The 72,089-nt window shown below is 45.4% G+C and overlaps 1 long non-coding RNA gene across 1 annotated transcript; it reads right to left on the bottom strand.

Moving 5' to 3' along the window:
• Positions 1-17,444: 17,444 nt before the first annotated feature.
• On the bottom strand, positions 17,445-54,954 carry 4930524O08Rik (RIKEN cDNA 4930524O08 gene). The gene is made up of 6 exons (NR_040735.1): positions 54,236-54,954; positions 50,877-51,081; positions 47,779-47,899; positions 24,960-25,069; positions 23,009-23,084; positions 17,445-17,664 (listed from the first exon to the last, which is right to left on the bottom strand). It is a non-coding gene; the product is annotated as an RIKEN cDNA 4930524O08 gene (long non-coding RNA).
• Positions 54,955-72,089: the final 17,135 nt, after the last annotated feature.

Below are 72,089 nucleotides of genomic sequence, written 5' to 3'. Positions count from 1 at the left end.
GGCAGGAGCAGCAGTAGCAGCTAGGGCAGGGACAGTGGTTGGGGCGGGGGTAGTGGCTGGGGCAGGGCAGTGGAGGGGCAGCAGTAGTGTCTGGGGCAGGGGCAGTGTGGGGCAGGGGCAGCAGTAGCGTCTGGGGCAGGGGCAGTGTGGGGCAGGGGCAGCAGTAGCGGCTGGGGCAGGGCAGTGGAGGGGCAGGGGCAGCAGTAGCGGCTGGGGCAGGGCAGTGGAGGGGCAGGGGCAGCAGTAGCGGCTGGGGCAGGGCAGTGGAGGGGCAGGGGCAGCAGTAGCGGCTGGGGCAGGGCAGTGGAGGGGCAGGGGCAGCAGTAGCGGCTGGGGCAGGGCAGTGGAGGGGCAGGGGCAGCAGTAGCGGCTGGGGCAGGGGCAGTGCGGGGCAGGAGTAGCAGTAGCGGCTGAGGCAGGGGCAGTGCGGGGGAATGGGCAGCAGTAGCAGCTGGGGCAGGGCAGTGGAGGGGCAGGGGCAGCAGTAGCAGCTGGGGCAGGGCAGTGGAGGGGCAGGGGCAGCAGTAGCGGCTGGGGCAGGGGCAGTGCAGGGCAGGAGTAGCAGTAGCGGCTGAGGCAGGGGCAGTGCGGGGGATGGGCAGCAGTAGCAGCTGGGGCAGGGCAGTGGAGGGGCAGGGGCAGCAGTAGCAGCTGGGGCAGGGCAGTGGAGGGGCAGGAGTAGCAGTAGCGGCTGAGGCAGGGGCAGTGCGGGGGATGGGCAGCAGTAGCAGCTGGGGCAGGGCAGTGGAGGGGCAGGGGCAGCAGTAGCGGCTGGGGCAGAGCAGTAGAGGGGCAGGGGCAGCAGTAGCGGCTGGGGCAGAGCAGTAGAGGGGCAGGGGCAACAGTAGCGGCTGGGGCAGGGCAGTGGAGGGGCAGGGGCAGCAGTAGCGGCTGGGGCAGGGGCAGAGGAGGAGCAGGAGCAGGAGTAGCGGCTGGGACAGGGCAGTGGAGGGGCAGGGGCAGCAGTAGCGGCTGGGGCAGGGGCAGTGCGGGGCAGGAGTAGCAGTAGCGGCTGAGGCAGGGGCAGTGCGGGGGATGGGCAGCAGTAGCAGCTGGGGCAGGGCAGTGGAGGGGCAGGGGCAGCAGTAGCAGCTGGGGCAGGGGCAGTAGAGGAGCAGGAGCAGCAGTAGCGGCTGGGGCAGGGGCAGTGGGGGGATGGGCAGTGGAGGGGCAGGGGCAGTGCGGGGGATGGGCAGCAGTAGCGGCTGGGGCAGGGGCAGTGTGGGGCAGGAGTAGCAGTAGCGGCTGGGGCAGGGGCAGTGCGGGGGGCAGGCAGCAGTAGCAGCTGGGGCAGGGCAGTGGAGGGGAAGGGGCAGCAGTAGCGGCTGAGGCAGGGGCAGTGGGGGGGGGTAGGCAGCAGTAGTGGCTGGGGCAGGGGCAGTGGGGGGATGGGCAGCAGTAGCGGCTGGGGCAGGAGCAGCAGTAGCGACTGGGGCAGGGCAGTGGAGGGGCAGGGGCAGCAGTAGTGACAGGGGCAGGGGCAGTGTGGGGCAGGGGCAGCAGTAGTGGCTGGGGCAGGGGCAGTGGGGGGGCAGGAGCAGCAGTAGCGGCTGGGGCAGGGACAGCACGGCAGCGAAGTGCGGCAGCAGCAGCGATAGCGCGGCAGCCGTAGCGCAACGGTAGTGCAGCAGCAGCAGTAGCAGTCGTGGTAGTTGTAGCGCAGCGGTAGCGCAACAGTGAAGTGCGGCAGCCATAGCTTAGCGGCAGCGGTGCAGCAACAGCAATAGCGGTAGCCACGGATGGATGTGGGAGCAGCAGCGCGGCCGCGAAACGGTAGCGAAGTGCAGCCGCGAAGCGCGGCAGCAGCACAGCGCTGGCTTTATAAACTCTCTGAAGAGTCCCCAGAATTCCATATCTAAACTATCTTTAGCGGCAGCAGCACAGCTCTGGCTTTACATACTCTCTGAAGAGTTCCCAGAATTCCATATCTAAACTATCTTCAGCTGGCAAAACCACATGCCTGCTAGAGCATGGAGAAAAATTATAGCCAGCGGCTGTGGGCAATGTGAAGCAGCCCCATATTCTGCACCTGAGATTAAAACAAAATCATATTCACATAACATTTTTGTGTTTTTAAAGAAACCAAAATTCTTACTACACATGGCACATAATAATAGCAAAAAGGAGGCGTTTATCTGAATAGTCGCATAAAAAGAAAAAAAAGAATTTGATAAAAACTGATATTAGTTTATTATAAAACCTCTTAGCAGAACAGATCAAACAAGCAGGCAGAATATGGCTCAGCTGGGAGAGTGCTTGTACGAAGTTTGTAAGCCCAGCTCTACATAAACCAGGCAAGGTAGTGCCTGCCTATGATCCCAAGGTTGCCCGTATAATAAGTTCAGTCTCCTGAGTTGCATAAAAATATCAAAATAAAAAACAAAACAAAGACAAACTAACAAAACCCACAATTCTAGAAGGCCATATGGGACAAGCCATAAATCTTTTTTTTTTTTAAACTTTCTATTGATTCTTGGTGAATTTCCCATCACGCACCCTAATCCCACTCATTCATTTCCCAGTTCCTCCTTATCTGCCCTCTGCCCTGGCAACCTCCTTCTCAAAAGAAATTAAGAATAAAACAAACAAAACAAGAATCTTGCTGTGGCTGTGGAGTGCCATGTCAGAGATATCCAAGTGGCCTATGGTGTTAGCATGAACATAGAGACACAGATGTGGCTTCAATGGCAACAAGGACCAGGATATCAATCCTGGCCTCGTGGGACAGGGCAGGCTTCTCGCGTCTGTAGTGATCCTCAGCACCTGCGTGCACAGCAGCCCCAGTTCCGCTTCTCTTCACAGCGCACAAACCATTCTTTGTATTTAACTCTGGTGTGACACACCTCCCCAACTGGTAATCGTCCCTGCACATGCGCGTGCACCAGGTGCTCTCTTGAGCACATGCATTCTCAACAGAAACAATAACCTGCCTGATAAAGAAACTAAGAAGACAATGTCATCAACGATATATAAAAGAAGGAAAATACTTAAGAGTAGATTTACGCAAAGAAGTGACTGATCAGTTCTCTGAAATTGCTAAAACCTTGAGGAAGGACCCTGAAATTCAGAGACAGGAACAGAGAGACATGTAGCTTGTGCTCACAGGTTAGAATTACTATTGTCAGAATATACATATGGCACAGGACATTTTCTGAGCCGGCATGGTTTCTATCAAAATGCTAATGGCATTCTCCACGGAAATAGAAAACACAATCTGAAAATTCATATGGGGTCAGGAAGACTGAGAAGGTGAAGCAGTTTTCAGCAGAAAGAACAAAGTGATGTTTACAGACATCACTTTTTCTGATCTCGAAATATATAATGAAGTAATTGGCTCAAAGCAGCATGGGCCTGGCATAGTAGCAGAATTAGTGACGATTACAACAGGGAAGTCCGGGATTTGGGGTGGTGGTGGTGACATATATATTTGTGGTCGATTAATTTCATGTGTTAATTTATGGTGTTTTTTTTTTTTTTTTTTTTTTTTTTTTGCCTGTGTGCACGTATGTATGTGCATGAATGCTTGAGTCCCTAGTGGCCAGAAGAGGACATTTTGGATCCCCTGGAACTGTAGTTACAAATGGTTGTGAGTGGCCATGTGGATGTCGGGAGTGAAACCTAGGTCTTTTGGAAGAGCAACAAATGCTTTTCAGTCTCATGGATGATTAATTTTGAACAGAGGTGCCAAGAGCACATACTATAGAAAGGACAGTCTTTTCAAGAAGGAGTGCTGGTAAAACTGGGTCTCTCCATATGTAGAAGGATGAAATTAGACCTTTGTTTTATGCTGTATAAAAAAAAAGACTCAAAATAGATGGACGATTAAGCATAACCTACAATATAAAGCAACCAGAAGAAAACAGAGAAAAGCCCGTGGTGATGTCTAAGTGACCATTTCTAGCCTGGCTTGGACTTTAAAAATCACAGACAACAGAAGCTGAAGGAGACGAATGGGATGGCATTTATGAACAGCAAAGATAGTCATTACTTCAGAGAAGACATACAGGGGTTGGGAAGAAATAATTACAAATTATACAGTTAATAAATATCTGAGAATCCTAAGTTTCTGATAAGGGACCAGTACCCAAAATATCTAAGAAGGTGAAAAAAATGCATACCTGGTAAACAACCTGACTGAAAAACAGGCAAAGGATCTGAATAGATGCTTTTCAGAAGAGAGACGATTGAGCAGCAGGCGCGTGAGGGAAATGTTCAGCATCTCTGGTCAGCAGGGGATGGCAGTAAAAGCCATCACAAGAAGCCACACAACTCGCCACTCTCTGAAGAGGCATGACAGGAAGAAGCATCCCGTGGAATACGGAGGAAAGACAGTCCTGGAGTAGTGGTGAGAAGGTCAAGTACAGCGGTCACATCAGGGAACTAGTGTGAAAGGTTCTTAAAAGACTAAAGTTAGAACTGACATAGCACTCAGAAGTCCAGCTTCCGAGTCACCAGGAACTGACCAAGTCGGCTGAAGGGAGACCTGCATTCCTAGGCTCAGCCCAGCAGCCAAGGTGAGAAAAACAGGGGACGTATCCAACAGTGGTCAAATGGATAGTGAAAATGTGGTTTAAACGCACAGGGAGGTACAGTGAGGTTCTGCACCTGCAGAATGAAGGACATTCTGTCCTTTGGGATAACCAATAAGGACACAATGCACTGGTATTTCAAAATTGCTAAAAAATGACTACATCTTTTTTTTTTTTTTTTGAAAAAGCATCCTCGCCGCAGGGGAAAAATAAGTTGGTAAGTTAATTGATGTTTTAGTTAGCCTGTTTGAATCTTTCCGCAATTGATAAAAACATTACATTGTATTCCATAAATATGTCATTTGTGATAATTTGTGAAGCTGGAAGGTGTGCTAAATAGAATAAGCTAGGCACAGAAAGGCAAATACTGAATCTATGAAAGGTAGCCTCATAGAAACGGGTAGTTGGAAGTACCAAGGGTGTGGGGGAGGAGGAGGGATGGAGAAATGGGAAATAATGATCAAAGGAAACACATTTCCAATATGAAGACAGGAGTAACTTTCAGGAATATATTGCAGGGCCTGGGGAATACAATTTACACGATGCATTGGTATTTCAAAATTGCTAAAAGATGACTAGATTTTTTTTTTTAACATCCTTGCCATAGGGGTTAAAATAAGTTGGTAAGGTAATTGATGTGTTAATTAGCTTGTTTGATTCTTTTTGCAATTGATGAAAACATTATATTGTATTCCATAAATATGCCCAATTATCATCAATTAAAAGATCATTAATCTGAGAACCAGGCACTTTGTTTCTATAAACTTATGGTATAAAAAAATTAAAATTGGAAAATATTTATAGTAGACATGGCAAGTTATTAAAAGTGTTAGTTATTATGACTTGCCGCAGATCAATAGTGATAAAGGTGGCTAGGAAAATGGCTCGGTGTCATGAGTAAAGCGCTGCTTGTTCAGCAAGCACAAGGACCTGCCGCTTAACTTCTGTGTGAACAACCCTAGCGTGGTGGGATCTCACTGGCCAGCCAGTTCAGCCTAACTGACCATCCCTAGGTCCCTATCTCAAAAACGTTTCCTTTGGAATGACTTCTGACCGCCACATGCGTGTGTGCAAACACTCATAGGCACCTGAGCATACATAAACACACCCCCTCCTATAAAAAGAACGAAACTAGCAATGTTAGACACTGCATTCTTGTCAGAAGAAGGCTGCCAGCTCTCTGTGCTGGCTTGATTTCAACTCCTACAGGGTTGGCACTTCCTTTGCTGTGCTAGATCTTTAAGCATTTCAGAGAGGGGCTTGTCTTGCCCAGGCACAGCTGATGCTCCTGCCTGTGGATACACAGGTTAGAATGGGGTTCCGAATGGTGTGACCTCACCAGGAGGGAGCTACATCATACATAGGACAGTGTCTTAGTTAGGATTTTATTTCTGTGTAGAGACCATGACCAACTCTTATGAAGGAAAAGATTTCACTGTAAGGGGGTGACTTACAGTTCAGAGATTTAACCCATCATTGTCATGGTGGGAAGCATGACAGAGACAGGTAGATAGGTTGCTGGAGAAAGAGTTGAGAGTTTTACATCTTGACCTTTAAGCAGCAGCGGTGAATGCCACACTAGGCCTAGCTTGAGCATCTGAGACCTTAAAGCCCACTCCTGCAGTGACACATTTCCTCCCAGCAAGGCTACATCTCCTAATAGCTCCACCTATGTGGGCCAGACATTCAAACAGGAATCAATAAGGTCCATTCCTACCACAGACAGAATGATGGCTATTTTTGGTTATCAACTTTGATTATCTGCATCTAGAATTAACTGTAGCCCAAGCAAGCTGCTGAATACGTCTGTGAGGTAATTTTGTGTATTGAATTATTTGAAATGGGAACATCCACCCTAAATTTTTGTCTTTTGAGGTGGAAAGATCCACCTTAAATCTGGGCCATATCTATTGGTAGCCTCTGTAAAGGACATAGAAGCAGGAATTCTTTACCTGCTTGTCCTCACACTCATAGGCAAGACCTTTCCTTCACTGGTATTGGAGTGTACTTCTTTGGGATTCTGTCAAACCCCCAAACTAGCTGCGACGTCCAGCCTTAAGGTCCGAAAAACTACTGGATTTTGGGATTTTTCCATCTGAAGACAGCCGTTGTTAGAATAGTCAGATACTAACCTGTAAGGCACTCTAATACATTCCATTTTTTGTATAGAGCCATTCTATCAATTTGTTTATCTAGAGAGGCCTGACTCATACAGACAGGGAGGGCGGCAAGGGCTGCAGAGATGAGTCACCGGCATGACCAATAGCTAGAACTCATAGTTCTGAGAAGCAGCGTGGGGGAAGTGGTTTGCTCTCCCTCACCATGGCTACCGGTGACACTTAAGAAAGGCAGCTTGTTTGTCCTGGACACTTGGATTCTATTTGACTCAAGGTCCTGTTTGCAGGCGTGGAGGCTCCTCTGGGGGGATGCGAGGGCGGGAGCCCCTGAACTCAGCAATGGCTCCTCACACCCATCCACAACTCAGGCAAAAGATCATCACAGTCACTGAACTACCATAGGAGAGGGATCCTCTTAGCATCTGAGAGAGTGTGTCTTGTTTAGAAGACAGCCTTAGGAGACACAGTGACATGCAAGGAAGGGTATTAATAGACAGGGGGCTATGGTGGGAGATTAAGAGGCCACAGGGAAAATTCGGTTGTGCTTTACACCTGCTTAGGGGAGGGCAGCAAACTGGGGGATGAATGTGTGATCTCTTGTTTTTCCCAAGGGACTTAACTCTGAGGATCTTTGCCTGTACTCAGTGTGAGTCATATGGAAGGCCCAGACACTCCATCAGCTCTCTGATCAATATCATAGTATCTAATATGATCCAGGAGTTTGCTCCTTAATAGCTTCACTGGCTATTTGTCTCTTAGATTGCTTTCCTGCCTACTCCTCAACCTCATGTACATTGGTCCCTAGGAATGAAATATCTAACAATGGAAGAAAATTAACATTTGGCTTTCCTGGGCACAAAATATAGTTCTTGGGGAATCTGTAAAAGAACAGTGCCCTGTATGGACTGGTCTGATAAACTGGTTAGTAGTGAATGATATGAGGAGGTTGGAGTGTTGCAGGACCACAGGCTAGTTAGGAGTTATCTTGGGCTATCTTTAGCATCCTTAATAACTATTCCTTGCTTATGTGCATGTCTGAGCTGATATTCTTGGGACTAATGGGTAAAACCTCTTGGACTATGGCACCTGGAACCCATGCAGCTATTTCCCTGATGAACTATAACCCGGCTATCGGATGCCTCTGACAAGTGTACTGATTCATGAAATTCTTTGTTCCCTTACTCTAAAAACTTCATGAGGGTCATTGAGATGGCTCAGCAAGCAAAGATGTTTGTTTCCAAGGCTGCTGACCTTAGTTCCGTCCCTGGGACACACATGGTAGAAAAAGAGAATCAACTACAGGTTATCCTCTGACCTCCATATGTGAGCCATAACACAGCATGGAATAACCTATATATGTATACACAAAAAAATAAATGTAATGAAGATTTTATATAAACTTCATGAAATGGCTGCCATATTGAAACATGGAATTTTGGGAAACTTGAATATGTGTCCCTGGGCTCATAGTCACTAATATTTGGCTTGAGACTATTCCCTATCCTTTTGAAGTAAGGACTGTGTTTTATATGACATGGGGAAGAAGCCACAGTGCCTTAATGTTTCTACTAACTCTGAGTCTGTCTGGTTAACTTAACCCAAGATTCTCCAATAACACTTCATGTGCCTTATGTTTGAGAGTGTTTTTTTTCTTTGGTCCCGCCTTCCCCTCACCTCAGGTCAACACTGCCAGTTCCCATGCTCAGTTGCTGAGACCCTCAGTATATTCCCAAGGCTGCCATTAACTCTCTGATCTTGGACCTATTGCTGGAATTGGAGGTGGTGTGAGTCTCTCGAAGACAGGCTGGAGGTGAGGAGTATAGTCCCTGAACTTCCATGCTGCTCAGGGTGACCTTCCCTCCCCAATGCCTCCCTTTCCCCAGTCCTTAGTGAGGGCAGCTGGGAAGGAATAGGCCAGGCTTCCTCTCCATGCCCCTCTGCATTCTCATGGACTGCTGAGGTCTCCTGTGCACATAAGCACATTTTACACCCTGATTTCTGCACAGCGTGCTGTGCCTGTTCTTTGCCTAAACCATGATACAAAAGACCAAATCTTTGAAGAAGTGCTTGCCTTACTATGTAGGAACCTGAGCTTGATTCAGCACAACCCATGCAGAGAAAGCCAGAATTTGTAATCTGAATAATGGGGAGGCTGAGGCAGACCAATTATGGGACTCACCAGCCAGCTTAGCCTAGTTGAAGAATTCCAGGTCACTGAGAGACCCTATATTAAACCAAGACCAAAAACAGGGATGGCACCTGAGGAACACATAAAAGTTATATTGTGGCCTACACTCATATATACACATGTGCATGTGCACCCCCTACATAAACACATAAACACACACACACACACACACACACACACTCCACATGAAGAACATGGCTTCCCACGTCCAATTGCGGTCCCAGCCAAATCATCGCCAAGTGGATTAGAATAACACCAACTTTTGCTACCATGGCAACTGCTGTTGGTTGCGCAATTGCTGACTTTTGAAGCTACTTAAAAATGTGCAAACCGTTTTGCATAAAGTGGCTTTACATCTCCCAGAGCAGTGGTTTCCATTTCCCCTCGAGACTTCCCCTCAAGAAAATTTACCTCTTTTCTCCCTTAGAAACATTTCATAATTTCTATTTCCAAAGGATTATTTAAAAATAAAGTCCACCAAAATAGTTTCCTTATGCTCATGGAGGAGCAAATATAAATTAAAAAATGAGAAACTTAATTCTTTCAGTTGAGACCAGGGACTCCTGGCGCCCTTCTTTTACAGCATTTGCTTTAGAAGACAGGACTTTTTCTTGTCTTTTTTTTTTTTTTTTTGAAATCTACATAAATCTTTTAAACACCAAAATATTCCCTTGCCAGCTCTGTTGCTCATAGACCCAGGAAAGTTTCCTTTTAAGAATTGGGGATCAATCATCACTTTGAAATGTAATGACCAGAGAAGACAGTGTCCTAGGTGCCCTAGGGTAGCCACCAACTCTCCAGACTCCAAGCCTGCCTTATAAACTTGAAGACCTGAGTTCAAATCTCTAGACCCCCACATAAAGCCTAGCATGCATGGAGGGTCTAGAATCCCAATGCTCTCCCTGCAGAGATGCAGAGGGAAAGGGAGGCAGAAACAAGCCTGGAAGTTGGCAGGTGAGCTAGCCTAGAGTATGCAGTGGGAAAACAACAAGGAGACCCCCATCGGACAAGGTGGAAGGTGAGAGGACATCCCAGGTTGTCCTCTGGTGTTGTATAGCACAGGTGTGCTCACAGTTACCTATATGCACATACATGCTCGTAAATGCTCACACTTGTCGCGCGCACACACACATACACACACACACACACACACACACACACACACACACACACACACAAAGCACACACATGAGTGTACACAGGCCCTCAATCCTCCTTCTCTTCATACAAACAGCAGCTCATTTTCTCCTTGGAGAGAGCTAATTATCAAACACTGTCAAGTAGATGTAAGATGGATGTTGAGGAAGCCTGCTGTTAGACCCTCTCACTGAGGGTTGCTTACTGTTGACCTGGAGGATGTGGGATGTAATGTGCTGAGCTTGCTTTGCTTTGGCCTCTGTCATGGCTTATCATGTTCCCTGATATGCACCACAGTCCAGCTGGGTGCTTGCTCAGTAGTAAAATTCTTTTCTCTCTCCTCCTTTACCTTTGGGGAAAGGTTTCTGGGCTGGGAGATTTTGTTTTAATTGTATTCACCCAACACCCACCAGAACCAAACATTTTAAAACAGTGCTGCTAAAAGCTTTTGTAATGAGCTTCTGTGAATGTTCTAGAGGGGCGGGGGTGTTGGGGAAGCAGAGGGCGAGGGATAGGCAGCTGCCCCCCTTCCCCAAGCATCCAAGAGGCGGGGCCTACACTCAGAACCAGGCTGGGGTGCCACCTCCCTTAGCCTGGGGAGATCCTGGCATTCTGAGCTAGGTCGTGTTGCAGGATCTTTTTTTTTTTTCTCTGCTTTTTTTCAGGGATCAGAAAAAAAAAATCACATGTTTTAGACACAACCCGTAGCTGGGACTAATGCTGCATATGTCACACAGGTTAGGGTTGCCAGGGGATCTGTCTCTGTCTGGGAGACACTGATGTCTGTGTTACAGCCTGTGTGCCATGCCTAAGCCTCTGTGTGTCATGGCTACAAGTCTCTCTCGCTGAGTTTTTCTCAGAAGGCCGAGTTAAAGCACTCATATCTACCTGGTGCCCCTGCTTTTTAACAAGGGGGACTTTGGGATGAGGGGATTCCAGATCTAAGCGACAGCACAGGCTGACACAGGGAAGGTGGTTTGTTTGTTTGCTTGTTTGTTTTTTCTTTCGGGCCTTCGTCTCCTTACCTGCAAGATGGTACTGGCTCATGCATCCAAGGATAAGCAAATGTCAGCCAAAGGAGATCCCTGGTTCCTGTCTGGAAGCTATAAATGTGTGACTATTGATTGTCATTCAAATTTCTACTCCTCAGGGCATTCCTCCCTGAACAGACCGTACCTGGCTTACCATACAGCCAATCTTTTCTTTGCCGTTTATCATAAGTTATTTTTTCCTTTCTTTCCCTGTCTCTTCTTTTCCCTCTCTCCACTTCCATCTCTCCCTACTTATTCCTTCCCTCTGTCCCTCTCTCTCCCCCTCCCTTGCTCCCTTCCTCCTTCCCTCCAGTGCTCTTCCTTCACTTCCTTGCTCTCTCCCTGGCTCCCTCCCTGGCTTCCTCCCTCCCTCCCTCTCTTTCCCCCCTCCCTCTCTTCCCTTCTTCCCTTCTTTCCCTCCCTCCCTCTCTTTTCTTCCTCCTTCTCTTCCCTCCCTCCCTCCCTCTCTTCCCTCTACCTCTCTCCTTCTCTCTCCTCTGAGCAGATTGTGGGAGACTATGAAAGGAAGCTATGCCCTGTACCTTCTAATTCCTGAGCATGAACCTGCTAGCACGCAGTTGCCCCTCAGCAAGGGAGGCTGATCTGCTTCCTTGGCTGGCCTTTAGCAGCAACCCCAAGCTTTGAAAGATTTGTGTGTCATACCCTGCAATTCACAGCTTCCTGCCTAGTCATGGTCCTCAAAGGGTTCTGATTCAGCCTGTTGCAGCTGCTTTCCCTCCACCAAGACTTCCTTGAGGGGGAACCCACACACACACACCCCCGACCCCCCATCTCATGGACTCTCACATTTCAGTTTCTCTTGATGAAGGCCTTGTGTTTTTTGTTTTTGTTTTTTGTTTGTTTGTTTTTTTCTGTCTTTAAGAAAAGACATTGCACGGCACTGGACCTATTTCCCAACAGGGACTTGCCTCTTGTGGGGTCAGCATCTCCAGTTAGAGGCCTTTGTCTGAAGGATACATCCATGGAGAGCAGACAAAATGCAAAGGTGAATCTGTGTGATGTATCACACTCATAATCCCAGCACTGTGGACAAGAAAGCTGAAGGATCCTGAGGTTCAGGACATCCTCAACTGCATGACAAGTTAGAGGGCAGCCTGGGATACCTGAAACCCTGTCTCAAAGCAAAAAACAGGATCAAGAACCGCAAACCCCAACCGTCCGAAACAGAAGAGAAAGGCATAGAGCAGTGCAAAGGCATCCCTTCCACAAGTAGGGGTTCAAATCCTCTCTGATGGATTTAAATACAACCAAGTGAGCTAGAGAAAGCAGCTTGTATTTGAAAACAGATCTCACCAGGACCACAGACATTTGAGACAGACTCAGTGCCAACTGTCTGTTGGCAAGACAGTGGATTAATGGCAGAGCCTGTCTATACCCAAGTTTGAGACTGCCCAGAACCTGAGGTAAAGGTGTGTGTGGCCATGTTCTGAGCATAAAGGCTTACAGGCCCAAATCACCTGCAAGCACAGGGGCAAATGGTCAGTACTCACAGCAGGAAGCAAACCAAAATGAAACAAAGCAAAACAAAACAAAACACACACAAACAAAAGAGAAACAATGTCACCCCCAAACAACAACAAAACCAAAAACCAAAACCCCTCAGAAAGGTTTGAAACTTTAAAGTATTTAAATATTCACCCTCCCTGAAACCATCCTTTCTTGGGAGAGATTTCTTCTCTTTTAAGAGCATAAGGCAGGTGCACACTCCCCGTGTAACACAGTTCGTGCTTTTGGCAGTTATGATGAAGCCACTGTTCTGGTAAATGGTGTCACCTGAATGACAGTAAGTACACAGGAGCAACAGTCAGCAGTAGCCCAGATTTTATTATTTTTAACAATGTCGGAAGACCCCCAGAGTGTAGCTTAGAGAAGACAGAAGGAAAGGGGAGGGTGCGGCCGCGGCGGCGGAGGAGCAGGGTTAAGGAGAAGAAAATAATGTACAGAGGGAATAGAGCGGAGCCTGCTTTGCCTTTTAATAAAAGTCATTATGCTGTCAACAGAAGCCAGCCGCTGGAAGCCACTGGTTTTTAATGTGCAAATAAATGGCCTGCAAGGAGAGGGATGGCTGCTTGTCAGAGTGCCGCCTCCTGAAGCTGGAGGTGAGTGCAAAAGCCACACTCTGCAGGATCCGGAGGGAGAAGGAAGAGGGCCGCGGGGGCGGGGCAAGGCTGCAGGGGAGGGGCAGCTACTTGTGGTGACTGAGTCTGCGCTCTCCAGCTTCCATATAGGATACACGCACCTGGCTGAGAGTTTGGGCCTGGGGGAGAGAGAAATACACTAACCAGCTTTTTTTCTGGAGGGATTGGATGAATCTTGACCCTAGGGCACCCCCACCCAGGGACTTAGGAATTACCCTACTAGTTCATCAACTGGTTTCCAGATTGTCACTCTAGGCTAAAAAAGCCACCTGTATGCAGAAGCACCTCAACTTCCTTGCTACACTTTTGTATGTAAAGAGAAACCACTGAGAAACACTGTATGTAGCTGGACATGATGACATACACCTGTAATCCCAGCACTCGGGTGGCAGAGGCGGGATTGGAAGTTTGAGGTCAGCCTGTGTATAGTAAGGAGTATCTAGAGAGAACCTGCCTAAGATACTGAGAGATGGGAATGTGGATTAATGGTGGTTCATTTGCCTGTGATGAACGAAGTCTTGAGTTCAGACCCAGTCTCCCTCCTGCCTCTACTAAAAGAGTTGGGAAATTCTTCCATTACAGAAGAGAGGTCCAAATATATCTAAAAATAAAAAAGAATTAAAAATAGGTAACTTGGGACAACAAAGGATACTTAAACACACACACACACACACACACACACACACACACACACACACACACACACACACACACCAGGGAGTATTCTGGAAGCAGGCAGTTCTCTGTGAATTTGAGGCCAACCTGGTCTACACAGAGAGTGACAGGCCACCCAGGAATACATACATAGTGCGATGTTTCTCAAAACAGACAGACAGACAACCCCAAATAATTCTATACTCAGGCAAACTGCAAGTAAAGGGCAGGACTCCTTTGCAGCCCGCTGGGATGCTGCCAGGCTGTCAGTCTGCATCACCACTTCAGCAATGCTACTCTCAAAATGTGTTGCAGCCAAACAAAAGAGAGAACCAACAACAAAAAGAGCCCAGACTCAGAAAACCCAGGAATCCACCCCCGCATCAGCACAGACAAAGCCAGCGCATCCTCATGCCAGTTAAGAACTTGATAAAGAAGTCTAGGGAAAGAAGATCTTTATTGAATAATGATATTATGGGTGAGAGGGAAATTGAGACACTGGTTATAGAAATAAAGCAGAATTATAACCTTCAGAAAAAATAAATAACTATGCATAAAAGGATGAGTAGCTCCCCATTCGATTCTATTCTGCTTGGCTCTGCTATGAGCATTGGGAACATCATTTATTGCATTTGTCATTTAGTTCCTCTCTATAGAAAAGGAAAGACAATTTAATCTTTGTTGCAGAACAGAGTATGAGTTCTATTGTGATGAGAATGTAGAGGTAGGGACTGGGGAGATGGCTCAGTGGTTAAGAGCATGCACTATGCCTCTTGATTCCCAGCACCCACACACAGTGGGTACCTTATACCCAGTAGGTCTGTAACTCCAGCTACAGGGGACCTTGACCGACCTTCTGGACTTGGCCACACTTAACTGCACTTCCAAAGCACAGAAAATTCTTCCCCTATTAAAAAAAATGTAAGATGTATTTATTTAATGCAATGGAACAGGTATGGAGGCATATTCCTGTAATTAGCACTTGGGAATCTGAAGCAGGAGGATTGTCAAAAGTTTAAGGCCAGCCTGGGATATAGGGTGAGACCCTGTTCCACAAGAGAACAGATAAAAAAATGCAAAAGAAAATTTACAGCTGCCAGAAGTAGAACCAGAGGAGGAAGAAGAGAGGTTGATGGGAAGAAGGGACCTCCGAGGCTCAGAAGTGAGGGTCACTGGGCCTCAGAAGTGGGAGGTCGCTGAGCCTCAGAAGTGGGGGTTATTGAGCCTTAGAAGTGGGGGTCACTGAGCCTTGGAAGTGGGGGATCACTGAGCCCTGGATGTGGGGGGTCACTAAGCTTCAGAAGTAGGGGTCACTGAGCCTTGGAAGTGAGGGCCACTAGGTTTCAGAAATGGGAGTTACTGAGCCTTGGAAGTGGGGGGGGGGGGCACTGAGCCTCGGAAGTGGGAGTTACTGAGCCTCTCCACTTCAAATGGGAAAAGTATTTGGCAGAAATAGAAATACAGTGCTAGTTTGTTGCTGGTATTTATCCGAAGCTGGTAATGAAAGTGGAGCTCCAGTTAGTACTCTAGCTGTATTAACATTGTGTGTGTGTGTGTGTGTGTGTGTGTGTATGTGTGTGTGTGTGTGTGTGGTGGGAAAAGGGTCAGAGAGAAGGGAGCAAGTTTACAAGTGACAGTCTCTTACAACAGCAGAAAGTCAACCCTGGCACAAATTGATAAGTCAAGGAGTGGTGTCAGTAGCCTGACATTCTGTGATAGGCAGCAGGGGACCTGTTCACTGAGTATGTGAGGTGGGACCAGGGAAGACAGGAAACTATAGCGTCTATTAGTGTGTGAGAAATGGTTTTATGTGTCCCAGGCTACCAGGACACATGATCCTATCTGCTTAGCTTATTCTTGTCTTGTATTTGTAACACTGAGGTGGAGGGGGCAGCAGTCAGAATCAGTTCTGTTCTTTTCCAACCTACATATCAAACATTTGTGCCTCCTGGGATCCTGGTATGCAAATGAGGACCCACTCTTTTTCAAATAACTCCTTTCTTTTCTATTGAATCCCATTTCTGTAGGAGGATTGACAAATGAATGTTCTCTATTGTCAACCACAACTTAGTGCACTTTCAGGGGAGGGTGTTGGCAGGTAGAATGGGGCAGAAGACAATCTTCCCTCTTAAGAGAACCTTGAAGGTGGTCCTAACTCTCAAGAAGAGACTCTGGAAACTCTTGTTAACTTACCTGCTACCATGACAAATGTTCTACAGGATCAGTTCAGATGCTCAAGTAAAATCAGTTCATAAAATCAAGCAAGGGACGCAGGAGCAGTGTTCGACCCAGGCTCTTGGTAATTGGAGGAGGACCAAGACAAAGCAAGGAAGCTGCAGAGAGGACTTGGGTAGACACTGGGGAGATGAAGTGGATCTCAGTCTCCATGTAAAAGCATCGTGGGGGGTAGTGTACATTTGTAATCTTAGCACTAGAGAGGCAGAGACAGGGGGATTTCTGGAGGACACCGGCCAGCCAGTCAGTTTAGCTGACAGCTCCCAGTCCCAGTGACAGTGTCTAAAGAAACAAGATGAATGACACCTGAAGATAATCTTCAAGATTGGTGTCTGGCCTCCACACACAGCTCCATACAGGTATACATGCACATCTGTTAACACTACACATGCACACAGACACACACGCTGAGACTTCATTTAATAAGAAGGGGCAGATCCTAAATCCAATAATAAGAAACATTGAGAATAAGTGACCAGGTATACCAGATAGCCAGAGGAGACCCTGTAGTGAGACATGCCAGCAACGTTCTCAGAAGCCTATAACTGGAAAAGATGTATCCTATTACATTTCATAGAACATAGAACCCATTTATTACCAGATTTGCTCACCATGGAGTTTACACAACAATGGCATCTTCATCTTCAGAATCAATTGAAGAATCCAGAGGAGAAGATGGAGAGAATTTCTTCATCCCAATTGTATTTTCCATGTTATAGACTGTGGGATTCTGGGAGTTGGTATCTACAACTGGTAAAGAAATGGGATTTTGAAAGTTATTCATTCAAATATCTAAATGAGAATTTCATAGCTGGAAAATTGAGATGGAGATTCAAAATGAATACGACCAGGCTTTTGGGGGGGTTTTAAGAGTCTTTTTTGAGTCATTGCTGTATTTGGAGAATACTCAACCCCATAGGTTCTTGAGAAAGAAAACTTTGACTTGTCATCCCTCAGCTTTCTTGGTATCTAGGATGAAGGAGAAGATCCTCTATTCCAGTTGCTCACTTGGGACTTGTCTAGAAACGGGTGATCGAAGAGGAGTCTGTGAGTGGAATTTCTGTTGCTGATTGATGTGGGTGCTTCTGAGGTTGCCAGGGACAGGGCAGAACCAAGGAGTTGGCATCGTCCATGAGCAGGAGAGTCCCACAGAGCAGCTTTGGGTTTAATCATCTCGGACTCTTAGACTAAAGCCCCACCTCTCCCAATAGTTCAGAGAGCAATGCACTATGAACTCCTTTAGTGAATTCTCTTCCTGCTTAATCAGACTCAGCTTCCATGGCTTGCAGCTAGGAATCCTGACATTACCATGATGTGATGAGCCAAGAAATTGCTCAACTACACTTCCCTTTATGGACATATCCACTCAACAGAGAGACCTCCACCCCAAAGTTGAATTTATTGACATTTTATTTAGTTTCCAAGGAAGTAGCTAGCTTTGACTCTGACTTAAAATGTCAGAAACATCTGACAGTGTAATGATGATTGTGTACCAGTTATCTCGTAGAGTGCAAAATGTAGATTTTTTTCTTCTGTTCTTTTCTATTGAACTTCTTGCGAGTGGGTGGGCTTTTGTGCCTGCATGAGATCATGGAAGAGCTAAGGCCTGGGTACCTGAGGAAAAAACACATTTCCATTGTGTTATTTTCAAATGTTCTTAAATCAAGTTGTTCTTTAAAAATTTTAGGAGAAATTCAGATTCAGTCTGAAAGTACTTGTCTACTAAAATGCACCCGGTTCAATATTTCTTGAAGGATCGTTTTGGAAGAGACAGAAATGACAGTAGAGAGGTTCAAATTCAAAGATGTAATTTGGCAGAAATTATATTTTGGGAAGTCTAACTGGGAGGAAACACTCAAAAACAGATTTTTCTAAATCTAAGACCAGAATTTTAAAGCACTCTACAAAACCAGAAAACTCAAGCCCAAAGCATCTCACCTTCCTTAGCCACATCAATAGTAGACAGGCACTTAGTTGTGATGTTCACTACAGTTGTCAACAATAGTGTTCACTGTGGTGGTCATTGATGTGGTCAGCTATGGTGATCACTGGAATGGTCAGTCAGTCCCTGTGGTGGTCAGTCTTAGTCAGTCACTATGGAAGTCAGTTGTAGTGCCCGCTTGGATAGTCAGCCATAGCGGTCACTCTGGTAGTCATTGATGCGGTCAGCCATAGTGATCATAATGGTCACTGTAGCGGTCAGTTGTAGAGTTCAGTGTGATGGTTAATCATAGTGGTTACTGTGATGGCCAGTTGAAGTGGCCACTGGGTTGGTCAAAGGGCAGTGACTCCTCTAGGTAGAGAATTCCTCCCCAAACTTTTGTAACATTTGACCATGGAGAGACCAGGCAGATTTTCTCAGAGTACAAACATGGGGTTATCCATAGTTACCAAGAAATTCATGCTAGGGGCAAAATCCAGAATCTTTATTACTTCAATGTGGCAAGAGGTGGTTTACAGTACCAACCATGTTTGCTTTTTGTTCCCATTTTCTCAACAGAGACACATGTGTGTGTGAGTGTTTGTCTCTCTCTCTCTGTGTATTCATATCCCTCTACCACTGTATATTGTGTATTTAGAAGTGGTTACACTATCACTTATGACCACTAGGAACCACATCAGATATGATTACCACAAAAATATAGTACTTAGGGATCCTGGGCTTAGAGCTAGAAACAGTAATTACCTATTGCTTTGGGATTGTCTTCTGTTATGGATGTTAAATTTTTTATACTTATATTATGGTGAAAAAGTTGAATCCTGGGTACAAGAAAGCCCATTTTATTATTTTGATCATTCAATAAGCAAAAAGGAAAACAAAGCCTTTTTACTTTTTAGTCTAGATAATTAAACAGAATTATAGAATTATATTACAACTATTATTACTTTAAACTTTTTTGATGTATTGTTTTTTAATGTATGTGTGTGGCTTGCTTGTCTGAGTTTTGGCTGATGGGAGGTCAGAGAACAACCTCTCCTTCTAGTGTGGGGTTTAGGTATCAAACCCAGGTTGTCAGGTGTGTGCAGCTGAGACTCCTACCTCCTAAGCTACCTTGCTGGCCCCATTTTCAGGTATATTTAATTATTTTTGCCACTGATGGATCGTATAAGTCATTTAAAATTTCTTGATACACAAATTGAACATTATCAATTTGAAAAAAAAAGAGAAAGATATGTGTACAGCTCCATAAATTGTTGTAGGAAACTAAAGAAACATCGCTCATTGTGCTGTGAGCCAGCATGTTACAGCTCTCAAATCCAGCCATGCATATGAGAATGTCACAGAGATGAGTCTCACTCCTGGGAATAAAAACAACATGGAATCCTAACAGAAAATGGCAAAGGGAAGAGCAGTAATGCATTGAAGGAGACATGGGACCGTGCTGGGTAGGGCTCATCCTAGGAGTTAAAGAGATTTCAATATTAACAAATGGTTTCCTTATATTCCAGTCATTGTCACTCCTAATTTTAAGATGTTTGATCAAATTAGGCTTGAGGAAAATCTTAATAAAACATTTCCATCAATGAAACAAAACCCCATCTCAAACAGAAGGCCTGATTATTATTTATGATTAAAAACTTATTAACATCATTTATCATTATCATCTGAGTTTTTCTAGAGTATTAAAATGGAGGTATACAAATTGTCAGCCAAGACGTGGAAACATTCTGGATGTCCATAGACTGAGGGATGGCTAAAGTCAGGGGCACATAACACAAATGGAATACCAGTCTGCCTGTAAAAGGAAGAAAATCCTGCCATAGTTGACAAGATGTATGAACCCAGAGAGTGTCATGCCAAGGGACACAAGCCAGTCAGCAAAACAAATACTGCACGGTTCCACTCAGATCAGGCACATAAAGTGGTCAGTCAAGCAATTAGGGACGCATAGAATGGCTGGCCAATGGCTGGAGGGAAGGGCTGATGAGTTGATGTTCCATAGGCACAAAATGTCGGTCATTCAAGGATATTTTAAAAGATCCACTGTACACAAGGATCCACTGTTACACTCCTGAGAACTTACCAGCAAGTAATATTCTGCCTGAAAGTAACAGTGTAATATAGTGCATCCAAAATTAAGAGAAATCTGATTCTGTTTTCTTTTCTTTCTGTTTTTCATAAATTCACAAAAGAGAATGAAAATGGTAAAGCTGTTAGGTATTTCTCTCTCTTGTGATAAAATTCCATGACCAAAGGCAACCTGGGGAGGAAAGGGTTTATTTGAGCTGTCCATCATGGAGGGAGATCAAAGCAGAAACTTGGAGGCAGAAACTGAGACAGAGCCATGGAGGGTACTATTACTGGCTTTCTCAGCCTCCTTTCAACCCAGGACTACCTGCAATGTGAGGCACTACCCACAGTGGGCTGGATACTTGCATATGCACCATTAATCAAGGAAACACTCCTTACTTAGATGTGCCTACTGGCCAGTCTGATGAAAGCCTTTTCTCAGCTGAGGTTACCTTTTCTCCAGAAACCCTAGCTTGAGTTGAGTTGACAAACACCAACCAACAGCAGAGGCAAAAGCATCATCTCAAGTGCTGTGCCTTTGTAACTCCGAGGCGCAAGGAATTAATTGAAAAGCTGTTAACAATAGGCAGAGCACTCATGGAAGCTGCTGGCTCTCAAATCAATACGTGAAAATCAATAACTTCCTGAGTGAAAGAACACTTGGCTAGTTCATGCGACGGTACTGGAATGTGAAAGAAGAAAAAAAAAAAAGCTCAGTCTCATTTACAGCTAATGAAATCAAAGTAAACAAGAGTTTGGTCTCACTTATTTGATTGGTAAGGCTAAGGATCGACAATAACTACAGTTAAAGTGCTAGAAAATGGATGTTCTTATAAAGTGTTGGTGAGGCTGCAGAATTGGTGCAGCTTGTTTGATAACCAATTAAATATTATTTAGCCAGATAAAAACACACGTCCTTTCCTGTGGGCTTTTGCACGTCTCAGAACTTATCCAACAGGTAATTTACATACGCACAAAGACAAGCCTAAAAGGGTGTTTACTGCGGCATGATTTGAAACGGTAATTGACTTGTAGTCAGACGTGTCCTCGACAAGCTGAAAACACAGCCATTGAGTGACGCAGTTCTGCCTCTGCAAACCTAAAGGAAGAGCAGTGAGCATGCAGCAGAGAGAGCTGCACACCCGTGCTCAGAGTATCAGCCAGCCCTTACGGATAAAATCGTGCCATTTGCAGGAAAATAGATGGAACCAGAGATCATCATGTTGGACAAAATAAACCAGACCTGGAAAAAACAAATATTACCTGTTTTCCTCATATGCAGCACCTAGACTTAAAACAAAGCAGGTGTGAACAAAAGGAAAGAACTGGAATTTTTAGAGGAGGAAGAGGACCAGTGGGAGGGTCTAGAGGGCCAGAGAGGGTGATGTGTGGTAGATAAGATTCAAGTACACAATACCTATGTATGAGAATATCATCTTGAAATCTACTGTTTTGTTCAATGAATCGACACTTAATAAAAAAAAAATGGTGGTGGCTCACGCGCCTTTAATCCCAGCACTCGGGAGGCAGAGGCAGGCGGATTTCTGAGTTCGAGGCCAGCCTGGTCTACAGAGTGAGTTCCAGGACAGCCAGGGCTACACAGAGAAACCCTGTCTAGAAAAAACCAAACCAAACCAAACCAAAACCAAACCAAAACAAAAGAACTGGAGAATGGTTACAGATACTCAGAGTAGAGTACCGCTTGGCCGACCAAACAGATTGCAGAAACCATTTGCACAGATACAGAAAAAAATATTAGTCAAATCCTACTTGCTATAGCATCATGCTTGAGGATGGGTAATTTATTTTTTATTTTTATTGTAGTGTGAAATTTTTATTTTTAATCTTTTTTTTTCAGTTGGCACACAAAATAATGGGTTTTACCACAACATTTTCACATATATGTCATTGTATTTGCTCATATTCACCCCTCTCCTGTTGCTCTCATTGGCATCCTCGACATCCCTTCAAGTAGTCTTCTGTATGCTTTTATGTCATATATGTACATATACGCATATATGTGTATATATATATATATATATATATATATATATGACATATGATATATATAATTATCAGGTATGCAGGAGAGAAAAGGTACCTGTATCCCTCCCCCACCTTGTCTTTTGTCCTCCATCTTTCTTCTAGACAGCTTCTCACTACCCAGTTCTTCTACTTTCATAAAACTTAGCAATTTAGAAAATCACAGAAACTTTTTGCTTACAGTTCTGGAGCCTGAGAAGTTCAAGGTCAAGGGATCAGAAGATCCCATAGTTAGTGAGGGATCGGTCCATTCTTCAGAGAAAGCACCTTTCGTGTACTTTCTTCATTTCATTTCTCCCAGATCTCCCATTCCAAACACGTGGCCAGAACCCTCAAGATAGGATTGTCTCCCAGTGGCCTCCCTTGTGTTAAGAATTAGGGTTCTACATATGGATTCCCAGGCTCGCAAATATTCAGACCATAAAAACCTCCAACATAAATATCAGGAGAAACAAAACAAGAGGGCTGGGTATACTTCCATTTCTCCATTTCTGGAAACATAAAAACCTGCTTCTGTGACCAGAAGCCTAGGGAGAAAGGCAGCATTTCTCTCTGTGTTACACCAGGCACCAGTTACTTCTTAATGAACATGACTAGGGTAGTCATCTGAATGGCTCTAGCACCCATTTATTCCCTTCATATGTATAATGCTTGTGGATATCCTTCTTCCTTCCACAGCTCCACATCAGGCACTGTTCAGCGTCATAGGATACAGCAGGGAGCAAGACATGGCCATCCAGTCTTTCCATGATGATGCTCTGATATGCCCTTGGTTGTTAGTACCATGCTATTTCCTTAAGTGCAGTTTATGGACCAGCAACTTCAGGATGGTCCAGGCATCACTGCAGATTCCACCCAGACAAGCTGAAGTCCCCAAAAATTCCCCAAGAGATTTCTGCTCACTGTGGTTTGAAAGCTTGGTTCTAGAGGATCATCCCTGCATCACCTCACACTCCCACACTCAGGTACAGTTCCTGGCCTAGAAGAGATGACACAGTCACAGATGCAGTACTGAGTACATACAGTGGAGTACTGGGGAGACAGAGGTTAAATCCACAGTCCAAATTGTACTATAACTTTGCACTAATTTTTGTCCTGCCTTTTCTCCCAGGAGTTAACAACTAAATAGCTTTGCTGTGTTGTTGCTATAGCAACAGAGTCCAGGAGAGCTTTTACCATTTCCCATTGCAATAGCCTCCTGACTATCTCCCCACCTCCAACCAAGCCTGCTTTTGGTTAATCAAAGCTGAAATCAGACTCATGGCAGTTGGGGCAATCACAGTCCCTGGATGATGCAGCAGGTGCAGCAATTGCCTAACTTTGCATTACTGTAGAACTATATAGAATTATGCTCAATTGACTCCCAAATTCAGCAAAGTCCTCCCTTCCCACAGGGAGAAAAATAGTTTCTTTGACAATTTTGTGTTTTCAATTTTTAATTTCTGGAGTTTATTTCTCTGTAGAAATATAGTAAAAAAAATGTTAAAAATGAAAATGAGTAAAAATTCCCGATCTGAAGCGCAGGCCCAAGTGCCCCTGGTAAGTGACTACACAATTCTATTTTCCACTAAAGGGAAATGAGATGACATAGTAAAGCACCTGGCTCAGAGCCCAGCACATAGTGGGTCTACTATCATTGAGGAACCTAGGGCCAACATCACCATTTAGTGGGCCTGTTGTCAGTGAAGCACACAGCACCAGGTCCAGCACATAGGTCTATTATCTACAAGGCACCTGGCAAGGAGAACACATTTAGTGGGTCTACCTTTGTGGGAATTTGCCACTTGCCTTCTCCCTGGAGGAGGTTTTGAGTGTTGTTTCTCTGTGAAACTGTGGCGACAAGGGGATCATGTGGACCACTCTCCTGATTACCAACAAGGCCTAGTCTTTTGGATTTTATGGATGCGACATTATGGTCTAAAGAAGTGATAGAGGGTCCTATGGCACATAACTGGCAGAGAAGAATTACATACTTTTAGATATGAGGTTTTTCTCTCTGAAGTTTCTACTATAGTATCCTTTGACATATCATATCCTGTTGGACTGCTGCAGCAAAGTGTGCACACTTCCATGTACAGGCCAATGGAGTGCCACATATGTGTAGCCCACGTAGCCAGAACCTACAAGGCATACATGTGACCAGCACCTCTGCAGGCTACCTCCCTAAAAACACCCTTCCAAAGGTACTGTTGTCACCTGTAGGCAGATTAAATGCATATAACCCATGGCGCGGAGGCTCAGGGAGCAGCTGCCAGCACCACTTTCTTACACAGATGAAGTCTGGAACTTTTGTAGTAATAGCAGGAGCATATAATAATATGTATTGTTTGTTTCCTCTGTGCCAGGCACTATGCTCAAAGCATCCACCCATCTATCCAGTTATCCATCCATCCATCCATCCATCCATCCATCCATCCATCCATCCACTCATCCATCATTTACATTTATCATCTATCTGTCTGTCTGTCTATCTATCTATCTATCTATCTATCTATCTATCTATCTATCTATCTATCTATCTATCATTTATATATTGATGTATCTATCATTTATGTATCTACATCATCTACATATATCACACATCTATCTATGTGCGTCTCATCTATGTATCTATGTAACTATCCATGTGTCTGTCATCTATGTATCTATGTAACTATCTATGTGTCTGTCATCTATTTGTCTATGTATCAATCTATCGATGTATCAATCTATGTATCTATGTATCTATCTATATATCTCTCTATGTATCTGTGTGTCTATCTATCTATCTATCTATCTATCTATCTATCTATCTATCTATCTATTTATCTATCATTAATTCATACATCTCTCTTGCATTTATCTTTCTACTTACCTACCTGACATTCCCTGTAGAGAGTTGACTTCTCAATATGGGGCTGGCTGAATGGTCCCTGCTAATTCTTTGCATCTGATCCTGGGTCTTGAATTCCACTGAGTATGCAGCTGAGAAGGGGGTAAAATGAAAAGTAGAGAGGAGGAATCACCCAGAGTCAGTAAACACAAATTGGAACAGAGTGATCAGCTAACTCCATGCCTGTTTCCTCAGAGCTGAGAGAGTATCTGAGATTCAAGACTTATGGTTTTAAAATTGGGGAAATTCCAGGTAAATCTGGGGAAATTCTAGGATGTTATGGTTACTCTAGTTGGAAGTCAGAGAGATGGCTGAAAACTGTCTGCTCTTGCCAACCTTGACAATATGGTGTCTTACAGAAGAAGCTGATGCCCAGTGGTGGTGCTAAATAATAGATATGACTCAGAAGTGGAGCTGAATAATGGACATGGCCCAGAAAATGAGGAAGCTAAAGTGGAACTTAGGGGGAGGAATAACTGTGGGCTCTACCCTAAGGAGTTAAAGGACAATTAGTATCAGCCACAAAATGGCCGCCAGCATTACTTTCCTGTCCAGGAAAGGGATAGGATTGGGGGCGAGGGCGGGGTATGGGGGAGATGGTTGGAAAGGGAAGGCCTCTCGGCCAAATTTGTAAAACCCTTCCCCTTTCTTTCTGTGGGAAACTGAGCCTCAGAGGGACAAGATCACCTGCCCAGGTCCACAGAGCTAGCAAAGGAATCTTGGATCTGGAGCTCTGTCCCAACCAGGCTGTGTCTCGCAGGCTGTGGGAAACTCATGCTGTTATCAGATGGGGTTATTGGGGGGGGGGGGGAAGATCCAAATCCCATGTATAGTAGTCAAGGCTCAGGTGAGAGTCCCTGGACACACACAGAGGTATGTGGTGTGGGCTGGTATTGTATCTACCCCAGCAAATCATTCTGCTGCAAGGTTAAGTGGGCTCACTATGGTGCCCATTTCACAGGACATCTGTGTGGGTTAAGGAGTTGATTCAAGGGTCCAGAATCCAGTGAGTTACTCAAGAGTGTGCAAGTATTCAGGGTTCACTCATAGAAGAAATGCTTTCATGAGTGATTTTTACCCCAACTCTGGGAGTAGCCCTTCAGGCCAGGAGGATCAGATGAAGTGGGGGGTGGAAGCCATCTCTATAGAGCGGTGTGGTTATAGAGCTGAATTGGGGGTGCTATCAGACCACGAGAAGTGAGCTCCCCAAGAAGTTTTTCAGCCCCCTTTCCCAGCAGCACAGCAGAGGAGGGTCACTGTTGCGCCTCCCTGCCAGCCTGCAGTACTGGGCGAGTCAGCAGGACTCCTGTACATCAGGATAGACCATAGGCTGAAGTGGAGCAAGCTCCTCACAGCCAGCCTTGCCGCAGGCGCTGGGGGCAAATGCACCAGTTTCTCAGGGTTTGCTGCTAAATTTAGAATCTAGCATCTTAGTGAGCTCAGCTTGTGTTTAGTCAAAGGTAAAATCCAGGGCTGATGAAATACACCTACCTATTGCTGTCCAGTTGCCCTGTCCTACAGCTCCTGGGGTGTAGAGGGAGGCATACGCAGCTAGGAAGTAGACAGCTACACTCTGTGCCTAGGTTTGGGCTGCACGGTGAACGGTGACCAGTGACCGTGGCAACTCTCTGACTGAGCCATGGCAACAGCTGCCTCAGACCTACTGACCAAGGGCACTCTCAAAGCAGGGTCATTTAGAGCATGCCATCTGGAAGCTTCTGCTGCCTTTTGAATTTAGCACGAGGAGGAATGGATTGACCGTGGGGTCTTGTGAGCCTTAGAGGTCTTATCTGCTGGTTTCAGGGTATCCATTATTTCTCAAGGCCAGGGCAGATGATTGGCTTAGTGGAAGTCTGGAGTGGGGACCCATAGGGTATGTTTGTGTGTCAGTGTAGGAGCTGCCAAAGCGAGCACCTGGAACTTTCTATCCGTCAGGTCATGAAATCAATTCAGTGGTTCACAACCAGCATTTAAAGGAGTGAAAAAAAGAAATCAAAGAGTGCTAGGAGAAGAAAGACTGGCTGGGGTTTTGAAAATTGTCATTCGTGAAGATGAACGCTCGATGGTAATATAAAATAAGGCCAAAGTCTGGCCCAGAGAGGCTCTGCCACAACAGAATCCCTCAAAGTGTGTGCTTCCCATGCAAGTCCGAGGAACAGAGTTTAGAGCCTCAAGACCAGTATAAAAAGCCGGGCATGGTGGTTTCCAATAGTAATTAGGATTACATACCTGTCTTCCTAACATTGAGGGGGTGGAGACAGGAGGATCACTCACTGTAGCTAGTTTACAGGTGATTTTGGATTCGTAAGCTCCAGGTTCTGTGAGAGACCCCATGTCAAATTTAAGGTGGGGAATCCCAGAGGAAGACACTTGACATTGAGTTCTGGTCTCCACATGCATGTATACACACATGAGAGCGCACATACAGGCACACCCTCCACCTCTATCACACACAAAGACAGGCCACACACAAATTTGAACCCTCAATCCCTTTGCTTCTCTGTGGTCCTGGCCCATGTGGCAGCTTCAAGTCGCCATCCCTCTCCTCCTCTCCTTTAAAATGGACAACATTTTTCTCTAAGGGCTATTAATAAAAGCTAGAGCTGATATTTGCCCAAGGTGGAGAATGAGTAATAGGTGCTTGGAACCTGGAAGCTACTAACAAAGAGCACTAGGAGAGCTGGGTGGAGATGGCGGGGTTTGGGGACGAAGCTTGCTTGGGACCCAGAAGAAAATGTTCAGTGGAGTTGACAGCTAAACAGACCCACCATATGTAAAGAGGCACGAGAAGGAAAGATGAGGAGTACAAAGGGTCTTTTAGAAGATCAGCTATAGCATTAGGCTGGTATTCACAGGAGTGAGTAGCAGGTAGGATGTGATAGGAGGTAGGTGTGGCTCCAGATACTGGGGCCTTTTGATGGTGATGGTTGAAAGATGATGGTTTGGGGACTGATCATCATCCTGGGGTGGGGGAAACACAAGGATATCCGTGATTGAATATGTCTGTTGCTTTCTTTTGCCTGGAGAGACACACAGAAAGTCCGTTGACTCCAGGCAAGACACCAACTAAAGAAATGATTCCATATAAGTCTAGTTTGGTGAGGCAATGAGTTTGTTGAGATTACATACAGGAACATCAGTGACTCATAGGTATCTACATTCCTGAAATGCAGTCCCATTCCTGCATGGATGAAAACTTACAAATGCATTGTCTCTAGAATCTGCTGTGTAACCTGTGGGCAGTTGCATCACTGAAGAACCTCTGGTACCTCAAAAATACTTCTGTTATATCTTAGGTGGAAAGAGGTGCCTTGTGAGCCTCTGCCTCCTTCCATGAGGGGTAACGTTAGTCCCAACTGGCAAGTGAGCAAATGAGGGTTTCATTTGTGAGGGTTTCAAGTCAGTGATCCAATTCAAGATGGCACTGACCCAACCAGGATGAATTAGCTACTTTTTCTGTGACTGTGATAAAATACCGTGACAAAGAGGAACTTACAGAAGTAAGAGTTTATTTTAGTTTACAGTTCCAGAGAGATCAGATGCTTGGCATTAGTGAGAGAGATGGAGGAAGGCTCAGGAATCGGAGAGATCACATCTCCATCCGTACCTAGAGATCAGAGATAGGGAGCTGGAAGTGGGGAGAAACTATGAGCTCTCAAAGCCTGTCTGCAATAACTCTCTTTCTCCAGCAAAACTGTATATATCCCCACACACAGCGCCACTAACTGGGGACTAAGTGTTCAAACATCTGAGACTGTGGAGGACATCTCTCAGTCAAATGGCCTCACTAGAGGAAATAGCCACTCACCAATGTCCCTTCCAAAATTGAAGTATTGGACTTACTGGTTAATGGGATTGTATTGAGAGGTAGGGCCTTTAAGAAGTGATTCATGAGGCTCTGCCCTTATGAATGGGGCTCTGCCCTTATGGAAGGGGCTGAGGCTATTATAAAGAGGCTCCTTGCAACATCTGCTCAGTTGCCATTCTGTCTTCTATCATGTGAATATGGAGCAAAAGGACACTCATCAGACACCAGGCCAATATCTTGACTTCTGACATTTTGGCTTTTAGAACTAGGCACAGTATATTTCTGTTGTTTATAAACATGCACCCTTAGGTATTGTGCTATATATCAGGACAAATGAATTTAGTAAGGGGCCCCGTGGGGAGCTATTATCAGATTTTCCTTGGGCTTAGCTTCCGTGATGCTTTTTCTCCAAGGCTAATTTATAAAACTATTTGGAGGTTCATCTCACCATGTTGACCTAATGAGAAGTCCTCTATTGGCTGGGTCATTAAATTTAGCCTAATAAGAGAGGGCATGGGCTTGCTTGTCTGGGCTGCCCTCATCCAGTAGTGAGCTCAGCATTCCTGGAAGTAAGCAAGTAGAAGCTAATGTAGCTCTGGAGAACAACAGTATGGAGAGGGAAGTTTGAAGTTCTGAAGGATACAGTTGGATCAAATGCCTTTGCAGGGCTCATTTGTTAAAGATACAGGATGAAAAAGGCACCCTGAGAGTTGCCCTAGAAATCTCTCTTTTCTTTCCACATTGAAGTTTGATGAGAGGGTCTGGGTCAGAGAGATATGCATGGTTTGAGTCTCTCCTTCCAGAGTGCCAGAAGGAGAATATAATGTCATGTTTCTGTAGATGCAAGTTGTCCTATGTGAGGAGGCACAGACCCCATGAGTCTCTGTCAAACTGACGTATGACTTGGCATTCCTGAGCAAAGGGTAGACACATGGAGGAAAGACAGGGTTTTTAATCCTCATGCATGGGCTTGAGAACTGCATCTCCCTACCTGGGCTGGGTTGCTTTAGACAGCTGTGAAACTTGTGGGTCTGAGATATGTAGGTTCCAAATGGAGGGTGGTCCAGTAGGATTACTGTGGGGTGTAGAACAGGCAGGTATGTGAAGAGATCAATAGCTAGTAGTTGTGGTGGTGGTGGTGGTGATGATGATGGGGGCACTTGAACATACACACTATTTTTATTGGTTATCACAAAATGCATGACCCTTGACCCACTCAAAAAACTTCCATCAGGGTTTGAATTGTAAAGGACTCTAGAAGGCCGGTGGTGAGCTTCCAAGTAAGGGATGTGACCCTCTGGCCACATCCAATTATGGCCAGTAAGGCATACAGGGACATAGTTAACCATGTTGGCCAGGGCTGGAGGAACCTTAGGACATCTGTTGAAGAGGTTCAGATTTCCTGGGGACAGGAGATAGTTTCAGAAGTGAAAGAGTACTGATGACAAGGAGGTAGGGTTTTTTTTGGGGGGGGGGGCAGTTGGACAAAAAGCCCCTGGTAGGAGGATGGTGAGGTGGCTCAGTGAGTAGAAGTACTTACCACCAAGCATGACAGCCTAAGTTCAGTCCTTGAGATCCACATGGCGGGAAGGGAGAACTAATTCCTGCAAGTTGTCCTCCCCTCCCCCATGTGTAAATAAACGTACACTCACTGTGGATTCCATTCCTCCCTGCTCCCTGTAGGTTTTGGATGCTTGCCACCTCTATTGTGTGCAGCTCCCACTCACAAAATCAACTCAGGGCTAGAAGGGAGACCACAGAGATCCAGCGTGGTCCCCACCTCATGATGTTCATGGCTTTGCCGTTCTTGGTCTTTGAGGGAGAAGCCCGGGTTCTGCTTCTCACCCTAAAGATGTGGCAAAGGTGGCCCGCTGGCACTCTGTTGAGTGAGTGTTACATAAGACAGCATCTTAGCAGACCGAAGCCGGCTCTCTCTTTTGGGCTTTCTGGAGGTACCAGATTGTTGGAGACTCCCACATGGCAGGGAAGCACAGAAAGCTTCCAGAATTCAAGTGGCCTCCAGCCAATACCCGGCAAGAAACTAGGGTCCTCTGCCATATAGCCACATGGAAATGAATTGTGCTAATAACCCAAGTGAACTTAGAGTTGGACTCCTCCCCAGTCAAGCTCCATATAAGAATGCAGTCCAACCGGCACCTCCATTACATCCTGGCAAGACCCAGAACCCAGAACCCAGCTCAGCTGTGCCTGGACTCTTGCCCCACGGAAAGGGCGAGCTGGTAAATGTTTGCTTTTCAAACTGCTAAATTGCGATAATTTACTATGTAGCATAGAAAACTAATAATATCCGTTTCCAACATTAAGTATAGCTTTTATCCATTCAGTCTACTGTTCAATTTCCATTTTGTATTCTAACTAATATATTAACATATAATAAACTTATCCAGTGCCAACATTTTAGAATTGCGAAGGATTCATATGAAAGCATCTTCCCTTGTGCCTTGTTCTCAGTTACTCAGTTTCTCTCCCCGGGGCAACACGTGCCACCAGTTTCTTATTTATCTTTCCAGAAAATTCTCCCATCTGTGTGCAAATTCCACTCCATATGTAGCTCTCTCTGGCACTGACTGCACCTTCCTCCAAAGACTTCTCTGCCTTTGCTATTCAGGCTTGGAAATCAGTCTTTATCATTCCTGTCTTGTCTTTTGAAAAGATGGATGGTTAGTAATTTAGTGGCCAGTCTCCAGGTGATGGATTTTTTCAAGTGGTGTCTAATCTTTTTTTTTTTTTTTTTTTTAGCAAACAATATTGAAACAGGAGTTGGTGCCTTTGTGATGAGATGCAAGTCTGTTCTGCAGGCGAGATGGAATTTGGGAGTACTAAAGCAGATACCTATTTTAATATTGTTATTGCTTTTCTTCCATAAATTTGTAACAACATTCCTTTATAGCAGCTAAATAAGAGTCTGTTTCTTTTACTTTCATCAAGCAATAGCCATATTTTGGCCCCTTGACACACTATCAGGTAGAAGATATTTTGTTGGTGCTTTTAATTGGACACTGAGAACTTCCATGGATTAAGAAACTGTGTATTTTCTTCCACTAAGCTTGGTTCATATTCTTTACCCATTTTCTTAATTGCTTGTGGGTCTTTTATTTCATTTTGCCAGATTGATGTGTAGAGTGCTGTATCTATTAGAATAATTAGCTTTTTGTTTGGCATTTGAATTGCAAATTCTGTATTTTCCTCCGCCCGCTGCATTTTGATTTTGTTTATGACTCTTTGCAATGTTTATTCCTTCAAAGTCAAATTTGCCACTTTTCTCTCCTTCTCTTTCTCCTTCTCCTCTTCCCTCTCTCCCCTCTCTTTTCTCTCTCTTAGCTGCTGTTTTTTGCTGGACTTGAGTCATACTTATAAAGTCCTTCCCTACTCTGAGAAAAATAATAAAAATGTCCAATTATTACACTTCAAAAAATGTCAGTTAAATATAGTGCAAGAAAATTGGTCCCTTTGAGACCGACCAACAAAAGAACCTTTGCTGTGAGCCACGGAGAAAGGAGAAATTTCAACTTTGAAGTCAGAACATGAAGCTGCCTCTCTTCTGGGCAGAGACTAACAAAAGGTCAAAGAGATTCTAGCTTGGGTCAGCCTGACCCAAGCTCTGCCGCTACCCATATTGTATTCCAGTTCCTGGTCCTGACACCCAGAGGGCACAAAGCCCATGGTACCAGTGACAGTGTCCTCACCTGTAAAATGGGAGTGTCACTATACACTTCACCTTGCCAGCCTTGCAGAGTTGCTCTGAGGATCAAATGATACTAACAAACATGGAAAGGCCTGGACACCCTAACCCCTGGCACCCGTCCTTCATGAGTGTCTATGGCTTCTCTGGGTTTCCCAGCATACATATGCCTCACTCGGTTAACACCAATGAAGCCAACCCAGCTGGAAAGCCTCAAGCCATACCTCACATCTGTTCTCCATATCTTCCACAGCCAAGCAGCTCCAAGGCCCCCTGCCAGCACTCTCTGATGCCTCTTGTATCTGTTTTCCTTGTTCTCTTCTGACCATCCTGCCTTTGCTCTCTTTCTGTTCGGACCATTTCAGTCATGTCCCCAGGGACTAGCTGCTACTGGTCCTTTTTCTCCCTCACTCTGCTGTTCTGTGCCTGGCCTTGGAGAGGTTCTGGCTACACCTGGTTGGAACTAACTGACTTTTCTTTCCACCCACAGCTATCATTTGTCCTGGGGTACAGAACATTAGTTTATTTGGTGTAATAGGTTCTAGGTCAAGCAGGTGTGATTGTTTATGGCTCAAGCCGATCATGGAACTTGATGTTTCTTGCCAGTGACTGGTTTAAAGGTGGGCATGGGAGGCAATGTTAGCCAATTAGATTCGAGAGGAAGTCAATCAAATTCTGGAGAAGAGTTTCTTGCTCTGAAAAGGGGAGAATTATTTTCTACCACTGCATGTTGACTGGTCTGTATGTGACATTGGGGACTGTGGAAATAGGGCGAGTGTGGTCTAATATTCAACAACTGCCCACTGAATAGTAAGCCCACCTCCAGGCTTATGTGAGGTAAATAAATGCATTGGGTTTTTGTTATATGAGCAATGTCACTGCTAACAAATAGGACATCTTTGGACATAATAGGGTGTTGTGTGCTCTTTACTGGGAAGACATGAACAAATAAATATCTCTTCTCTCCAGATAGAGTAGTAGTTATAAAACATAGAGATTCTACCCAAGTCTAGCTTGGTGAACCAAGGAGTTTAATGGAGTTACTTCTAGGAGCAGCTATTCAAAGACAGCTACACTATGAAGAAGCCCACCACAGTGTGTGGGTGATGCCTCAAGACAGCTACACCATTGGAACTCCCTAGACAGCTCACAGCAGATCCACAAGAGAGACTCTTCTTCTCAGAAAGTATTTACTTTTTACTTTTTTTTTTTTAATCAGCCCTGGAGGAGCTAGTAGAACTTGTAGCCACCCGTGAGTCTCCTGCCTTCCCTCCAGTGGAGAAATGTTTCAATTGGAAGGAAATTTCTACACAACACATGGGGTGGAACTGATATATGACTATGTCTATCATTGGAGCTATCTGGTTTACCCAGGGCATGTTTGCTTGGTTAATATGTTTCCTTGTCTTGGCCTAGAGGAGGAGGGAAGGTTTGGGAATCTAGCAGAGATAGTGAAATGAGGAGAATGGAGGGATGTTAAAGACACTGTCTTCTCTCTGATCACCTCCAGGTGCGTTTTCTGGAAGGGGAATGTTTTGAGTAGGGCCAGGAGGCAGAGGAGTCAAGATTATGGAAGATGTGATGTGTCCCCATGTTACTTTTCTATTGCTTATGCCCAAAATACTCAAGAAAATCAACTTAATGGAAGAAAACTTTGAGCTCATGGTCCTATTGCTTCTGGGATTGTGAGAAGACAAAGCTTCATGGGAAAGAACATGTGGTAGAATCAAGTTGTTCACCTGAAGGCAAACAGAAAGCAGAGAGCAAAGAGGAAGTGGCCACAGACAAGATACAGCTCCTGGATTGGCTGGTTTTATGTGCCAATTTAACATGAGCTAGAGCCATCAAAGAGGAAGGAGCCTCAGCTGAGGAAAGACTCCATGAGATATAGCTGAAGATACTTTCTCTGTTAGTGATCAATGGGAGAGGGCCCAGTCCATGGAAGGTAGTACCATTTCTGGGCTGGTCATCCTGGGTTTTGTAAGAAAACAAGGAGAACAAGTCAAGGATAGCAAGCCAATAAGCAACACCTCTTCATGGCTTGTACATCAGCTCCTGCCTCCAGGTTCCTGCCCTGTTTGAGTTCCTGTTCTGATTTCCTTCAATAGTAAATAGCAATATTGAAAAAAGTCAAAGAAGACCCTTTCTCCCCATCTTGCATTTTGGTTAGGGTGTTTCCTCACAGCAATTGAAACCCTAACTAAGGCATGCCTCCGAGGGCTTCATTTCAACCAGGTTTCACCTGCTTCAGTTTACACTGCTACAAGGTAGTTCATCAGATGGTAAGCCCATTGATGAGTATACTAGCCCTCTGGCGAAGTCAGAACCCTCAAGACCCAATCACTTCTCAATTGCCCCACATCTGAACACTGTGCATGAGGACAAGCCTTCAAGATACAAGTCTTTGGGGGGGGGGTTCTAGATCTAAACTATGATAGGTCCTAGGATGCAAGTTGACTCAGGGCCTGATGGGTGGGCAAGAATGGGGATGAAGGAGACTACTGTAAGAACTCAACCATGAAAGAGAAAGTGGCCTGACCCTAGATGGTGACAGTCAGTTGTGAAGGATGGCTAGATAGTTCTCCCCAGGGAGAGGAATGATCAAAGAGGAAGTTTACAAAGGCCATGATTGTGACTGTATTCATAGAGTCTGAAGCTCTGACCTGGCTATCTGTAAGTGACATACCATCACTGCTAGGAAAGGGTAGGTCATGGGTGAAGGACAGGGAGTCACATGGTTTCAGCAGATGGTGGACACAGCTCCCACTCCCATCCTCAGCTTGGTGGTGAACAATAAGGTAAATCACAGATGTGGAGATGAGCTGTCTAAAGTCCCCTGTTTCTCCCAGGAGTGGAGGCTGTGGAAGTTGGTGGATAAGGGTACAGGAAAGTTCTTCCTTGGTCTTGTACCCACCATTGCTTCACTGCACAGTCAGTGGTATTTTGGTACCTTTTGCATTTGTGGCTGCTCTGCTGTTGGAAGAGGGCAGCCTTGGGGCTTTGCATAATACCCAGGGATAGAGGCATCAGCGTGAATCTCAACAGACCCACATCATGGACTCAATTACTGTGACCCACGATTCCTCAAGCCACATGAGACCTTTCTGTGTTTGTTTTCTCTGTTCCCGTACTAACAGTCCTGTTCAGATGCAATCAGAGTCTGGCCTTGATACTGGTGACAGGTGGGCACCTGCAGCTGGAGTCTGTTGCTATAGCAACAAGTAGGGAAAACTGCCCCAGAGCGCTGATTTGTTTAGCCCCCAGGGCCAGTCCACTTTCCCATCATTAGCCACTGTCTGAGAATGTCTGGGTTCTTCCAAAGCAGGAACCTCAAATGGGCAGGAAATCAGAGGTGTTTAGCTGACTATATTGTCTTATTCCTTTCTATGTAATTACTCCCTACCACCAGCAACAACTAGGCAATTTCCTGGCTCCTGGTACATTAGTAACAGTCATCCAAAAGGTGGCCCCACATCTTGTAGCTATTGGAGTAGCTATGGGGAATAAGACCTGCTAGTGTGAGCCAGTTTCTGGGATCTCAAAATTTGTGGAGCTTCTCTGTGTGAACTAAAGGTGGCCATGGGGCGCCTTGCTTTTTTCCAGCTGCTATGATGAGTGTATTCCATACATCAGCAGCTTAAACAACAGCCAGCTGTTTTCTCCGTATTCTGGTGGTTGGAAAGTCCAGTGAAGATGCTGGCCCTTCGGGCTTCTCAGGACTCTCCCAGCTCACAGATAGCTACCTTCTCCTTGCACTCATGTGGTTGCTCCTCTAAATGCTTTTGGGGCAACATCAAGCTGCCTGGCCTTTTCTTTATAGATCTCTACCCACCCTCATCATCTCATCTAATTCTAGTTGTTTCCCACACTACCATATGGCAGGTTAAATCGTCACCGTATGAGTCCTTGAAGATAACAGATACTTAACTCCTAACACAGAGCTTACACAATTTAAAAGTGACTTATGAGGACCTACAAAGACATGATTCTTATTTCATTCATTCATTCATTCATTCACTCACTCATTCATTCATTCCATAGGTACTTCTCTCTCTCTCTTTTAAAACATTCCTGCCGTGTAGCCCCAATCAGGTTTGACCTCATAGCCTTCTGCATCAGCCTCCTAAATTCTGGGACTGCATATGTAATGCCATAATGCCTGACCATCGAATTCCACAGTATTTCTTTTTCTGTGAGTTCTGTCCTGGAACTCACTTTGTAGGCCAGGCTGAAATCCACCTGCCTCTGCCTCCCAAGGGCTGGGATTAAAGGTGTGAGCCACCACCACCCAGCATCTGTAGTTTTTGAAATTAAAATATAATCATATAAATTTCTCCTTCCTTTTCCTTCCTCCAACACTTTTTGGATACCACCCACTCAAATTCATAGTTTCTATTTTTTTAATTGTTGATGTGTGTATGTATGTGTGTGTGGTGTGTATGTGCATATGCATATTACCAAATGTATAACTAGAACCTTCTTTTCAGTCTATGTAATGTTACTTGTATGTATACAATCCAATCCAGGGCCTCTTCCCTGAGAAAAACTTGCTCTCCTGTTCTCAGCATGTCTTAGCTGCCTGTAGTTCTTGGTCTAGGGTTGAGATCCAATGACATGTCATCATGCTGTTGATGTCATCTGTGTTCAGGTCTTGTTTAGATGGTCCTGTTGATGAGACTTCCTGGGTGTGGCTTCTCTGACATCCCTAGGAGACAATCTCACAGCAAACTTCTGTCCCTCTGGCTCTTACAATTTTCCCATCCCCTTTCCTTTATGATCCCTGAATCTTAGGCACAGGACTTGAGTTGTAGCTGTATCAGATGGGGCTGGGAACTTTGATTGTTTATAGGATTTTTTTGTAATGTTCTCTATCACATAGTACTTTTTTGAGTGTCAGGCACCGTTTAATGTGCTAGGGGTAGGGCGGTGAGCAAAACAGACTTATATTTCTGCAACCTTGTGGTAGTAAGAGATGGAAAAAATAAAACCAGTGAGTGGTAGTACAATTATAGTGTGCAGAGCAGGAGGGGACACAGAGATGTTTCAGAAGTTAGGAGCACTGGTTTTTCTTCCAGAGGACCCTCATCCAATTCCCAGCAACCACAAGGTATCTCCCAACAGTATGTAAGTCCAATACCGGGAGAGCCAATGCCCTCTTCTGGCCTTGGTAAGCACTGAACATACGTAATGTACAGACATACACACAGGCAAACACTAATACACATAAAAATAAAAATAAAATAAAAATTTAAAAAAATGCACGGAGCAGAGGAGAGTGATGGAGTGAGGGATGACTCCTCTTGTGGGAGGTTGTAGATCAAGGCAGGCAAGACTGAGGGGGCATTTGTGGCTTGCCTGAGAGAAGCATCTTGCAGCCTCTCCAAGCACAGCAGCTACTGTTGATCCCTCACTACTGCTTTTGGATAAAGCTGTTCTCCTCTAGGTTGCTCCTTGAAGACATTCCTTGTTAGCTCCCCGAGGGGTTTTGCAGCAGTTCCTCAACCTCATAGCACTCACACTGTCTCCACACTGCCTTAGATCTCCCATGTGTTCTTTGGGGACAGCACAACCTCATGATCCCCACTGCAACCCTGGACACTGGCTTATTCCCACTGCCTTAAAAAAAAAAAAAACAATAAAACCCTGATAGACCTTTATTGCAGCATAGGCACAGAATGGTTTTGAAGAGATCCTCAACTCCCCCAACAACATCTGCTTCTCCAACAACTGGGACTGAGGCAGAACTGAAAAAAAAAAAGTATGCCTGTGTATTCAGTTTTACTTTATAGGTTAATGGTCACCACACTGACCTTTTCTGGGAGTGGGTCAGGACTTTAGTACTTGTGGCTTTGTCAGCTCCACATCTCATTGGTCACAACAACTGAGAAGGACAAGCGCTGTTGGTTCGAATGAAGGGACACAGACTCTCTTGATGAGGAAAGAGGAACCACAGATACAGTGTAAAGAAGATGGCTACAGGACACAGAATAATCATAGCTCCCTTTTCAGATCACTACCACGGTCAGACTGAAGCGAGGTGCCTAGCGACTTGACGACATCGAGCAAAGTTGTCCAGCCATTGAGTGAGGCTCCATGGGGGCACTTCCGTGTTTGGTCTGATCCAGTTCCTACTTTGACCACTCAGATGAGATCACACAATCTGTCCAAGGGCCAGGGGCTGTCTCTTTATCTTCCTGTCCTCTCTGCTGGCCCAGAACATAAGGTCTCAAGGGATTGTGAGACCGTTGCATTGCTTGAACTCTGTTTTTGGTTGGCAGAAAGCATGAGGAGGGACAGAAACAGGCTGTGTGGTTAGCCTGTTTTGCATACTCTCCCCCATATTATTATCTCCTCTCACTACCAGAGCTCGCCTTGGCACCAGAAACCTGCTTGCCACTGAATAAGGCAAGCCATTCGCTCAAGCAGAATGTGTCACTGCTGGAAGTTTCTCTCTCATCATTAACTAATTTGCTGTGCTTTGCCACGGCCCTTGTTATCTATAACCATGGTAACGATGCAGAGAGCTCTATGTGCATTTATTTTGGACTCCAAAAGCCCAAGGGGAGTGCTTCTCCCACTAGACTTCTGAGAGCTTGGGTGGGGCTGGACTTGGCTGTCCAGCCCTCTGGGGATGTTATTTTTCAAGTGTGACATGAGGGGGTTGGGAAATCAATGGCTGCTGAGAACTCCTCCAGCTGAGAGTTCCTCCCATCGCTAGCGTGCATTTAGGATCTAAGAGAGGAGAGTTCCCGAGCCTACTCAGGAGGCTGTGCTGTGAGTGGTTGTGAATCTGGGGACAACAGTGGTGCTTCGCTGCTGCCTCTGACAGTCCCTCATTCTGCTAATTTGATGTCCTCACTATATAATTATACTGTGAAATTCCCTGACTGAAGGAGACAATTTTTTTTTTAATATATCCTCCCCTGACTCCCACCACTCATTGCCCAGATTCGTGAATGGGGAAAGTGGGTGTTTGCAGCTTTTGGAGGAGAACAGCCATGTTATGCAACCTGCCCTTCTCTGTATTTCTGCAGCACCACCTCCAAGTTGGGCCCCAGAGAGGAGGAGTAAGGCTGCTCTGCGCCAACAGATGCAGATTCAGGACCGCTTTGGGTCTCAGTTACTTTATCTGGAAAATAGGGAGAAATTACTTCCCTGTGGAAACACCAAAAGAGCACGTGGTACCTTCTGACTGCCAGAGAGTGGGACAGAAAGTGGGCAGGTGACTTCACTTCCTTGAGCCTCAGTTGTACCTTTGGGAAATGGGACCAATCATAGTGCCCCTGCCAGGCAAACTGTGAGGGGATTAAATGGCATGCTGCCCATTCCCAGATGTTCCTGCTGAGTTGTTGTTACTCTATCAGTATGACTCATACGTGTCAGGGAAGGGACAGGGTCTGCTGACCTGGGTGTGTCTTCCAACAGGCAGTGGCTCGACTGTCAGGCTGCTCAGATGTGGCTAGAACTGTCAGCTTGATTCAAGAGTACCTCTGGGAGCTTCCCAGAGGCAGGTGCTAATGCCACACTGATGAGCACCCATCCCCTGATGGGCTCTCAGCTTTTCCTGCTTTGTGCTCTCCTGTTTGCCCAGGTCAGCAGCTACACTGAGTCACAGTGGCTCCCTACAATCCTGGCTACCCCTGGACCTGGCCATGAGCTGTCAGTCAGTTTAGTAGACCCCTTGGTCAATATGGTATTCTCTCATTACATTGGTATTTTAGACTGTTCTCTTTGTTTCCTTGCCTTATTTGGTATATGTTACTCTATCTGTTTGTTTAGTTTTGCTTGTTGGAGACAAAGTATCACACTTTACCCCAGGATGGCCTTGAGGGTCTTCTGCCCCAGCATCTCAGATTATAGGCATGTGCCACCATGCCTGGTTTATTCTTTCTTGCATAAAGAAGACACCCAAATAGTTATTACAATGCCTTTGACCATAGTTACCCATTGAGCATGCCAACATGGGTCTACTTAATCACAGAGAGAGGTCTAGGAGGGACCTGGAAACTAATAGTTGTTATTTCCAGCGAAAGACATTAGCGAGATGAGTGGAGAATTGCCTTTTTACAGAATGAACTAAGTGGTCAGAATTAACAAAATTAGCTTCATTTTGATTTGAGTGAGTGATGTTTTGTGCATTTTATATTTCAAAATACTTTTAAAAAGCAAATAGATCTTTAGATCTGTGTATTACTTGGAGGACCTGTGGACTACAGGAAATTAAAACAAGACCATTGGCGACAGGAGGATGAAAGATATTAAAAGTGGCACAGCAGAACACAGGTGACAAGAGGGGAAAGCAAGGGGGACTAATAAGGACGGAGATTTAGTGGGTGAGGGTTGGAAGGCTGGAGCAAAGAAGGGGGTAGGGAGGGATAATTAACACTAAGGAATTTTTTAGAAGTTACATGGACCTACAATTTTATAACACACACACACACACACACACACACACACACACACACACACACACACACACATTATGCTCCTCACAGGAGCCATAGGTTCCAAATAAAAAGCCCAGTACCAGATGTGGCTTATCCCCTCCCCCTGTTACTCAGAGGTGTCCCAGAGCCTCTGCCCCAAGCAATATAGGCTATTGCCATTGCTCTTGATCACCCATCAGAACTTGATGAGGAGACCTGATTGCTAAAGACAACACACATTGATCACAGGAAATACAGAAATCAAGTTGATGTTGACCAGGCAGCCTCCTTCCTACTGGTCATCTCTCATAGTATCAGAAGGTGTTTTGTAGGCTGTTGCTGGAAAAAGCTCCTTAAGAGTCTTACCCAGCTGTGACACTTGTAAACTCCAATGGTGATTGATAGGGAAGGTTTGCCCATAGGTGTAATATTGGCATGAATGTTTTAGGAACAACTAGTCAGTTTTTTATTAGATTTCAGTCCTATTCCACAAGAAGAAATGTATAAGTGGGACTGTAAATCTAGTCAAGAATCCATGGTTGTGAGCTCACAGCCCTCAAGTTTGAACTTGTTATCCTACTAAATGGACACAATATCAAACTATTCTTTAAATTTGTATCCTTCCACCTATGGATTAGTGTGGCCCCTCAACCTCATCAGAGAAATTTCTTTGTGCAGCAGATATTGGTTAATAGAGAAACTCACAGCTGTTCAAAGTATAGACTATATATGAGTCTTTGGGGAACTCAGCCAAATATGTGCAGTTTACACCAGACTCCCAACAGAGGCTCAAGGATAGGCTCAGAAGTAATGCTGGGAAGATTGTAAGGACCAGAGAGCTAAGAAGACTGGAGCAAAATAGTATCTTCTCGACATGACAAGACCAATGGACACATAAACTAACTCAAAGCACAAGGCCAGTCTAGTCAACACTGAAGCCTGGAGTGAGGCGCCTCCATATCTGAGGAGCTATTGACGGTTGATGGCATCTGGGGAAGGGAGAATCAGTTTCTTCTAAAGTGTGTGGCGACTGGCTAGGTCAGCCGCATTCTAGAGGATAGCCCCATCACCATAAGAACAGGAGTAGTACAGCTTATCTTGGAGGAGTTAAGGGGAGGGAAGGGGATACATATGATAACATATTGTATGAAATTATCAAAGAATCAGTAAGATTAACCCAATATTCGGGACTGTTTCAGTTCAGATCTGAGTTTGAGCCCCCTAGCATTTAAGAAGTTCATTACAGTCATATCCATGTGCTTGTAATCCCAGTGTCACAGGGAAGCAGAAACAGGAGGATTGCCTGGGCTTGCTGGCCTCCTGGGCTTGCTGGCCTCCTGGGCTTGCTGGCCTCCTGGTGTAGTGATAGGTTCTTTTTCAAGGAGTAAGGCAGAGAGGGAGAGAGCAGGAGACTCAGTGTCCTCTGGCCTCTGCTTCTGTGTATGGGCATGTGTGCCCACAGCACACACTCATATATAATACACGCACACGCACACACACACACACACACACACACACACACCAATAATGAAGTAAATAGCATGGATTATTTTGGAATTGGAGATACAGTTTCAAACTTTGTAAAGGTTGCTCTTTAATCCCACTTGTGGGAACTCCATGTCCTAACCTGGATCATGTTTAAAGTGAGTTTATCAGCTCTGGACACTTGTGCTTAGTGATTAGTCTGTATTTCCACACGCCCTCTGAGGGTCATTGCTCCTCTGTGTTCTTTGCATATCATAGATGGGACTGTATATCTCCTCTCATGACACTTCCTGTACATGTGATCTCATCCATGTACATTCATCAGTGCTGTGCAATAACTTCCTTTGGTTGTCCTCCATGCAAGGAAGATAGGTTGATGCTATGACTCTGTATTGACCTGTCTTGTGCAAGCCAGGCTCAGTACAGACTCCCATGGAGCCTCAGACATGGCCATAATATCTTTGGGGAAAGATACTCTGTGATGGAGAAGCCCAGGCTTGTCAACCCCAAACCACTCCAGAGAATATATAATTACCAGAAAAGGCTCTGCTTCTTGCCTGGAAACAGTATCTCACTTTGAACCCGAGGGATATCTAGCCAATATCAATCCATTCCAGGGGCCCTGGAGACCAGAGGGCCCTCACCTCTTCCCATCAGGGTCTCTAGAGTTCCCTTGAGTCAGTACTTGTCCTTTTAAATGGAGTCAAGTGAGTGTGAACCTAGGTTGTGTCACTGATAAATGGTCTGAGTTGAAGTAAGTCACTGCTTTGGCTTAGAGAAGCATTCTCCAAAGGCCCTTGTGTCAAAGGCTTGGCCTTCAGCTTCTGGTGGAAGCTTTAAGAGGTGGGGCTTGGTAGAACCCTTGTAGACATTGAGAACAGGATCTTGAAGAGTTCAAAGGATTTCAGCCATTCTCTCCTTTGCTCCTGTAAAGAGAACAAATTGTCTCTGCCATACACTTCTTACTGTGAGGTGAAATTTTACCACCAGAAGCCTAAAAACCACAGGGTCCAACCAAACACAAACTGCCTCCCCTCTCCCAGGTTGTTGAAGAGGCCTGTGTGTTCTTACTGGCTGTATTTCCAGGTCCTGTAGAACTTGCTAGTTGCTAAGGTTTTTCCTAGTATCACCTTGGCCTCAGATCCTAGACCTCAGTCCACATGGACCCATTCAAAGGCCTGATACACTTTGGGTTGCCTTTGAGTCTATCTTCCAGGAAAACATTGTCTCTGAGCTTATTTACTATGATCTGGGGTACCCCATCTTCTTTGGCCATCATCGTGGGCTCCTAAACTGGGCATCTCCTCTGCTTTGAGGCAGAGACAGTGTATTCTCTTGACACTCTATAGGGCTGGTAGTTGGCTTACCTCTCTTGGGATTGCCATGGGGGTAGATCCCCTCTGCTCCCACGGTCCCCTCTGAGTTTTGGCTCTGCAGTGCCATGGGCCTTCTGAAAGTTTCCTCTAAGTCATACCCCGACTCTTTACCCACAGGACTACACTGGGTGGAGCAGGCGATCCTGAAGCTTCTAGCTTCTCCCCGGCAGCACTCCTTGGGACTAGTGTTGTCCCTGACCCTAAGGTCGATCACTTGCTCAGAATTTGGGAGGCACCTGCCAGGCCGAGCTCTGATCTCAGGGATAAGCGTCCACCTTAATGCCTAGGTAACATCCATTCACTCTGGCCACATCAAGAATTGTCAGTGGACCCAGAATGTGTCTCTCCAGGGATCTGAAGCAGTGTAGGGGTGCCACTGAACCAAGATAGGAACAGGAGGCTTAGAACCTGTACCTATCCTGACTTGAAACTGGAAGATAGCGTTTACCCCTGAGAGTATACTGAGACCAATGAGAAATGTCGAATGTTTCCTTTACTTCTTGGAGCCAAGGCAGGGCAGGATGGCCTAGTCCAAGAAGCAGCATGGAGGGAAAAACCCAGTAGCAGCAGTAGCAGCATTAGCTGCTGCCAGACTGGAGCAAGGCTATGGATCTCACTACTTTGGACTCTCCCAAATCCCAGATCTGGAATGTTCCCAAATAGCCACAGGGTCTAGCTTCATTTAGTTCACCACAGATAGTGCCCTGGACCTTCAATCTAACTAAGTAGCTCCAGGGCCTGCCAGGCCGTGGGCTGTTTCCCGTGATGCAAGGTTGGGCTGGATGCTGGCAGGTCAATTGTATTGAAACATACCTTTGTGGGAGTCAGCTGCCCCTTTTCAGAACTACAGACTGGCCCCGGGGCCAGCAATAGGCATGGAAAAAAAAGAACTGTAATGAGCTGGGTAATACTGGAAATTAATAGTGGTAATTAATTCTCAAAGCATTCAGAGACCACAGCAACAGACAGAAGGCAAAAAGCATTTCTGTTTCCAGGCTGAGCTCCAAATGGCTCCATCTCTTTTGAAATAACTCTCGGTAGCTTGTTCAAGTCTTGGTAGGGAAACACCAGTGTCGGATGGAGCAGGTCTGGCTTCTGAAGCTGCTCCCTCCTGCTTCTTGGCTGTGCAGCTCCAGTCATTCCTCTGACGTGAAATACAAAGGAGAGGATCCAATTCACACATCTTCCTGAGAGTCAGTGTGGTGACATGTGTGAAGAGGGGACAGTTCAGCCTTGGACTGTCACTGTCTGGGTTGAGGTCATCAACCACCCTGAGCCTTAACCTCTTTGCCTGTAAACCAGGAATGACAGTAATAGCATCCATAGCATCATCTTCGTCTTCGACATCATTGTCATCCTGATTTAAGTGGTAAAGCGATAATCACATACAGCACCTAGGTCATTGTCGTAGCATTTGCTATGCAACCTACAAGCACCTCACCATAAGCTGGCTGAAAGCTCTAGGCTCTGTACCCAGTATTACCGACACTGGTAGCATTCATTGAAAACTCATCATATGTCAAAGGCAGCTACCTGTGTGTGCTTCCTTATATATGTTTCCATCATCCTTATTTTACCTCCGATTAGATTTGGTTTAGATTCTGGTGACAGGGACAGGATGCAGGGTGTGTCTAGAATGCCCAGATCCTATGATTTGAGCCTCGGTACTGAATTTAAAAGGAATATGGAAACAACCATTGTGGGAGTGGGGACGCTGGTCTAGTTAAGTCCGGTCACTCAGCTCGATGGCATTTCAGCATATTCTGACTTAAAAAAATGGAGGTTGACTGGCAACCTCCAGGGTGAGGACTTTAAAACACTTCCCAGTTTTGGGGTTGGGGAGGTGATGGTGTGTGCTGGGTGAGCACTAGGACCTGAGTCTTATCTCCCAGCACTCAGTGGAGTGCTATTCCAGGTGGGCTATACCCTCATGGAATCTTAGCACTGAGGTGCTAGAGACAGCAAGATCCCTGGAGCTTTCCGGCTAGCCAGCTAGACAAACAGACAAGTCCCAGGTTCAGTGAGAGAAACAGAAAATAGGAAATGGACATGACCAGATGTCTCAGGTGAGGGTACAAAATCTCAGGTTGATACTCATTCCATACAGAAAGCTCCAGGCAACAGACAGGACCTATGATACAACCTAAACATACCAACTGCACTGTCTCCTAAGCCTGCAGACCTTTTGGATGATGGCCAATAGGGGAGTTGGAGGCTGCTACTGGGTTTCTGTGAATAAAAGCTGAAGAGAAGTAGAGGCTAGCAAAGATCCCGCCATGCATAGGGTAGGCCCCCATAACACAGAATGAGTTGGGTCACAGTGTTGGGAGTGCCAGAATGGAGAAACCTGTCCTGTGTGTGCAAGTGGGAAGTAAGGGAGGAGACATACGAGACCATTTGGGAAGATCAGCAAGATAATGAGATTGAAGAAGCTGGGTCTAGTTCTCCTACAAGTCACTGGTGGAGAGACAGCCTGTAGGGAATATGAATATGGAGCTTGGGGGGAAAAAGTGAGCAGAGATATGCCACCAGCCACATGTCCTGCTCATGAACCCCACTCCTGAATCCAGACCCTCCAATGGCCCCTGTGGAGAGAGCTATGTAAGAGTTGGGGATGAGGGTACATCCCCAGGGAGCAGCCACACTCCAGGGACAAGTGGAAATAGTGGAGGTGACATGGTTGGATGAGTCAAGCTCTGTCTCCTTATGGCCCCTGCTTTTGTAGTGTCTGCAGTGCCCCATCCACTCTGTATTGTCAGGCACTGAAGACATAAGTGAACGTATTTGCTATCCAGTATCCCTGATTTTACCCTCCAGTCTGATGGTCCCAGTGGTTCAAGTTGTTTGAAAGTGACTCTTTCCAGACTCCTCACACTCTGGAAGATCCTCATCTGGTCATGGTGTTGCACCCACACAAAAGGGAGGATAAGAAGGAAGCCATCTTTGCATTCCCAGGTGGCCCTCTATCCTGCATGCTCAGAGGGTGTTCACCGTTCACAGCCAAGTGCATGTTCACTAGAATGTTTTGTGAAGGAACAGGAAACCAATGCCATTAGCTTCAAGAACTCTCCAGAGACTGGGTAAAATAGTGTCCTCCAACAATTCATGTCTACCTGGAACGTGACCAGCCTGGGGAAAATCCTTTCTGACAGTGAGTTCTTTGATCTTAAGTTACCATTCTGGACTTAAGGTGGAGGCTAAGTACAATGATATCTGTGTAAGAGAGGAGAGGGCAGGAGAAGACAGATGCAGAGGAGATCTATATGAAGATAGAAACAGAGATGAGTTAGGATGCCACACACCAGGGAGCCCATGGAGGCTTCAGAGCAAGAGAGGAAGAAGGAAGGGAGGGAGGGAGGAACAGAAGAAAGAAGGAAGGGAGGGAGGGGAGGAGGGAGGAAGGAAGGAAAGAAGGAAAAGGAAGGAAGAAAGGAAAAGAAAGAAAGGAAGAAAAGTGAAAGAAGGAAAAGGAAGGAAGCAGGAAAAAGAAATAAAGGAAAGAAGAAAGGAAGGGGAAGGAAGAAGAAACAGGAAGGAAGGATGGAGGGAGAGAGGAAAAGGAAAAGAGAGAGGAAGAAGAAAGTAGAGAGAGATGAAGGGAGGGCAGGGAACAATTAAAAAAAGGAAGGGAGGAAGGCACTACTAAGAAAGGCAGAATGGGAGAGAATGAAGAAGGATTTGTCATTAGTTCTTGCAGACGGAGCGTACCCCCCCCCCCTTGTCAACTTGGTTTCAGACTTTTGTCCTCTAGAAACATGCGAGAGAATCAGTTTCTAGTGTATTGAGTCACCCAGTGCGTGGGGCTTTGTTCCGGTAGCCCAAGGACACAGGCAGACTCTTCTGTTTAAATGCCAAGTGGATGCACCCTGACACAAATATTGAACTCCAGCCTTGCTTGTCAAGTTCCCTGAGATTTATCGTTTGGGCGGCTAAGGAAGATTGGAAATAGGAGGCCTCCAATGTCTCTCTCTTAAAGTCCGCCTCTCATCCGTTGGTGACTCACCTTACGGTGAAGCAGGAGCTGAGGGTTTGATGAACAAGATGGATACAAAGTAGCCTCCAGGAACTATGGAAACAGTTGCAGTATGCCACAGCTTCTGATTCTAGATAGCAACAGTCTATACCTGTATAACAATTAGCATATATTAGATACTCGGTGCTTTTTAAAAATTTTGCTAGCAACCCTGTTTTATTGATGAAGAACCAGACACAGAGGTCTATTTATTTATTTATCTATTTGTAAGCCATACAGCTTATGGATGCAAGACTTAGACATCTTCCTAATCATTCAGGAATCAGGTATCAAGGCTGTTTTTCCCCCCACGAATCAAGATAACATAATCACTGGAAGGACACGCTCAAGGGATGTTGTGGCTGCTTTTGAGAGTGCCCATGTTTCTCTTGGACACCTGACTAGACACATTCTGGGATGCCTTAAAGATGAAACTGTTTCAGGGATCCCACAGGCCACCCTTAAATTCTCTTTACATAAGAGAAGAGAACCATTGGCTCTGGTTACTGACTGCAGAAGCTGTGCATGTCTCCTGACTCTGGGCCTGGCACATCTTTCCCACTCTCTCTGAAGAAAACTGGGGGATTCAGACCATAGAAAGCATAGAGAGCAATCTGATCCAGCACCCCTGGAACACCCAGTGCTACCTGAGAGCTTGTTAGATAGCAGACCCATTTGTGGTTCCTATTTTCTGAGCCAGATTTTGTTTTAAGAGGCTGCCCCGTGGACTGTGTGCACACTGTAGAGGGAAAGGGGCGGGGGGACACCCAAAGAAGGGCCCAACTGTAGGGAAATTCTGTGCAGTCCTTATCAGATGAGCTGAGATCACAGAAACCACCACTGCCCTGTCCTGGGTTTTCACACATGGGAACATATGTCAGACAGCCTCATTCAAGGCTATCCCAGACCCCACCAGTCCTGGGATCTGCCACAGCCAATTTCCAGGCTCTGACCCCAAATTTGGAAATGCCCTTGAAAGCTGCAGTGACTCTCAATGACAATTAAGACACGGGGGGCCAATTACTCTTTTCTCAGTCCTATTCATGGGGGTGGGGGGGGGGTAGGTGTTGGAAGCTTCCAGATTGCCGAGGTCCATGGATAGCTGAGCCTGTGCAAGGCATAAGGCATCAGATAAACAATCAATAGAGCTTTCAGAAGGCCCCCACTGGCTTCTCTCTCAAGCCGAGCACACAGGAGAGAAAGGGTTGGCTAGCTTGGAGATGCCTAAGGCAGGCAGTGCTGGGTTAATCGGCTGCTCTGACTCAAGTCCTCCGGACATCCTGTTTGTGTGGGATGGCCAATCTCAACGCAGACAATTTTGGATCAATAGCCATTTAATACCCAGTGTTCATAGCGGTTCTGATAGAGGAGGGGCTTCCAGCTTGGATGAGAGTTATAGACGAGGGTATTTTTCATACACCAACAATAATGCAGTGTTCGGTCCTGTGGTCTGAAAACCACAGTGGGAAGAAAGGCACGTGGGTGGCGCCCGCGTTTCATGCCATAGAACGGGCGCAGATCACCTCTGACACATCTCCCAAGGCAGGTTGGCCTAAGACTATGTACTGATCGGACAACGCAGGCGGCGCGCTGGGCCTGCCTGTCCTTGGCTGGGAGGATGACTCACACAGAGCCTTGTTAACCTGTTTACAATGAGTCATCTAAGCCCCCACAGGCCCAGCTCCCTCAGCTGTAAAATAGGAGAACTAATAACTGCCAAGTCACCTCATAGAGGATGTAAGTTCTAAATCAAAATGCGCCAAAGGTGGCAATCATGTACCGTGGACTCTAAAGTACTCCTTGAAGGTGTAACATGGCAGGGATGCAGCAAGCCCAGCTTCTGCTTCCTGTCTGCCGAGTCGGTCTTCTCCTGGGGCCTGTGCACAATGCCTAAAAGATGGCTGTAGTTCAACTCTGTTCATGTATAAAATGCTACTATCCTGCGTTCTTCAAATCTGTCTCTTCAGACAGCTGAATAGAGTTTTAAAAAGGTCTTTATCGACAGCGACCCCCAGGAAGGTGTAGGGAGTAGAAAAAGCAGTGAGATGAACTGTTAAGACCGATGTTAGTTGTGGATCCAGTTCTGCCCTCCTCCGCCGAGAACACTGGCTCTTGTCACCAGCCTTCCGGTTTCTCCAGCCTCCTGCCTTCTTAGCGATATGAGGCTTGTTGCTGGTTATATATTATTGAAGAGGTGATTACTGTTTCTTTGTCAGTGCTGTTTCTGTTACCTAGTCTCTCTCTCTCTCTCTCTCTCTCTCTCTCTCTCTCTCTGATCAGCTCCTTATTTTAAGAAACTCATAGGAAACTAAGGGACTATTGGTGCATAATCCCTCCCAAGGCTCATTTGCTACTGAAATTTAAAAACTTGCCCAAAAGTAAGACATTTTGCTTGCAGTTGACTGAGACCTTTGTGTCTTCATGTTCTGTCATCCCCTCCAGTCACTCTGTGTCTGTGACACTGGAGGTGTCACCAGACACAGCCATAGTGTGGTGTTGTAAGTAGCCTGCAGTTCAAGGACATGGCACCAGGTGAGCTATCACAAAGAGCTTTGGGAAAATTCCTGAAAGCACAGTCTACTCAGAGATAGTTTACAGTCAACTCTGTATAGAATGCCAGAGAACTTCACCCACCACCTGAAATTCTTCCAACTCAGTTTCCTCTTGGCTTGGACTGAAAAGACACAATTTAAGCCTGGTGGCACAAGCTTGGGACATTTTAAAGACTCTAAAGTACTTTTAAGACTTAGAAGAAAATTTCAAATACTGACACAAGATACAAAAAGTTCACTTCAAAAAGTTAATAAAGCTAAAATATGCTACTTTAATTGAATCTTATTGAAATTGGCAACATTTTGGAATGGATATATAAAACAATTCTTGACTTTTGATGTCTTTCAATTTATTAATTAAAGAAACAAAAGAATATTCAATTAAGAATCAACGATAAGAAAAATCTGTGGAAATAAACAAAGTTAACAGAAATTATTCTGCTGTGGAAGAGTGAGGGATGAGGCTGGAGAGATGGCTTAATCGTTAGTGTTTACTATGCAAGCGTGGGGACCTGAGTTCAAATCCCAAGTACCCACCTCTAACCAGCTGGCTGCAGTGGTGTTCTCCTGTGATTCTAGGGCTGGGGAAGCAGAGACGCGTGGATTCCAGGGGCTTGTGGACAAGGCAGTTTTACACTGGTTCCGTGACAGAGTTTGTTTTAAAAATACTCAGACGAGAGCAATGAAGGAGCCCATTGAGTCTTGGCTTCCAGATGCATGTACACACATATGTGCCATGTGTCTGTGCATACAGAAAAGAGGGGAGAAGGGGGAGGGGGACGGGGAGAGAGAGAGAGTAATTTAAAAAGGGTGAATTACAATATATTCAATTCATTAAGAGGAGGAGAGACATTTTGAATAAAGGTAATGAATCCATTTATGGATGGCTTGGCGGGTAAGTTAGTGACGAGAAATCAATCAAAAGAACATCTTTGAAAGACATTTAATTTTTTTTTTCCTATTTGGAATAAGTACTGACACTGACAAAGATAACTCGAAAGCTATAATAGGATGTTAGTGCTGAACTGTTATCAACACACTGGCTGACAAGTGCTCTCAAGTTCAAAAGAACTGATGAAGATACATCTTTGCAAAAGAGAACCTGAATTGCATTGAAATCCTATAGTGTATATATATATATATGGATCATTGGTAGACATTTACCCCAATTGGTAACTATATAAATGGAACATAAAATGTCCTCCCAGAGGCCCACGGGATTGGACACCCGATCCAGGGCTTCTGGCACTCCTTGTGGCGTTTGTAGAAGCTTTGGGGATGTGTCTGGCTTCCCCTGTATGGGTCACTGAGGTGAGCTTTTGACTAGTATGGTCTATCTTTAGTTTTGGTCTAACTTTTGGCCTCCTGATCCATCAGATGCTGGAAGCTGCTGCTTCACCATCAGACCCTGATGCCTTCCCTATGTTGATGGTTGTGCCTCTGAAACTGGGAGCCCAACTGGACCTTTCTTCCCTTACATTGCTTTCTGCAACGTATTTTGTCACAGCAATGGGACAGTAATGGATATAATAACCATATTAAATATTAATATTCATTTAACTGAAATTACCAACTCTATTTTTCTCTGATGTACTAAGCTGGAGGAAAGATTGACTTCTTTTTACATTTTTCTGACAAGGAAAAAAATGACATTACATAGTTCTTGTCTTATGCAGAGACTATTCAGTGATTAAATGAACATGAATGTCAAAAAAATGTTAGAGTCAAGTCAGGCACATTGGTGCAAAAACAATGTTCTTTTTCCAACTTTTGTTAAGTTGCCAATACTTTCAAGTTTTACAGAAATTATATTATGTGATTTTTTTCCCCTTCATTTAAAAGCACAGTCTTGGATTTTGTACTTGGTTTTGGTTTTCTAACCTTTTGTTCAAACAGGCTCCCACCCCTTGAAAGTGAGCATGTATACAGATACACAGACACACATAGAGATATACACACAGATACATACACTTACACATGCAAATCCACACAGACACACAGATACACATAGAGATATACACACAGAGACACACACTTACACATACAAACACACAGAAACACACACATACATACAGATACACATACAGACACACAGACACACAGACATACAGATCTATGGACACAGACAAACATACACATGGAGACAGATACACAGAAATAGACAGACAGACACACACACACACAGAGACACATACAAATAGACACATACACACACCTTTATAAGCTTCAGGTCCCACGAAAAGTGGAAGGGCCCTAGGATACCCTTTCTGATTCCAGACTAACCCATCTTCTATGGCACGCCTTCCTATTCTACAGTAGGGGACAGTACTGTCTGTCTGCTCTGGGAGTGTCATCAGCACCCCCTGACTTGGTGGTATGGCGATTGGTTTCAGACTCCGTTGAAGGAAAAAACTACATGTTTTTGGTTTCTGTGGCTGTGTCCAGACACTTAATCTGAGAGTCTGAATTTGAGGGAGGCTGGAATAAACAAACGGTCACTGCCCTGTGGAGCCCAGAGCACCTGAATGGTGAGTACGTGCTCGGGCACTCTTGCCTGTTTTTCATGTGGTCTAGAAGAGATTGCTTCCCTCAGGGATCCAAATATCTAATGTAGAAGAAACCACACACCTTCTCAGGAATCTCCTTGTCACCTTGCCATGGTGAAGGCACAAATCCTGGGCAGCCTTCTGCCCTATGCAGTCACCAGGCTGGCCCCGGCTGTCTCTGGGAGGCTGACTCATGCCAAGGAAACAGATCTGGGAATGTCTACAGAGTTCCTGGTGGTAAGGATGAAGAACTGGGCATAAGTGGAGAGCCGGGACATGTGCAAACGGTGAGGCAGTCACTGAGCCGCTGGAAGAGTCTGGGGTGTCTGCTCAGCAGGTACCCACCAGTTCCTGCTTTTTATGTGAGGGTTCTCTAGAGAAACTGGGGAACGAAGTAATTTTATCCCTGAGAACATCTCTCTTAAACACCATGAACCTCATTGTACCCGACAAATGCAAGCTAGGGAAGAAAGGGTTCACAGGTCAACTACAACAGCAGCAGCTTGTCCCCTTACGTCCCTAAACAGAAACAGATAAAACATTAATTACGTGTAAGACAGTGCTTAGCCCTCTCTCTACCCATTCATTCCTGGACCTACCCCATAAATGGTGCCTCCTGCTTTCTACATGAGTTGGTCTTCCCAACTCAATTCACCCAATTACGAAACTCCTTCATAGCCCCAGGCCAACCTAATCTAAATAATTCCTCATTAAAACCTTCTTCCCAGCTCATTCTAGGTTGTCAGAGTCGACATCACAGTCATTTTCTTTACTTGTAAACAGTGATGGATAATTGGGACAAGCAGAGTAAATAGCAGCGTTACTCTGAGTGACAATCCCTGATGACTGTCTTGGCCTTGTGACAGTACTGTCTGAAGTGAACGACTTGGTTTTAACCCTTGTTGCCTGCAGAATTTTTCACGGAGGCTTCTCTAGATGTTGGAAGCTGCAGACATTTCTGGATTAGATCTGGGAAGCTTCTGGATGGTGGGTCTCCTCTGAGACTACCTAGACTAGCAATTTCCACATCCCAGCCAGAATCCCTGGATCAAAATCTTGTACGAAGCTCATTCTGTCTAAGGCTCGTGGTGGGTATAGGGCTCAGAGGCTCACAGGTGCTCCCTCTTGTGGGGCGGTCTGCAAGTAGCATTCTTCATCCGGGTGTCGGAGGAATATCCGTAAAACGTATTCCTTGGTGGAAGCCATGACTCAATTTAATGGGAGTGAAGATCACAGAGAAGAAAATTACCCAGAATGACTTAGGAACCCTTTGCTTTCTCCTGGCCTCAGTTTCCCTATCTGTATTTTGAGACTGCAGTCTTCCACGCTCTCAACATCCCAAGCACGTACTATATTAAAGCATGATGCGGGCGCCCCCTTGTGGTCAGAAAAGGCCTTGGCTGTTGGAGGAGTTGATGGCGTCTGTAGGTTTACGCAAATGGAGGCCCAAGACAGGCCTTCCTGTTTTCTGCTCGATTTAGTGCTCTGTCTCGAGGTTAGTCTCTTCTCTTGATTGATCCTCATATTCTCACATCGAGTGGAGCATCAGGAGGCCCAAAGAGACATGATGGACAATGTTCCCTTGGCGATGCCACTAACTGCGTGTGATTTTCGCCAGGGCCTTTTACCGGAAGCAGGCTTACATAACTGCAGTGATGGGGGATGGGCACTGTCAGCCTTCAACCTGGCATCTAGGAGGTCTGTGAAATCCCCTGAGGTCTAGGGAGCATTTGTGCAGACCAGCAGTTGTAGGAGACAAAGGTCCAGTGTTTTGTCTGCGTTTCTTGAGGTGGCTTTGCCGCTTTGAGTGCATTAGTGATAAAGCTTCAGGGGAGAGGCCTTACCTTCAGAACGCTCACATCGGGCTCCTTTTTGGTCACCAATACTGAGTAGACGTGCTTTAAAAGCCAAAGAAAAATGAAGAAAACAACAAACAAACAAACAAACAAACAACAAAAAAAGCCAAGTCCCCTAGATCAGAACTGACAACCAGGGCAAATGGTCTCAGCTCTGTATACCTCTGCCTGCTGGTTTTCCTGTCCTGTAATCCCAACGTGATCCCTGGGAACTCCAAAGACAGGAACTGACAACAGGCAGTCCTGGCGGGCTCTGTTAAGCTACAAGGATGGATGATGGCTGGCTTCAGTTTCTAGTCAGTTTCACACTGCCACGGAATCGGTGACCGGTTCTGTCTCCTTTTTGCAAATCATGAGTAGAGGTGGAAGAGGGAGGCTAAGTCACCACGGTTAGTTCACTTGATTCTCACAATAGCTCTGGGAAGTAGGCCTGTTATCACCATGTACTTACAGAAACTGAGTCTTGGAACTGGAGAGTGACTTATCGCATACCAGAAAAGGTGTTGATGGTGGGGCTGTGTGCGTGTCCATGTGAGTATATATGTGTATATATTTGTGTGTGTGTATATTTGCTTATGTGTTTGCATATATGTGGGTGTATGTATCTATGTGTGTGCATTTATGTATTGTGTATATATGTATATGTGTATATATTTATATATGTATGTATGAATGCATGTGTATATCTGTGTGTGGCATATTTTCCTCTAAGTTTTACTATGTAGTTTTTTAAAAAATTTAGCATATGTTACTTAGGCATGATAATGGGTTTTATTATGACAGTCTCTTACATATATAGCACGTATTTTACTCCTAGTCACCTCCATTACCCTTTCCTGTCACTTTGCCTCTCCTGCTGAGCCTTCCTCCCACCCCAGCTAGGCCCCACAATGTTACATTCATGTCTTCTTTACAAAGAGGAACTACTGAGTTTTGTTAGTGTTGCTTACAGAGACATGGCTGCAAAGGTGTTGTTACAGGAGAGCACACACCTTCACTGAAGACAATGTCTAGTCCTCTCCCAGACACCACGGAATCGCTGGGCTTTTAATTGTGATTTGCAGCTGGCCCATGTGGCACTCACAGGACTGACGAGGGGCACTCAGCACCTCAGGAGACATCATGCCCAACTGTTGGAGCCACTGGTGTGTCCACTAGAGCATTCTGAGCACGTCCCCAAGGTGTCTGACTGAGGTCCTTGTCCCAGTTTCTGGACTGAATTTCTGGCTGTATAGCAGTTTCGGACAACCCATAACTCTCCTCTTCAGTTTCTCATTTCCTGGTGACAGGATCTTATCTTGACATTCCCTGGCCCACACCTTGCTTTGATCTGTCACTGGGCTTGGCAAGTCACTCATGCAGAAGTCCACATGTCCTCTCTGTTCCTTACAAGGCCTGGAGACTGGCAGCTCTCCTGGCCCCCCCTCCCTGCACAATAACATAGGGCCACACCCACAGAACAGTTTATCAACACTGGGGCACCAGTGACTTCCCACCACTTACCTGATCCCCACCCCAAGTCTTCTGTATGAGGGTGTCCTGGATACGTGAGAAATTACCAAGCATTCAAATGTTATGCTTATCTTTGTCCTTGGGGTCTGAGAGGGCCAGGATCTCATGGACATCTTATATTCCCAGCTAGAACAAGGTCCTCCCATCCCACTTCTCCCTTTCTCTACCACACCAGTGAACACTATGGCTGGGTTCTGTGTTACTCTCTCTTCCCTAACCACCGTGGCCATCAAGTCTGCCTCTGTCCACACTGGACTGTTTGAGGCTGGTCCTCACTTGCCCGTGACATGGTCACCATCTCCTTCACTGTGTTACTGAAGTCCAAATATCCAGAATCTAGGCGTGGAGTGCATAGCATGCCCACTGTTCTGTGAATTCTCACTGTCATGGCCACTGAAAATCCCTACGCCTATTAAATAAGCGAATGCAAGGGTGGATTGACAAGACACTCCCCGCTGCTCTCAAGCCGTGTCCCGCCGTACTGAATACAGCTGCACTTGCTCCTTGGATATTATTACATGCAGAATTTCACCTCCATTCCCATTAAATACAATTCATTCATGCCTGTAAGCGCTTTATAGATAGCCTTCTTGACCCTCCCATCGATTTAGTGAGGGAGAGACCCAGGGAATGATTGACAGATGCTCAAAGCTCAAGCAACTTCTAGAGACAACCTTCCCAATGCCGTGGCCATTTAATAACAGTTCTTCATGTTGTGGTGACCCCCCCCCCCACCATAAAATTATTTTTTGTTGCTACTTCATAACTGTAATTTTGTTACTGTTATTAATCAGAATATAAAGATTTGATATACAGGTGGTCTTAGTTGACCTCTGTAAAAGGGTCTTTCAATTCCTCAAAGGTCATAACCCACAGGCTGAGAACCACTGCATTAAGGGGTGAAGCCGGGACACCATCCCAGGTAGGGTTAACTCAGAGCTGAAGCACAGAGCACAGTGTTCTGTGCTGTGCCCAACCACAGGGTATTTGCAGATGAGAGGCACCTGACTCCCAGTGCCTCATCCAAAGTACAATAGAGTCCAATTAGGGCACTCACCTTCCCCCCCCATCCCCCAGGTGTCAAACGTCTTTAATCAATAGGCTTCAGCTAGAGTTTAAAAGTTGGCTTCGGATCACCCTGGATGTATAATTACGTATTGTAGCAACACATCCGTATGGCTGTCACACCCCATCCCATCATTAAGCCAAGATGAAAAGGACCTCCAGCGAATTCCAGACTAACCTTCTGAGCCTGTTTTATCAAGGAAAGAAGCTGGGTCATTAATGACCTCTCTCCAGTGACATCCCTTTCTCTCTAGGAAATTTCCTCTGGCTTCCCCTCAGCTCTGTCCCTTGTGTCTCATGATTAATGACCCACTAGCTGTCAGTTTTAGAACCTTGGTCCCTACTTGTTCCGATCCCATTACTTTAGGCAGGTCTGCTGCGCCCAGCAGATGTAGAGCAAGAGAGAGAGAGAAACTGGAAGATGCTTTTGAAGTATTTTTACATTCACGATTTCCTTGGGGAGAGCACCTGCTTTGGAACCACAAAGAGAGGCACCACAAGGAGCAGCAGACGGGACAGGTAGACCGGCTGGCTATATTTGAATGTGGCATTCCCAGTGCAAATACGCTATGACTGCCAGAGCCTGTGGAGTGGGACTAAGGTCTCCAGATGTTTTGGGTGAGTCAGGGTTTGTACAGCGACTGCCAGAGGCCATAGTAGGTGTTGAAGATGAATTTTTTGAACATTAAATGCACAGCCAGCCTGTGATTGTACCCCAGGGCTTGTTGAGTGCTACGAAGCCTGGGTCTCTTGGTCTTGCGTTTGAATGGTTTAGAATCCAATCCCACCTATCTATCTACACATGACTTTTGAGGGAGAGGAACATTTGGGATGAGGAATCCCAGCCTACTTGTTAGAACTCCTTCTGATATAAAGCCTCATTATGCTTTTTTCCCCCGGCCCCACTGTGGACTTTTGAGTTCTGCTGAGATCATTAAAGACAGGTGTTTCCTTTGTTGGTCTGTCTCTGCTGGTATATTTCTATTTATCTCTCTTTCTCATCAATTTTCTACAAATCTGATGACTTTTTAAAAAAAAATTCTGGAACGCCTCCACCCAATTCTGAGCATTATTTGTTCTGAGTATAGAAGGGCCTCATAGCAGACACATCAGGTTGACTACCATAGTCTCTAGCATAGCATTCAATTTCACCTTTGCAGTAAGATGCTATAGAGAAGATGTCTATAGCAATGGAGGGGCAGACTTTAACTTGGCTTTGTTCTTGGAATTAATGGGAATGGACAGGCGGCAATGTCTAATACTGACTGGCAGGCAGTGGCTGCCGGTGATAAGCCCAAGGCTTTGCACAGCTCTGAAGGGAAAAGCTACCAGAATTGCCCAGTTGGTGCCCACCACCGGTCTAGGTGAAGCAGGTAGGCAGTAGCAGTGTGCTGGGTATTTGCAGAGCTACTGAGCAACCTTGTGTTGGGGAGATTAACTGAATTATGTAAAACAGGCTGTGGCTCTGTGGAATGGACATGGCCAGAGATAGAGGCAGCAGTGACAGAGCATGAGAGGAAGACATTGTGACTCCCTGTGGTTATTCTTGACCTGGTTAATGCATATAGAAAGCCTCACTGGAGTTATATTCATCCAGCCCCCTACCCGACCTTCTGAAGCCCAGCTTGATACTGCAGACTTATCATTGGTCTGTTTCCCAGAGAATCCCAATGCTGGCGAGAAGCACTGCAGACCTTCTTTGGAACCTCAGGTAGACCCTTGTCTGGGCTTAGTTTTGCTACCTAGTCTCTGGCCACAGTCCTGCTCGGAGGAGGAGCAGCCCAGGAGATTTTGTCATGCAGAGACAGCCTAGCAATGTTAACAACACCTTCTTGCTCATGGCTGCTAGGGGGAACTTGCCTTTGTTTCCTGGTTTGCCATCAGGAAATAGAATCCTCCCAGAACTTTGCTGGACTTTAGCTCTTTGCCTGGATTTTATGAACTAGAAGCTCCTACTTCATCCCACCTAGTCCCTGAGCAACCCCTGAACCATCATGCGCCTCTCTAGTCTCTGTCATCACTGTTGATACTGTAGTACTCCCTTCATGGAATGAAGAAGATGGCTGCCAAGGAACGCTGTGCAGTCCTCTGATCAGCCACAGGCTGCTCTGACATGATGATCTCAGCGGTCAGCTCTCTGTCTTGGCCCCAGCAAGGATTGAATCATCTTAATCCTTATCTTTTCTGATGAGATGCCTGCCACCTTTATCCCATCACCGGGGACACAACAAGTCACTTTCCTTTGTAGGAACTTGTAGGGCTTTGAGCCCTATACAATCTCCCAGATTTCACAGGCTCCCTTTAGACATTCACTTTTTCTGTTTTGATGCTTATTGGAACTGCGCCACAGCCTCTGCATGTGTTGTTTCCTGCTGGCCACGGTCTCTCTCTCTCTCTCTCTCTCTCTCTCTCTCTCCCTCTCTCTCTCTCTCTCTCTCTCTGGGCCTCTGCAGCCACTGATTTGTGCTGTGTCACAGTTGCTGCGAACGCACAGGCCTGGGAGTAGGGGGAGAAGAGAAGAGTCACAGCTAATCGCTTCATCATCAGAACAGAACCGATTTCACACAACATGTTCCCACCCCGCTTCAGTCTGCCTTGTGCCCCAGAGCACATGACTTCTACCATGGTATGAGGAACCTCTCCGAGTCCTTGGAATCTTGGCTGTGTGCAGGACACCCGGCCCCAGGCAGGCACGGAAGCTGCAACAATCATCCATCATTCCATTTAACAATAATCTCATCCCCAGTTTCAGCTTCAGCCCTGGCTGAAGTGGAGAAATGTCATTAGCATGCGAGAGTGTCTCCAATATGATTAGGATCTCGGCTCTGAGTGTTCCCGAGAGAGGCAGGGCCCTGAACATTCCAGACCGAGCTTCTTGTGCTGGCCTGTTTACAGAAGAGCCTCTGACACCTCGCAGGCCTGCAAACAAACACACATGTATGCTCACACATATAATGATGCGCGCGCGTGCACAGACACACACACACACACACACACACACACACACACACACAAACACACACACACAGCTTCTCTCGAATCAGCAGCTGTATGTAAGACCAGGATAGTTTAACCCAACATAAAACAGAGGTATGTTTATTACTGTGTGGAGAGAGAGCCAAGTCTGAAGAGCAGATATTAACTCAACCTTGGCTCACATGTTCTGTTACTGCTGTCAGCACTGAAACACATAGCTTCTCCTGTTAAAGTGGCAGTATTTGAACTAAGGGCTGCACAATGCAGTCACCTGGAAACCCTTAAAATGACCCCATGCTGTACAACATGCAGAGTCAAAGTCTGACATTCTCAAAGGATTAGCTTGGGGGCAGATATTTTGAATGTGCAATGTGAGTTCAAACTATAGGTCTGAATGCCACCATCTTGGTGATAGGTGTTATTAAGGAAGGTGAGTTATTTTAAATAACTAATTATTCCCAGACTAGAATACTGTGACCATCCCAGTGGCATCTCACACAAACAGTTGCTTTTGATCATCCTACCTACCTACTAACAGCAGACAGTGAATGTCTAATGGTAGCTTTGACTGTCTATATTGAATACTGAGCTTTTTCCATGAGAAGGGAAAGAAATATCTGGAAGGTCACACCATGTTTCTCTGCAGTTGAGGCTAGAAGTTGTCCCGCAGTCTCTTGGCTAGAGCTGTTCAATGTGCCCCATTCAGAAACAAGGAAGCCAGGGGAGGAGAAGTGGCCTCCGATGGCAGCTTGAACACACTGCCCTTCCTGCGCCTTTCACATGTTGCCCCCAGTGGTGGCTTGGTTCTCACTAAACTTAAGTAAGGATCAAATCATGAATTTTTATCAGAAAGAAAGAGAAAAGTCAGGCCTAACACAGTGACCAAGTTTGTCTCCAGAACGTTAAAATGGCTGCCTGCCAGTTTAGTATTTTTCTGGATTCACAACCCCAGTCAAATGCTGTCAGAAAACAGATCTTTTATCCTGGCTGTAGTTGCAATCGGCCATTTTAGGACTTCCCAGTGCTCTGGAGTGTTGTTTTAAGATTTTCAGCTTTGGGGTTAGAGGGAATGCTTGCTGATCAACCATGAATTTAGATCCCATCACCTGTGCAAGAAACCAGATGTCCCTAAAACCCCTATAACTCCTTCTCTGAGAATCCTGTGCCTCTTTCTGCCTCTCCAAGAATGATTTGCACCTCCATGTGAGCATTCACTGACACACAAAAGAATAAACCACGTACATAAAATAAATGACTTTACTGAGTGTGTCCCACACCCAGAGCCAAGCCTGAAGCCCCCATCTGCTGCTCCTGGAGGACATGTTTGGAGATAAATATTTTGAAGAACCTCCTAGGTGACTTTTAATGTGCACCTTGAGTTGGAACTATGAGTTTCAATGCCATCATCTGGGCGATGGGTAGTGTTCGGGTTGGTGGGTTATTCTACGTACCTTGTTATTCTGATGACGAAGAGGATTACTCATACTCCGTGAGTGGGTGCCTGTGGAAGCCAGAAGAGGATGTTAGATTCCCCTGGGGCTGGAGTTATAGGTGATTGTGAGCCCCTGATGTGCATGCTAAGAACTGAATTCATGCTCTGTTTGAAAGTGCTCTTAGCTGCTGAGTATCTCTTTAGCCCAAAATGACTCTAGAAACAAAGCAAAACAATAACAACAACAAAAACCCAACCAGCCAACCAACCAATCAAACAAATAACAAAACAAAACCCCTAAAACTGTAGCTTTCCCGATCATGGCCGGGTTTTATAGGGCCATCTCTCTCTCTCTCCCTCTCTCTCTCTCTCTGATGATTTATTTATTTGTTCATATCTATGGTTTCAAAAAATTTTTAATAAAAACTGAATGTTATACATTTATTTATTCCCGTGTATTGTTGCTCCAGAAAAATGTTTAAATAAAAAAATGAGTATTATAAACTGTAGGTATGACTTCTAAGGAGATTAGATATCATCACAATATTATGTCTTTCCTCAAGAAAATATTTTACATTTATAATTATTAAAGTTTCTTTTATGTTCCTCTTTAAATGTGAGCATTTTAATATAATTTCAAATATATATGTACAAATGGATCTATGGATATATTATATATTCATAATACACAAACACACTAAATGCAAGGAAAGAATGCTATTGATATTTATGTAAGCATTTTATAGCAGTCACTTTACTAAATTCTGATGGAGTTCTTCCAGGTAGAAAGTTATCCTCCCTGATGAGTGTAATTTTGCTTTGTCCTCCCTTACAATTGTGTGTTATTTGTTTCCTTACCTTGCCCCAGAACAGCACTTAATCTCAGTGAGAAGAGGTATTCTTGACAGTTCCCACTTAGAGGCAACAGCTGCAACGTTTACATTGTGAGTGTAGTGATGCCTTCACGTTAAGAGCGCGGTCTTCTAGTGACAGCTCACAGAGTACGTTCTTCAGTGACACTCCAAACTGGATTTTATAAAATTACCTGTTGACTTCTGTTGGTGATTCTTCTGTATCTTTTTTTGTCCTGTTGATGTGATTTGATAATTTCTTCCATCATTATATTAGATCCTCAAGAATAAAAAACAGAACTCTTCCGGTGCCTAATATCTTTTAAAGATGAACTCTTAGTCAACTGCTTGGCCCTTATCTAAAAATCTAATATTTCAGAGGCAGGAAGAATGAGACTTGAGGCTCTCGAGCTATAGAGTGAGACCTTGTAACAAATAATAAACAGACGTTTTTTTTTTTTCTCTCCATTATTTATTAGGTATTTAGCTCATTTACATTTCCAATGCTATACCAAAAGTCCCCCATACCCACCAACCCCCACTCCCCTACCCGCCCACTCCCCCTTTTTGGCCCTGGGGTTCCCCTGTTCTGGGGCATATAAAGTTTGTGTGTCCAATGGGCCTCTCTTTCCAGTGATGGCCGACTAGGCCATCTTTTGATACATATGCAGCTAGAGTCAAGAGCTCCGGGGTACTGGTTAGTTCATAATGTTGATCCACCTATAGGGTTGCAGATCCCTTTAGCTCCTTGGGTACTTTCTCTAGCTCCTCCATTGGGAGCCCTGTGATCCATCCATTAGCTGACTGTGGGCATCCACTTCTGTGTTTGCTAGGCCCCGGCATAGTCTCACAAGAGACAGCTACATCTGGGTCCTTTCAATAAAATCTTGCTAGTGTATGCAATGGTGTCAGCGTTTGGATGCTGATTATGGGGTGGATCCCTGGATAAGGCAGTCTCTACATGGTCCATCCTTTCATCTCAGCTCCAAACTTTGTCTCTGTAACTCCTTCCAAGGGTGTTTTGTTCCCACTTCTAAGAAGGGGCATAGTGTCCACACTTCAGTCTTCATTTTTCTTGAGTTTCATGTGTTTAGGAAATTGTATCTTATATCTTGGGTATCCTAGGTTTTGGGCTAATATCCACTTATCAGTGAGTACATATTGTGTGAGTTCCTTTGTGAATGTGTTACCTCACTCAGGATGATGCCCTCCAGGTTAAACAGACGTTTTTGATATTTCAAATTCTTGGATTTTTTTTTGAGATTAATATACAATTAAAACACATTTGAACCCATGAAAGAGAAATATATTATGTGTTTGAAATAAAAGTGGCATTGCCTCTCTGGTGCTTTCGAAAAGACAAACAGACAATACACAGGCAGCATTTATGCAGGCACACATTTTGTTAAAACCTGGGATAGGCAAAAGAATTCTGAACCATAAATGAACTTCTGGAGAATCACCATCTCCGACCTTAAGCTGTACTGCAGGCAATAGTGATAATGACAGCATGGTGTTGGTACAGAGACAGATAGGCAGATCAATGGAATAGAACTGAAGACCCAGAAATAAATCCACACACCTACAGACACTTGATCTTTGACATAGAAGCCAAAACCATACAGTGGGGGGTGGGGGGGGGGGAGGAGAAAGCATCTTCAATAAGTGGGGTTGGTCTAACTGGCAGTCTGTATGTAGAAGAATGCAAGTTGATCCCTATTTATCACCTTGCGCAAAGCTCAAGTCCAAGTGGATCAAGGACCTCAACAGACTTCTTAATGGACTTTCCAAATTTACTTCTGCTTTGCTGGATGCCGGGTGTCTGCTCAAACACAACCATCTCCTCCTTCATATGCAAGTTATATACGTTACCGAATGGATCCCCTTAAGTAACCCTCAGGGCTAGGGTGTCCAGGCTTGTTCCTTTTGTTTTAGTGAAATCACTGCTCTCAAACATGGCCTAGAATGGACAATGAATTTTATGACCACCCTTTTCTTAGATGAACTGTCCCTATTGTACCCACACATACCTTCTGCGCAAGGGCACTAGAATGCTTATTATACCAGCGAGCTGGCATCCAGTAGGTGTTCTACATACTAGCCAAGGTTATTTGTCATATGAAAAGTATGGGTTTAAAAATTCTTATGTAATGGTGGCTCACAACCATCCGTAATGAGATCTGACGCCCCCTTCTGGTGCGTCTGAAGACAGCCACAGTGTACTTATGTATAATAATAAATAAATCTTTAAGAAAAATTCTTATGTAAGAAGAGCTCTTCTAGCAGGGAACTTTCCTCCTCCCTCACAGCTTAAGGTCCTGAGGTTTTCTGGTGGTGTCAGAAAGCACACTGCTCAGCCAGAGGTCAGACAGGGCTGGCAGCCACGTTTCCTCAGAGTAGATGAGAAGGGACTCTGGAAGGGGCCCCTGAAAGGACTCCCTGTTGCTTCAGGACTTTGGGAAGCACCATTGTGGGCTTAGGGTCTCAGGCAAGGAGAAGAAGGTGGAGGGAAGGGGAGGGAAAGGAAAAGTCTAGAAGACAGGACAGGGCAGAAGCAGAAAGAAAAACAGATAGGGTTTCAGGGAGTGGGGAGAACATGGCGGGTGGGTGGAAGAGGGCCAGATGGAAAGAAACACGGAGAAAGGAAGGAAGAAGGCAGTGGTTGCCCCAGCATCGGGCTGCAGCCCCGTGGTGGCTCTCACACGGCTATTTTGGAGGTGTTAATTTCTTACCTATTTGAGGAAACTTGGCAGGTGTACTCACCTATCTGGAATGTCTCAGGCTTCTGCAGACTGTGATTGCGGAATAAGGTCACACTCTCTTGAACTGCTCAAATTAAAATCAGAGGAAACGCTCTTCTGCCTTTGCTCTTAGCTCCCCGAAGAGCTGTGAGGTGCAAGCCCGCCCTTGCTCCCGCCATGCCTTCACACCACAGAGCGCTCTTTCTTCTGCTTTGGACTACTGACCTCAGCGGGCCCCACCTTACAAGACCAAGTGGCCCCCACAATACCCCTGTACCTATTTCCCTGGTCTCAGGCGAGAAGGACGCTGCTCTGACTTTGCTCTTCAAAGCCTTCCCTCCATCCCTCCTGCGGATAGATCTCAGGCCTTAATTGTTACAAGGCGTTATTGAGCAGTTGGAGAGAAGAGGAAGTTGCACAGCTCAGGAGCAGTTCATGTGCCAGGTCTTCTCCCAGCCTGGCCCCAGCCTGACTCTATCCTGTCGCGTTCCACAAGGGCCCTGCTGGGATGCTTGCCTTTCTTTCTCATACAGTCACAGGTAAATGTCTGCTCACCCAGACAGAGAACTGAGACGAGACGAGACGAGACAAAAGGCTTCTGCCCAAGTCTAGTTTGGTGAACCAACGACTTTGCCAGACTTACTTGCAGGTACATGGGCCAGGAGTGTGAGTGGCTCCCAAATGGCTACATCGGTGGAAAGTTACGCCACAGCACGTGTGACATCTCTCCCTTCGGGTAACATTCCACTGCCCATATAGTCTAGCATTGCATACTTTAGGGCATGGTTATTTATGGCTGTTGGTGTGCAAAATGGAGTGAGTGGCTGGGATCTAGCATGAGGGCGGGACGCCCCTCCCCCACTGCCTTCTATGAGAGAATGTTATTAAGCCTGATCTTGTGAAGGTCTAAGGCTGTCCTTAGATGTACTTCGATTTCCAGATGGTAACGGAGTCGTGTTTTTTTTTTTTTTTATCAAGCGTGGAAGACAGTGTTCTACAACAGGCCCTCTCCTGCTTCTTGTCCACGTAGCCCTCAAGAGGAAACAACTTTACCTCTTCCCATGCTCCTTCAAGGTCTGTATTAGTCTCTTGAAGCTTAGGTTAACAAGTGACCACAAAGCAGGCAGTTTTCAACAAGAGAAATGTATTTCTTCATAGCTCTGAAGGCCAGAAGTTCAAACTCAAGAGGTTCTTATGGTGGCTTCCTCCCAGAGGCTCTGACAGAGAAACCAAATCTGGCTTCTGGTGGCTGCTGAGACGTCTCAAGTCTCCCTCTTCTACTCCAAAGGGCATTTGTTAGGTATTGGATGTTTTTTTTTTTTTTTTGAGATTATAATGTAATTACTTTTCTCCCTTCCTTTTCCTTCCACCATATCTTTCCATATTTTCTATCCAATGTCTTTCAAATTCATGGCCTCTTTTTTTTTCTAATTGTTATTGCATGCATATATGTATGCAATCTGGGAATTTTTAAAGCTATGTTTCAGCCCATTATAGAGTCTTTATTGCTTCTAGAATGCCCTTCATTCTACACATTACTCTGTGAGTGTAACCTTGTTCTGAATTCTGAGACACAGCTAAATTACTTCCGACATACCAGTCTAATATCTGTCTATGTTACACAATTATTTCAAAGGTCAGCTTCAGCTGTTTGTAGGCTGAACTAAATGAGCACTGGCTCTATGACCAAGAGGAGGGTCCTGTGTGCCATAAACTGATGAACACTAAATGCTGATGGGGAGTGTGTGTGTGTGTGTGTGTGTGAGAGAGAGCGAGAGAGAGAGAGAGCGAGAGAGAGAGAGCGAGAGCGAGCGAGAGAGAGAGAGAGAGAGAGAGAGAGAGAGAGAGAGAGAGAGAGAGAGACTCTGGTGCCCACATCTTAGATGTAGCCCTGCCGGAGCTGGAAGTGGAAAAAAAAAAGAGGTGCTGCTGTCAATATCACTAGCCAATTACAGGAGGGGGTGAGCTGCCCACGGCTGGAGTCTGTTAAGGGCCTGGTGCTGGCAGGTGGATAGAGGAGACCACAGCTGTTTCATAGCACAGTTTTCCTCAGTTGTACCCTTTCAGCAATAATAATGTTGCAGAGAGGACTGAACACTGTAGGAGAGAGGGGAGAATGAGTTCTGAGGGCCCAGCAGGGAATATCAGGGCCTGGAAGAGACTAATTTATTTCCACAGTGAGGAACCTGATGGTTGGTGTCTAAAGCCAGCGACTGTAAATTGAATTGTGTACAAGCTGGATAGATGTTGCACCGGAAGGCATTGGGAGACGCTGAAAGGTGTAGACCTTGTTAATGGGGACAGAGCTCATCGCACAGGCTCTTTTGATTGGATGATGTTAGAGGGATTGAGGTTGCTGATGGGAGGGGATGAGGCACAAGGCATGGCCACCAGGGGGAACTGAACAATATACATCTTCTAAAGAGAACAAAAGCCCAGGGGAAAGCAGTGGACAGGCCCCGTGGGTGCCAAACATTCCCCCTACCACAGCAGCAGCGTTTTGGGTGCAGCAGGCTTTGCCTGCCTGTTGGTGCAAAATGTCCGAGTTCTGGGAAGTTCACGTTAAGGGCCAGAGGGAGCCCCACAACGGATTGCCTGCCACCTTCCTCATTCGTGACAGAGGAACAGTTCCACACTGAAGGCCTGAGTTCAGACTCCAGCTTGGGCCACTGCACTTCAGTAATCCCCCCTTTGTACCCCTGTTTCTTGGTTAGTTATTCACTGAGAGGGTGGCTGTGACAATCTGTCCCCAAAATACTATTTTAAACCAACAAAAATAATTTTATTTGTGTGCTCTCCCCCTCCTCTTTCTCTCACTCTCTCTCTTCATCCCTCTCTCTCATTAGCTTGCATGTGCATGTGCAGAGGTCAGAGGTCAACTTCTGGTATTGTTCCTCAAGAGCTGTCTATCTTAATTTTTAAGGCAGAATCTCTCACTGTCACCTGAGATTTTTTTTTTTTTTTTTTTTTTGCCAAGTTCTCAGACCTGAGAGCGCCAGGGACTTTCCTCTCTCTACTTCACAGTCACTGGGATTGTAAGCACCTCTCCACAACTGGTTTTTTTTATGTGGGCTGTGAGTATTAAGCTCAAGTCTTCATGCTTATATGGTAAGCACCGAGTTAACTCTTCTGTCCCCAATAGTAATAATGTCTTCTGCTATGTTATGTGTTGCCTGGGCGTGGCCGGGCGGTTTTCCTTCAGGGTGTCTTAAGGGCAGCCGTCAGATAGACGCTGAAGCTAGGGTTCCCAGGCTGGTATCTTTGCTTGTTGGCTGTGGGTCTTCAGACATTACTCTCTCCACACGAACTCCAGACAGTGGCTCCTGACATGGCAGCTCAAAGGCCATAGAGTGTCCCAAGACAGCAGTGGAAACAGCACGTTTCCAAATCCTATTGTGGAAGCTCATGGGATAGATGTGGTGGCTGTAAACATTGTTAAGTCACCTCCATCTCACCCTGTCCTTCAAGGCAACCAGAGATGCTCACCCAGCTTCGGGGGTGAGGTGTGGATCATAGACTACCTCAGAGGAGGATGAGTTGCAAAGGATTTGTGAATGTCTTCAAATCACTGCACGATACAGTTAACTGGACCAATAATCTTCCTTCACAGGATGGAAGATGCATAGTCTATTCAACTGTTTCTTCTAGGGGCCATTTTGGTAATTTTAGCTCTTTGGTAATAACATGCAATGCTGAAGGGAGTGTCTGTGTGTCCCTTTTCCCTTTCTCCTTTCTGTTCTTTCTTTGGGAGGGGATGTCAAGTGAGGAGATTGCAAGATCAAAAACCAGGAACTTTAAAATCTAGTCTCCACTTGGTAAATACCTTTGAAGCTGTGCTGAGAAGGCTGTGGGCTGACTCACCCTCCCACACCTTGTCGGCGTATGCATGGGCTGTGTGGCTGTCTGGGGCCTGAGCTGAACCTTACTTTTATGGTTCCATTTTGCCTTTGTGATGCCCAATCGAAATGCTTTTGTTTGTACACAGACAGGTTTGGTGCTTTGTTGTCTTCAGGCAAGGCCCCTCTTCTGGGTGACTCTGAGGTGTCCTGAACAGCTGGGGACAAGACAAAGCAGGGAGGACATGAAGGAACTGACCTGGCTCTCTATAAGTAGAAACATTAGCCCATGTTCCCTCCCAGGCTCTTACTGGGTCTTGTGACATCCCTCACAGCCCCATTGTTGTGGGTGAAAGCATTCCAGAAAGTGTATGAGCATTAAAATAAGATCCATTTGAGCAGTCTTTCCCTAACGGAATATGGGACCACATGTCTGGAGTTCTAATCTCTATTCTCTGCTAAAAAAGTCCTGGTTCTCCTTGACTAAGACTTAGAGAAGGGATAAAAGATGTGGCAATATTTAGATGACTATCATTAAACTCCCCTGGGACTAACTTGTCTAGATAATTGCTTATGGAATTGATGTCCATTCACATATGGGCATCACATGTGAAAGTCCAGTTACATACGGACTTTCGAAGTCACATGACACCTGAACCTGGAAAGGGATGATGCTTTCTATTTTAGGTTTTTGCTGGGATCCTGGAAAGCAATGCAATGCCAGGATTTGTTTTTCTTTGTAAATTTGGAGAGTGAGCCTAGTGGGAACTGACACTTAGTTGGATTCTTCCACAAGAGTATGGCATGGAGGATCCTGTCCTAAATTTGAGAGCCACAAGACTAAATCTTTTTTTCCAGCAGTTATTTACCTGGTAGGTGACTTTGGGCAGGCCCTCTTCTTTAATGCTTTTTAGAAGGCCCATGAAAATATGACATACATGCAACCACAGCTCTGGAACTTGGTGGTGGTAGGGCATCTCTGAAGACTGTTACTTCAGTATCCCATTGTCTTAAGATTGCTTCCTTAAGATTGCTTCCTTGTTGCCACTTCCTTATGGGCAGGAAGGTTTGGACAAGGAGAATTAAATACTATATCCTTGGCAAAAGGCGTTTCTTTTTTTTTTTTTTAATTTTTATTAGGTATTTTCCTCATTTACATTTCCAATGCTATCCCAAAAGTCCCCCATACCCTCCCCTACCCACCCACTCCCACTTTTTGGCCCTGGCGTTACCCTGTACTGGGGCATATAAAGTTTACAAGTCCAATGGGCCTCTCTTTCCAGTGATGGCTGACTAGGCCATCTTTTGATACATATGTAGCTAGAGTCAAGAGCTCTGGGGGTACTGGTTACTTCATATTGTTGTTCCACCTATAGGGTTGCAGATCCCTTTAGCTCCTTGGGTACTGTCTCTAGCTCCTCCATTGGGGGCCCTGTGATCCATCCAATAGCTGACTGTGAGCATTCACTTCTGTGTTTGCTAGGCCCCGGCTTAGTCTTACAAGAGAGAGCTCTATCTGGGTCCTTTCAGCAAAATCTTGCTAGTGTGTGCAATGGTGTCGGCCCCGGCATAGTCTTACAAGAGAGAGCTCTATCTGGGTCCTTTCAGCAAAATCTTGCTAGTGTGTGCAATGGTGTCAGCGTTTGGAAGCTGATTATGGGATGGATCCCTGGATATGGCAGTCTCTAGATGGTCCATCCTTTCGTCACAGCTCCAAACTTTGTCTCTGTAACTCCTTCCATGGGTGTTTTGTTCCCAATTCTAAGAAGGGGCAAAGTGTCCACACTTTGGTCTTCGTTCTTCTTGAGTTTCATGCGTTTAGCAAATTGTATCTTATATCTTAGGTATTCTAAGTTTCTGGGCTAATATCCACTTATCAGTGAGCACATATTGTGTGAGTTCCTTTGTGACTGGGTTACCTCACTCAGGATGATGCCCTCCAGGTCCATCCATTTGCCTAGGAATTTCATAAATTCATTCTTTTTAATAGCTGAGTAGTACTCCATTGTGTAGATGTACCACATTTTCTGTATCCATTCCTCTGTTGAGGGGCATCTGGGTTCTTTCCAGCTTCTGACTATTATAAATAAGGCTGCTATGAACATGGTGGAGCATGTGTCCTTCTTACCGGTTGGGACATTTTCTGGATATATGCCCAGGAGAGGTATTGCGGGATCCTCTGGTATTACTATGTCCAATTTTCTGAGGAACTGCCAGACTGATTTCCAGAGTGGTTGTAGAAGCTTGCAATCCCACCAACAATGGAGGAGTGTTCCTCTTTCTCCACATCCTCGCCAGCATCTGCTGTCACCTGAATTTTTGATCTTAGCCATTCTGACTGGTGTGAGGTGGAATCTTAGGGTTGTTTTGATTTGCATTTCCCTGATGATTAAGGATGTTGAACATTTTTTCAGGTGCTTCTCTGCCATTCGGTATTCCTCAGGTGAGAATTCTTTGTTCAGCTCTGAGCTCCATTTTTTAATGGGGTTATTTGATTTTCTGGAGCCCACCTTCTTGAGTTCTTTATATATATTGGATATTAGTCCCCTATCTGATTTAGGATAGGTAAAGATCCTTTCCCAATCTGTTGGTGGTCTTTTTGTCTTGTTGACGGTGTCTTTTGCCTTGCAGAAGCACAAAAGGCGTTTCTTAGTCCAGACAATCATTAGAACAAAATACCACAAATCATGTAGTTTACATGTAACAGTAATTTATTTTTCACAGTTCTAGGAGCTGAGAGCTTCAAGATCAGGGTATTGGACTCCTTCCTCATAGATGGTACTTGCTGCTGTGTCTTTACCAGGTAGAAGGAACAAGATATGTCTCTGGAGCCTCTTATATAAGAACAACAATTTAATCATGACCTAACCCTACCTCTACTTCACCTCCATCTTTTCTCCACACCAGTATCTTGAAAGTTGGGATTTCGATATGT

Source organism: Mus musculus, chromosome 9 (assembly GCF_000001635.26).
Source record: "Mus musculus strain C57BL/6J chromosome 9, GRCm38.p6 C57BL/6J".
In the NCBI taxonomy this organism is placed as follows: domain Eukaryota; kingdom Metazoa; phylum Chordata; class Mammalia; order Rodentia; family Muridae; genus Mus; species Mus musculus.
The sequence above is the reverse complement of the archived record's forward strand: the minus strand, read 5'-3'. Positions and strand labels throughout refer to the sequence as shown.